We start from the raw sequence: 51,777 nt of genomic DNA, 5'->3' as shown, positions 1-51,777 counted from the left end.
TAATGAGGGGCTTTTTGCCTCTCATTTGAACCCAGACCAAATCCCCTTATACTGATCCCTTCGAAGAGATCACCGCCGACCGGTGGGAACTGACGGGCGGAAGTCGTCGTTAATTAAGAAGGAATGACACGGGTGTGCGCCCGTGTCACTCGGCGTGATGGGAAGGGTCCATGCTATGGTAAGGCGCGCGTGGCTCCGCACGTCGGAAGACAGGATAAGTATTAATTGCCTGTAAAGAATGTTTTCCTTGCCGTTGAAGCTAGGGCTTGGACCTTTGTAGTAACCCCTTAAGATATAAAAAGAGGTCCATGCCCCAGTGGAGAGAGGACAAATCCCAAAATAAGCATAAAGCACTTGTATTCTCCCAACGAAATCAACTATACACAGAAGTAGGGTGTTACGCTCCCATAGCGGCCCAAACCTGTCTAAACCCTCTGCATCTCCCATCGCTCCCGAGGGGCCTGACCCCCTCTCATTCCCTCATTGGATCTCGATCCTTCACCCGTGTCCCCGGTCCGAACCGGAAAGGGGGTCCCACGGTCCCCCGCTCGAGGAGTCCGCCCTCCGACAAATATGAAGGGACGAACGTTCTAACCTCCTCAAGAGACTCAGCCGCGCGTGGCGCCACCCGTTCGTTTCGCTGATTTATCCACATTTGGTCGCCGAGATGGCAATGCTATGACACTGGGCTATTTATCAATGCATGGCTCCATTTTGATTTGATCACCTAACCTGGTGCCAAGCATCACGGAGGTGGCCATGGGGTTCGGGATCACGCAGGGGAGGTGCCCTGTAACAACCCTCCCTCCAAAACCGCGTAACTAGGCCATCCAACTAGCGGGCCCATTTACACATACCATCCCACTTACACTTATGTTCTCGTTTCGTGTAAAAGGGTTAACCCAGGAGTGGTTTGATTGGAGGGATGTGAGGCCTTTTAAGTTGGTTCCACCCTTGCTAAACCAGCAAGGCGGTACTAAACATGTGCACATAGCTCTCATGAGTCACACATGCCAAATTCTAATTGAGGCCACAACAAGAATGGCAGGCATTCGATCAATGCACCATCCAACGAGCAGCTCCGCAAGTTGTAACCTCACCAACCTGCAAGCTGTAAAAGGGTCATGGGGATCATGTTGCTCTCCACGGCCAGGTTTGCCTGCCTGCTACAGCAGCGAGACAGCCCACTTTCCTAGGAGACCCGCGCCCATGGGTGGGCTACAGTATTCGTTGTTCACCGAACTGCATTTGCCCAGAGAGAATATATTCACAACATAGGTTATGGCATCGATCAATTGATCAGGGTCAGAGCGTGCCAATCAATTGGACAATTGTTTGGTCATCACGGGACATGAAAACTTTGGGCATTGCCACAACGCCACTATCTTCCTCGGGTTTAGAGGAGTGTTCAAGTCACAATTCTTATTATTACTCAATTAATATGTAATTTACTTTTTTTTATTCCTAGAATACACGGTACATGTCTAATTACCCTATTTTATTTCATATCATGCACCTAACCTACAAGGTGGCACATATCAAGGCAGCACAGTCAACGAGCTTTGAGGCTATCACCCCTTAAGAAATGGGTGAAGCCCTTCCTATTTGATGCCAATGCCCAGTGGTGGATCCGCTTGTGGTGATGGCGACATGACGGATCTGCTTGGTGCGAGGACCTGATAGCGGCAACCCCGGCGGCAGAGTGGTGGGTCGGGGACGGTTCTGTTGACGCGAATTTGGTCGTCGTTAACGGGTTCGTGTTGATCAGCTTCACGCACTGTTGCGGTAAGTTCGCTTCTACCCCCACGTTGTGCTCATTTTCCCCTCCTTTTCCAACTACATCAGCTATTTGTTGGGTGCTCTGTGCTAGGGGTGGGGTGGTGGGGGAGGGATGAAGCACCGTGCCGTGAGGCGCGGCCTCACTCAACATGGCTTGTTTCGTGCCTCCATGCGCTAGCAGCCTCTGCCTGATAAGGTGCTCGTGCCCCCACAGAAGACACGCGTGGCTCTGCAGGTGCACAACCTTGACTAATGTGGAGACGTGGATCCAACATGGTGAGGCAATACCATTCCCCACATCCCCACACTATGTAAGCTCTTAGAACAGGTACAATAGCAGGCTATAAGCCAACTATAAACACATTTTGAGATGATAAAAGAGGAGAGAGAAGCTGGAGCACGGACTCCAAGATGCATGTGTGTATGCTAGGTGGGACCAGGTATTAATTGTGTAGTATATATTTATAGGTAGCTATTGTATGATTTGGAGCCAGTAGTTGACTATACTATTAAACTTGCTCTTATGTCCCTTGGGGCTTGACAATTTCTAGGGCTTCGGGATGGGATGGAAAAGAGACCTGTGGGTCACCTGAACTTGCCCCCAAGAACCAAATTGTTTTTTTTTATTACTATGCAGATTCTATCTTTGGTTTATTGATGAAAGGTGTTTCATGCGGAAACTTTCTTTACATAAATTGCTTTAAAAAATAGGATAAATCCATTTTTCAAGTTTAAAATAATTAAAACTCAATTAATCATGCACTAACGACTTGTCTTATTTTGCGTACCCGCACTTAATCTTGATTTGTCTTAGCTTTAAACAAGGCCGAAGTTGTGCTCATTACTTCACTTGTGAAATTTAACACTTTAGCCCTTTTATAAAACTTGTTTCACAAATAGACCATAAAAACACTAAAGAGAAATGGACCTTAACTTCAGCCACGAATCTTGGCGTTGAGGTCTAACGTCTTAGCGCCAAGGGTTGTGGCGCCTCATCGAGCTGACATCTGATGGCGCAATGATGACAACCATTGCCACCACATCTAGCCCGATGCCTAGTGGTATTAGGAGGAGAAGAGAAAAGAGTGTAGAGTGGCAGTACTGCTCAATTAATCAACAAGGGGGAAGATAACATTCGCTGAGAGGGTGGGCTCCAACAACAAGGGGGCAAATTAATCAATTTTAAGAGTTGAGACATGTTCAATACCCAATTTTAGAGTTGAGGGTTGTTTCTAAACACAGTAGTTAGGGGTCAAGTAGATTTATCCCTTTTGTATATTAAGCTATATGTGGACTTTTAAAAGCCTTAAACTATATCTGTTATGAATTCTTATATTTTTTAAACATGATTACAAATGAAATTCAATAAGGTACTCCATTTGGTCATTAATATATTACCTTTTAACACTAATTTTAGTGTAAAAATGTATATATTAATAACTGGAGGGAATTCTATATAACAAGAGCAGGTGCAATAGATGCTTCAAGCCGGCGATAGCTGTCCTCCGTGGCTTAAAAAACTAAGTTGAAAGCAAAAGTTGAAGAGAGAGAGAGAGATTCAGCTAGCGACTAGGTGGTGTTTGGATATAGGGACTAAATCCCTGTCACATCAGATGTTTGGACACTAATTAGAAGTATTAAACGTAAACTAATAATAAAACTAATTGCATAAATGAGAGCTAACCACGAGACAAATTTTTTAAGCCTAATTAATACATAATTAGCACATGTTTACTGTAGTATCACATAAACTAATTATGGATTAATTAGACTTAATAGATTCATCTCGCGAATTAGTCCAGGTTTGTGAAATTGGTTTTGTCATTAGTCTATATTTAATACTTCTAATTAGTGTCAAATATCCGATGTGACAGGGACTAAAATTTTAGTCCCTGATCCAAACAGCCCTAGCTAGCAAATAGATGAGCAGTTGGCCTTGCTATATGCAAATGAAGAACATGCAATGCAATAAATAAAATGGAAAGTAATATTCAGAAATCACTGCAGCTTTTTATTGTATCATGTGTCTAGCTATGGCTCTAGGTGACATGAAATTTTTTGGAGCCATTAACTGGCTATACAGCTATACTATTGACCTACTATTGACCTTGCTCTAATAGATTCATATTATTCTATTAACCCACGGATTGTTTGTTAATGCTCGACAGGTATGCAGTACTGCTGGTTTAGGCTGTGTTCGCATGCACCTTTTCCCATCCCCTTCCCCTCGTTTTCCACGTGCACGCTTTTCAAACTGTTAAACGGTGCATTTTTTTAAAAAAGTTTCTATACAAAAGTTACTTAAAAAAATCAAATTAATCCCTTTTTTTAAAAAAAATAGCTAATATTTAATTAATCACGCGTTAATGGACTGCTCCGTTTTTCGTACACAGAAGTTGGGTTCCCATCTCCCCCATCCGAACTCAGCCTTAGTGGCTGACGCTGATATGCGAGTCCAGGTTAATGTGTCAGCGATTGGACCCACATCCGAAATGTTCCGTCTCAAGAACCAAACCAAAATAGAATTGAGTCAATTGACAAGATTGGTAGGGATGTTCTCCCGCTGTTCTCTGGAAAACAAAAACAGTATTGAGTTCTCTACACAGTAAGCGGCTCAGTCTACAACTCTACAGTGCTTACTCAACTAGATTCATATCAACGTCCATCCAGAACAAGTCCAACAATGCACTACACAAGTCTGCTCAGGATGTGGCAACTTCAAACCTTGCACCAGTTTCGGAAACAAAATTTCAGTTCTATTTTCTCTAAACAGTGACACCGTTTGGCACAAGTCGTTTACGGCCTTGTCATTTCCCCTTTGAATCTAGGACTTACTGCGCTCCAGCAGCAGCTGTCCCCCATGACATGTGTGCATATTCACAATATTCACGTCCTCGGTATTAGCATACAACAGCCACACTGAAAATTAGCTGGTTTAGTTGATCTTGGGCTTTGGCCGCCTTGGTCGTAGAAGAAACCAGAGCAGCAGAAAAACAGCCAAGAAAGCAGGAATCGTTGTCAAGTCTAGCTGCACGTCGACTTTTCTTTCACGAGTACATTGCACAGGGTGTAGACTTGAAATGGTTGAGTTAACAGCATTAGCAAATCTGGAAAGAGAAAGCAACATGAGAATCCAGAATACCAGACAACTAATGAGGCTGGTATTGTAGTTGAGGATATTGGCCCATTCATCAAATGAATAATAAATAAACAGAAGTAGAACATTAAGCTATAATCCCTTCATATTTTTATTCGGCGCTTTAAAAAAAATCTCAAGGTCAAGAAATAAAATGGATTGCAAGAAAAAAAAAAGGTTCCTGTACGCAGCATAAGAACCACTGACCCATGAGAAGCCTCCTCGAGCATTGAAGTAAGCTTTACAGCATCACCATATCGTAATCCTTTGGACATAGCAGAAACCTAAATACAAACCAAACATAAGTGCCATAATATTTTTATGTAAAACAAAGGAAAAAAAAAGGCACATCAAGAAGCGACTTACCCTTCTCCACAAGCTAACAACAGAATTATACTTTTCAACCAGCACTCTCTCCTGAGCCTTGAAAAGTTTAAAGCCTCGTTCACCTAAATATTGTTAAGGCCCTTCAAGAAAAGTTTTGAGAGCAAGCAATACAAATGAACTAATAGGCTTGTGGCTTTCATCTACTTAATGGTAAAACCCAACTTTTTACAGAAGACATTAACCTGTTCTTGGTTGAGGTTCAACCCACAACCTACACTATAAATACCAGTCGGAGGACTATCGACATAGGGGTCATTTTAATTATCTACTAGCTGATGTCTTTACATAGTAAAAATTTTGGAATGTAAAAATCAACTAGTGTAAAAGTCATGCTCTTCAAAGATTCAGCTAGTTCACATGGAAACATGACACATACATAAAGTTGATCCATCTCTGTTATCTTTTTCAAAAAAAACAACATGATTCCCAACAAACATTAAATTGTCCGGAATTTGAATAATGAAACAGCAAAATTTTGTTCTTAGTTTTGTCCAGCAAAATAGTCCGTGGCGCAATTGTTTGTTGCTATTTTTTTGTAAGGTTTCCAGACTCATACGGTTCTCTTCTTTAATGAAATGATATGCAGCTCTCGAGCGTATTAGATTAAAAAAAGCAAAATTATTAGGATACTTGTCCTTTCTGTAATCAATTGTTGAATTGCTGAATTGATGATTTGTATAGATTCCTCCACTGCAGTAATGATGTAGTTACGAGCAATAACATCACGTTGAAACTCCGAAAGTTGCCAGCCTTTTGAAGTAATAGATAAGGGATTACAGCCCACAGACCAAGTCCAGTCCTAGAATTATTAGAAAACAGAAAATGTAATGAGTAGCAGACTAAACTATCACTCAATCTGTTTAAGACTGCAGTTTTCTGTACATCGGCAGAATCTCCAAAATATAACTTTGATCACTAAGTTTTATATGAACATGTTGAAGAAAATCTACAGTACAGCATATCTAAGTATACCACATGATAAGTGTTAAAGTCTTTCATATATACTGGTAAAAAAAATATAGAAATTTGACTGCATGCTTTCTTTTGCGAAGGGCAAATGAAAAAATGTAAAAATATTGATAATTTTATCTGGTTCCAGAAAAGAAACATATCCTGCCCATCAGTTAACAAATAGGAAGACTAATAGGTATAGTCGTATGACAAACCTCTGTTGCAGTTTCATGAGCTGGGCTATAAGCCAGATGTGAAGGAAGTAAACCAGATACATACTCGGCAGTTGCAGCAATGGCAGCTTTTACTGGTCTCCTGCAAGTCAGTTTATTAATAGCATTAATGCAGTTCAATCAAACTCAAAATCAGGAGGAAAAAAGGTAGTTTTTGAGGATGGATATTAAGACCTGCCAAAGCCCAAATATTGGCATGGCCACATTCTGCAGCAAGTTGGCTCTGTACAATCTTGTGATTAAACTGGTGTGGTGTTGATGTCAAAAGGTTGACCGATGCTAATGAAACAAAGTACCAAACAAGTGGTCTAAGCGTTCTCTTCTTCAGGTTTGGAATGCCCAAGTTAAACTGGTCTAGCCACCATTTTTTTCTTAACTTGTGTTCATTAAATTATGTAGCCTTATTCTCACTGCTCGACAATGCTCAAGGCTCAGTTTGAATCAGATTATTGAGCAGATTGTTGCTGCAGATTATCTACTTGATTATAGAGATAAATAAAATATTTTGATAAATAAACTTAAAAAGGAACTTAAAATAAGTGGTCTAAGCAATATAGTAGAAAAAAGTTTTCTGAGAAAATGTATTTTTCGAAGAGTAGAGCCAATAATCTGTTTCAACAATCCAGTAAATTTGAAAAGGACTGGGCCAAAGTCAGGTTATCGCAACTAACTATGAGGGGTCCACATGTGTGCATAAACTGAATGAACCCTAAATATGGTCACCGCTTCAGTTGAACATGTCAGATTCTGGTCCATTTTCAAACGGATGAACATAAATTTTCAAAACATTAAATTTCAATTTAAAGTTGGCCTGTGATCGAGCCCAGTGTTTCTTTTTTTCTAAAATCAAGAATGGTTACAATTTGGTACATGAAAGACAAGACTGTATAATAGATTGCGAAGGTAACCAACTGGAAACCAAATAAATCATGTGTATGATATGGCAATCCTACCTCAAATCCCATAAGATTGACCTCCCATTGCACTGCAAGTGGCTTTCCCAAGAATCAACTTCTGATTGAACTACTACAACCATGTTTGAAAGAGATTTGGCTTGATAATGTTTATCCAATAATAGGGGTTCACTATGTATGAACCAGAATATTGGAATCTCCAATGTTGACCTGTGATTTGAGTGTCCTCCTGCATATAGAAGAGAAATCTAGCTTACAAACTTGCTCACGATATTAACCACTAACGTACCTAAGTAAATGTAATGTTATACTGTCACACAGAAATGGCATTAGTAACATGCCATCAAATTTCAACTGATTATATTGTTAACACTTTTGCACTAGAAAGTAGCTGTCAAAGGTTTGTGTTTGCAGGCCTACTGATATCAACAAATAACAAATACACAATATAGGTAATATTTAGCAATAATAGATTAAACAGCTCAGCCATGACCCATGAACTTCCCCACTGCCATTTTAGCCTCGATCAATATCATTCAACCCTCTACTGTAAAATCTTGGCCTCCTTGCACATATTTTTTGTTCATAATCTCTCTACTGTAAAAAAAGAGTTGTCCTCTCTGGCTCCCCCCATGTAAAAAGACCACCCTGCCTCAAAAAAACACTCCACCCAAAAACCACCTCTTCCTCCACGTAAGAAAACCACCCTACCTCAAAAAACCACCCCACCAAAATCCTGTGTTTTTACGACCAACTAAAAGAACTGGATAGGAAAAACTTAACCCCGTAAAACCATCATCCCGTTGCTAAGCACAGGCATTCGTCCTTGTTCCTTAACATCCCGTTGAAGGCACGGGCATGTCACTAGTTGCTCATAAAGAATGCAGTTTTTCTGTCCTAGGGTACCTGTGTCTTCAGTCAAATTCACCACGTTTTAAGTGATTCGAACGTTCAAAAACAAATCATGATCATAGTACATATAAAGGTACAAACCATCAAATTTCCATTCTCAATAAAAAAAAACAATCAAAACTATTCATCATGGAATAGATGCACAATTTGTGTTGTATAGATCCTGACAAATAGGATAAATCTGATATCAGATTTTTGCCAGTCTGTATAATGTTGAGTGTACAAAAATCATGATTCTTATTGGAATTTTTATAGCATTAAAATTATGTTCAATACAAAATATTTAGCATTTTATGTTCATTGGTCCATAAATTGTAATGTCATATGATTTAGCATCTTCTACTATGCAGAACTTGATGTCTTCTGTTCCTATATCATGAAAAGCAAAGAAAATGTGTACACCTTTTTTTACGAATACGAATGAGATTTGCGTATCGTTTAATTAAGCAGGAAAAAAAAGAGGCGAGAGGTGAAGGAATTAGCCAACCCCAGCACCCACCCACCAAGGTCTTACAAAACACAAAAAACACACACACACACACACACACACATGTACGCACGCACACACAACACCAAACACGAACTTCGACTTCCTAGGATGTGTTTGGTTGCAAGGATGGGATGGGATGGTGCCATTTTTAGGAGTGTTTGGTTTAGGGATGAGTGAGTTGGGTTGGTTTAGGGACTCCCTGGAGAGGAATATTCCTCTCAGATCCGGGACCAAGCCATCAAGCAAAATCGGCCGGACGAGCTCGTCCAACCTGGACGAAGCACACGACATCAGCTCGCCTCTTCATCCGCTGGCGCTCGTCTGCGCCAGTCGCCAACTCCGTGAGCGCCAGCGCTTCTCCAAGACACCGCGGCCTCTCCTCCGCTGTGACAGGCCGCCACCTCCACGAACGCCGTCGACTCCCTTGCCTCTAGCCACCACTCTTTTGCCTGTGTGCCACTCGCGGCGATGAGCTCCTCCGCCCCCACGCTCGCCGCTCACTGCACCCCAGCCGCTGGGAGCCAGACGGCACTAACGGTCAATGCAAAGTTGTCCATCCCATCCCACCTCAATCCCTTCTACCAAACAAAATACTAGAACCATCCCATACCATAAACAAAACAAACAACTGGAACCATCCCATCCCAAAAAAACTAGGATAGGTCTAACCCATCCCACTTGGTCCCCAAACCAAACACATGCTTAAGGTACAGGAGCTATTGCTTTAGCAAACAGCTCTTGGAGCTTTGAATCTCCTGCCCAGCACCAAAGTGCACCCTCGTTAACTACAGCTTGGATTTACCACAGACACACTAGGGGTAGCTCCATGGAAAACACAATCATTTCTATGTTTCCAAATCTCCCAGGCAACTAAGATGACTCGCTAATTGAGCCTCTCCCAGGCGACTAAAATGTGCATACCTTTGAGCGAGTTGTGCTCGCTTAACCTCTGTAGCTGATGTTGGAGAATGGCAGAATCAAGATATGTATGGACAGTTGACTTATAGGTACCATTAACCAACAGAAGTGGGACTGCAGCTGCACGACGTGCCATTGAAAATGCCATCATCAAGGCAGGATCCTCTGATAATGACAACCTATATATCAACAACCATAACAAATTAGACTGGAAAAAATAATTACATATTTAGTTTATAGAGGATATAATATATCTTGTAAGTACATTTAACTCCCTTCTAGGTATTGCACTCTATAATAAGCTTACAAGGTTCTACTAAATTAAATGACGCAACTAAATTCTATGCACAGAAGATCCATGTCAGAGACAGGGGGGACGGCCAGTGGCCTGGCCCCCTACAACGATTTCTTTTCACACATAATCACCTAACTAATTAGGTAATTAACTTAAGTAATAGTGTATTAGGCCCCGTCCAAGACTCATAGGCCCATCCCAATCCCAAGTCTAAATCCTGGCTCCGCCACTGCAGATGATTGATTTGTAACTAACTGAACTAAGTACATATGATTAATAAATTAGTTAGCAACCTGTAAGGGTATCCATAACAACTTGCAACTTTGCAATGTAAGAATTACTAGTAATGTTGGTAAAAGACTGATAGAACAAATCCATCAGACAACTTATACAAAATAACTTGTAGTGTGTATATGAGTAACTTGTATATGTCGAACAGAAATAAAGTATCATTCATCCAATAGATAGAATTGTCCTTAGCTTACATCTATAAGCCTTTATGAAATTATTCAAGATAGACTAGGGCTTATTGAATACAAACTACTCACGCACACATGTTTATTGAATATGCAAGTAATTTTGCTTAGGTCACTCCTAAAATTCTACAAGAATTATAATCATGGAAGATAGAGCACTTTACATGATTAGACCAGTCACTAATAGAAAGCATACTAAGTAACTGTTTTCATCTTCCAAACGAAACCAAAGAATTACAATCCCAATCCACCGCCCATTGGCTTGTTTGGGTAGAGAACTGAGTTGTCTGCGGTCGCTCATGTGGCCAGGGTGTCGAAGGCAACAGCTCAGCAACAGTGAGTTTCGAGTTTCGTGTTAGCTCCTTGCTTTGGACTTGAGCCACTTAGACATAAGACTTGCCAGTTGATTTCCATGTATTAGATATTGTTTATTAGGGCCTATAAAGGGTACAGCTTTCAAGTGATATCTGAACTCCCTCAGTTCTAATCTCTCCTGATTTCAGATGCACCCATCCCCTGCACTGTGATTATCTGTTCCTTCTGCCTTCGTGAATCATAGCCATATTGACCACCACCATACAGACTTTAGGTCATTTACCCACAGGGTCAGTGGCTCAGTGCACAGCATAAGTATCAAAAAATCAAACACTAAATGGATACAAATCATTGGCGTGGTCCAATCTTTCTAATACTTTTATGATCAATATTGTGCTCTAAACAAGTTTGATCCAGTATTATATTGGACATGCAGACATACGATAGGAATTAGGAAGTCAGACTGCTACAATAAAAAACTAGCCAGGTGCAGATGACTTTCACATATAACTTCCAATATGAATATTAAACCCCTGGTAAGTTAAGCAGGACTACAAACCAAAATTTACAGGATGAAGGTTACATACATGCGTTGACTGAACATTGGCTTCTGGAATTGTAGTAACACAGAACTAAGGCCCTCTGTTACTGATTTTACATTAACAGGAAACTGCTTCATGTTCCTGACTTTCTGCATTACGTTAAAAAACATGTTGAGATAACTGTATTGCATTCGAATATAAGCAACAGAAAAGTTGCCCCTTGAACTTACCTCTTGTGTCACAAAGTACAGTTGAAACGACAACTTATCATAGTAATGGTGAGCCCTATGAGAAACAGAAGGAGCAATTACATGACTCATAGAACCCCATAACACGGAACCAAGGTGTGCGAGGAATGAATCGCGAGCCACAGTGTAACTATGATGTTCCTGGCACAAGTGATTGGACTTCGTCATTAGAAGTATGATTAAAATTCTGTTAACTTAACAAATAAATATTAGACTTCAGCAATTGCATGCGCAGTGAATATGTGTTTTTAGTTATCCTGCTTATTAGGGAAAATGTTTTGCTATAGAAACTGATTTTACAATGTTCCTTTTATGTTGTGTAGTAGAAGCTGCTGGACAAAGCTAACCTCTGGAACATCTTTAAATAAGTTCCACTTTTCCATCCTATTCAATGCATCAAGAGCTTTCTTCTTATTAATATCATCCGAATCTCCAGTATTGTAACCCTCCAGTTCACTTTTCAGATCATGCATTCTCTCATCAAGTTCTACATTTGAAGAAAAAATAAGGTTCTAGTTAAAGGGAAGGTCTTTCTGATAAAGCAAAGCAAATTCGTGAACAGTACAAGGCTGTCCAGCAGCTACCATAAACTGAAGATCTCAGCAAAGAAAAGAACACTTATTAGCTTATTGGCATCCACAACTTGTGAGAAAACATGGGCAAAGGACAAAACAATAAAAAAAGAGCGAAGAATGCTGTAATGATTGGAGAGAAACATAAGGAATGTCTTTCATGTATGGTACAAACAGTAGCTCAAGTGCATATAACTTAGAAATATCAACTACAAGTAAAGTCTACCACTATGTAGTAATGTGAATAATTAAAAGGAACACCCAAATTTATGGCCATCAAAAGTACCTTTGCAAAGGGCAAGCTGTACCCTTCTTCCAACACAATGCTTGAAGGCAAAAAGTTCGTATACATCAATCTCTGCCAATAGGATATCTACTGCATGGTAATTCTGAACCCCAAAAATGGCATCAGATAAACAAGTCAAGAGCTAGTTCAAGATGTCATAACAATATACAGAAACAAAAGGGAAAGTTACACAGCAAACAAGATTGCAAGAGGAAACTTGTTGTCTATAGTGATTAACATCAGTGGGGTCTTGGGATGCCACTATGTTGTGGAATATCGTTGCCAGTGACGTGCTAGTTATAATGACTTATGGACCACTTGTATATTGAATCGTCAACAGGTCTAGCAAAAAAATGTATTGAGTACAATGCAGAGCAAAATATTTCCAAGCTGCCAAAATATTTCTACACCCTCTCTTCTCTACAGTTCTGATCTCAAAGCTCTCACTCTACTGATCTCAATTGAACTTTACAACAACCCTCAAAAATAAGAGCTAGGGGCAAGAGAAAGAAAAGGAATTTGCATAAGCAACATGTGCACCTTGAAAATCTATGGTGCCTAACATGGAGATTACAAGAATAAGTACCATCATTTAGCCTATGAGATTGAGTAGTAAAAAATAATTTATAAATGAATAAAATAATAATATCCAGTGCATTCTAAGAGAAATCCAGCATACCTCGCCAAAAGATGAGAATCTCTCTCTGATTGTATCTTGTAATTTAGCTTCAGCCTCTTCTTCTATAACTTCTGCATAAGAATGACTATCATAAATTAGTGCCGCAAAGAGAATCTCAGTACAGAGCAAACACATTGTATACATGTTAAGTGTTACAGAAATAAATTGTCAAATTGCAACACTTGCCAGCCCTGATATAGCCTAGCCCCACCAGCAATGAGCCTACACACATATCCCATAAAAAGCTACTAGCAACATGCTTGGACAACCACTTTCGCCAAAAGGGCTAACGTGCAGTTGCAATATTTGGACTGTCAACCATTATGAATTATTCCATATTCCAGAAATGAGCCTACACACATAGCCCATAAAAAGCTAGCAACATGCTTGGACAGCCACCTCTGCCAAAAGGGCTAACATGCAGTTGCAACATTTGGACTGTCCAGCATTATGAACTGTTCCATATTCCAGACTATAAATGGATTATGGAACTAACTTGGTGTCATATAAGCCACCACTGGCCGCCCAGCAATTTGACTATGGAGTCACACTCACCCTGTTCCACCCCAAAAGTCAAAGCTGCATACCAAGATAAGTGATGGCAAAAATCCACACTACATGCTCCACATAGGCCCACATCCACATGTCCCCACACAGACAGTCTAGTACCACCCAAATTCACTTGTGTCTAATCCTCATGTAGGATATGCTCATGCACATGAAGCATCCCCAGAGCTTTTGTCCATGCTTCTCCAAAAGGGGTCAACACAGCCCACACAACGTTATGTTTGGACCCTAAAGTATCAGATGCTACTCTATACATTCATGAATACTACTTGTCACCGTTTACTTTGACATATTAACATTTAACCAGCACTGTTTCGGTGTTATATATGTATCAGGTATGCATGTAGAAAATTATTGAAAGGAAAAAACAATGATTTGCCAGCCCAGCATCCAGATACTGGTCCAGATAATTAGGTCATTTGGTTTCTAGCCCTACTGGTTTGCTGGAAGCCTGGGAATCAGTAAGGAAAATAGCAAGTCCCAAAATATTGTAGTAAAAACATGAATCAAGTATTCGTTGATATGTTAGTACACATAGAAATACAGAAGGCCCAGTTTGTGGTTGTTGTGCTGTGCTCCGTTGCGATTATTCCTCCAGATACAATGGAAAATAAAAAATTAGAATCATTATAGTTTGTTCTGGCGATCTAGATAAGGCTAGAACATATGTTATTCAACAATCATGTTCACTTCATTTGTTCCACATTTTCGGAAAGTAATACTACTATTATCTTTTGCAACTTAAATCAAAAGAAAAGCAAGCTTGCCAAACAACAAAACTTCTAAAGTAGTTGCACCAAACAAGAATATGATAATTCACTGAATGCCAAACTGAGCCTATAACCAGTCCAGGGCATTGTTTAGCTTAAACAGCAATTTGGCCTCATTACCGATGCTCGAGAAACCCTCTGCCCTCCCACCATCCCATGCTGTAAATGTGCATTGTTCAAACCATAAATCAACAGTCGTATTTACAGCCATGGCTGAGGAACCTAACAGGGTGTATTCAATATTTCTTTTCTTTTTTGATCCTGTAACTTTTGACTTATACAAATCCAATTTGTGAGTGGAATCCATCTGTAGGTTACTGATGTTTTTATGAATAAAACAAGATCTGCGATGGATAAGTTACAGTGATTTTTATCATTTACTACCATCTTTGTATAAGTATTTCAAATTGTAATAAAAAAGCTTTGTAATGATAAAGATACAAGACTTGTTCCGGTCAATTAAGGACCGGATCCTTGTGATTATAATCAGAGCAACAACAGGGCAAACAACATGACCAGATGGCCTGGTCCTAGCTGAATAATTACAGAGTCTGAATATGTATTCTTCCCCTAGTTATTAAACCAGACTGGACCGGGGTTCGACAGTAAAAAAGGGGAACCAGAGCCTAGTCCAGTCTGGTCTGATTGAAAGACCAGCATGTGACCTGGAAAAAGGGGTTAAACCAGGCGGTTTTGCCCTTTGGACCGGGTAGAACAAATTTTCTAAACAATTTGCCCACAGGTGCGCGGAGGGGATCAAACTAGGGACCTCTCGTTGCATACACGAGGACCAAAACAGCCAGGCAAGGCAGTTGGTTGGTATGGAAGGTAAAATAGATTAAACTTAACCCTTTTGAGCAAATCTCTAAGGAAAATATATTTATTATCTCCTTTTGAACCAGTGGCCGAACCGGTGAACCAGTGGTCTGACCAGGTGAACTGATGGACTCAACAGTTAGATCACCAGTCCAGGTTTAACAACTATGATTCTGCCACACAATTGATAGGTTGTCTTCTTGAGGTATTGTCCTTCACTTATATTAATAATCAGGATGACAATACTTCTATAAGACTATCAGAATTTGAAACATGATGTAATGAATACAACTTATGAGGTTTTCGTTTACAATAAACATAAGAAGATTGGCATGGGCTCATTTAATGTGATTGCCATATCCCATTAATTCATGGCAACGTTAACAATTAAGAACTATGAAGCAACTGAGCATAACATTTTAAGAAAAATAACTGCAAGTTTGTTGAATCAACAAATTATGACGTTTGAAACAAGTAGAGCAAGAATGCCTTAATATAATATAATTGAATGACATAATGAGTATACAATTTCTTTTTGTGTGCGATCAGCATAGAATTTAGATTAATGTAAACGGGCTTGAGTATAATGAGTCAATATAATAACATGACTACCCATGTTTGGTTACCATGAATAATCTATTGACACAACACAGGACCCATTAAAAATGCTAGCTTTGTATCAATGCTAAATTGTCCTCTCTTTTTTGTTCTAGGAATTTGCATTCCAAGTGCATATGGAATGAGTATTAAATTTGAAGAAGTAAAAAAAATGCAAATTAGGCCAATAAATAAAATTATACAGGTGAAAGATTGAAGTGCCTGGTGCTACTACAAAAAACTAATTCCAAAACCAATATGCATACACTGAGTTGTCTAAGGTAGCGTCCCATCATGAATAATGAGGGAGAAGACATAAACCATCACAAGAAACAACCATTTTAGTCAAAAAAGGATTTACAAAAACTTCACTTTTGACCTGGGCTACTAAAAAACTTCTTATGATTCTAGAGATGAATTAGTTTCGTTCAAGCCACTAAGGAAAACTAATGAGACTTTTTAAACAAAAGATATACTGACACAGCAAACTATACACCCTAGTTCATCACCATCCAAATTGTATAACATTAGGCAGTAACTGAATTTGAATAGGTAGAGAAGGCCTGATAAGAAAAATGAAGTGACCTGCAACAGCCCCAACAGTCTTTGCAACATTGGGTAGACTAAGTTCAGTACGAACACCGTCCCCACCAACAGCAGGGCCCCAGGCAAATGGCCCTGCACTCAGATCAATGAAAGCAAACCTGAAAATAAAGTTTGGTTAGAAGAACAGGAACTAGCCTAACTCTAAGATTTTAACTATTAATGAAATGAAACAACAGCAAACCTGTCTCTGCCAATCCACATATCTGTAAGGCATTCAGCATGCAGACCCTTCAAATCACTGGACTTGAGTGCACTCTCAAATATATCATGCAACTCATCCTTTTTGCCATGTAATACCTACAAGAGCGTGTGATACTATGATGTTAGACATGCAAATATAGAGATATTTCATTTAGTGTATTTAGTGTACCAAGGAAAATGTGACACCTGGACAGCTTTGTCATAAATAATATCATCTTTGCTCTTTCCTTCCTTCAACAGCTCAAAATTGCTTAAGGCTTCCTTGCACTTCTTTGACCAATCCCCCTGTTAAAGAATTTGAATATATGCATTCTGTTTGGTTTATACATTAGAATTTTTTTTACGAATGTTTGCCTTCATAACTTCGTATCATGCATTCTAACCAATTCCAATGGGAATACAGTATCCTTTTTGATTCATTAATTCCAAGTGTCAACAAAAGTCAGTATTTGAAGTCAAGAAAGATGTGTGCAGTACTGCAGTTCCTAATTCCAAGCAGTTCAATGTCAAAATTGGTGCTATTCCATACTATACTGGCAACAAAGTATTTGTTTTTAGACCTTCAAACCAAAAAATTGAACTCTAAAATTCAAGTGCAATTTATAATACATGGCAAGTTGTATAAACCAGTTGCAGTATATATCACTTTCTTGAATTCACTAGATCAAAAGTCTAAGAACTCTGAATACATGCATGTACGGAAAAACAATGTAACCGTCTAATGAACTAATTAGCTACTCCCTCCGCCTCACAATAAATCAACTTCTGGCTACAAATCTGGACATAACCTATATCCAGGTTCGTAGCTAGAAGTTGATTTATTTTGGGACGGAGGGAGTAAGTAGCAAGCAAGTCAATATTTGATTAGCTTTGTGGTTGACTGTTATGCAGCCTCAAGCTTCATCCACTAAGTCAGTTATGGCCAAGGTTGAACACAGATGAAATGTTTGGATTGGCCAACACAATGACCAAAAACTAACACGTTGATGCAGGCCCAAATGATTTTGTAAAGAATACAGAAATGTAACATTAAAAATACCATATCCATATTGTCAGATGTTGTCCACGAAAATGATGATAAAGGATGACTCTCATACAAGGGTCTTCTGTTGACTCCCTTTTCAATATCTGATTCATAGAGATGGAGATAAGTACCGAAAGGAAAATAACTAAAGGAGCTTGCAGTTAAATATATCAAAACTGTGCATACAGCTACAGTGAGAGAAAAAACTGAATTGAAACAGTGTCCTTGTTGGAGGTTGTGACTGCAAAAGGATCTACCTTGTGTTCACGCGACACACATTTCAATAACAGCATATTATTTCTCAACTGGAAGCACAGTTCACAAAAATCAGACTGCACATCGATTAAGCCCCCTAAATAGTTCATCCTAGGGCTTCCAAAGAATGTTTTGTAATGTGGAATAACGACATATATTCACTAAACATGCACTAATGCGCACTGTAAATGATTGGACAAATGACAGATGGCTGCAATCTTTTTCCCCTTTTGCTATATCTATATCTATATCTATATCTATAGCTGTGCATTTATATTCTAGTACAGCATGTTTTGTGCATATGTGCTTGCAACCCTGTTGTATTATACTTTGGCCCATGACCCGTTGGAATACAAGGTTCAATTCATCAACACAATATCATGAGCCATGGATTGGGGTTAGTGTTTCCCCTCATCAGCTGCCACCTCTTCACCAATTCCGGTTGTTATCCAGGCCACGGCTCTGCGCCTCGCTACAATCTGATGTAAGGTGCAGAGACTGGCCAGTCGGTGAGGTTTCCAATGGTAGAGGCCACTGATGGCTGGAGAAAGTGATGGAAACACTAACCCCCACCATGTGCTCATGACAACACGTTGAGGAATTAGATCTTGAATCCTAATGGGTGAATACACAAAGCATACACACACTGCACACACTACATGAAAATATGCAGAAAACACCCTACTCGAAGTGGACACATACGGCAACATATAGATCTAACACAATTCAGATGTTTGGATCACAAGCAACACCTCTTCCCGTATCCAACTCTATGCCAATCCCAGTGGCTGTTCAGGTGTGCTTCACTGAGAATTGATAATGGAAACTTAGAAAGCTTCAAGAGATCCCATGTTTCACCAAAACCTATCCGCTCCCATGGGTGCTCTCACTTCCTTTGCATAAAGCATATAATAATTAAAGGGGGCAGGAATGTATCACTAATAACCAATGTCAGTTACTCGGTTGATCTAATTGCTTTAGCGGCTCTGGCATACACCCACAAAAATACATCATCCGCTGCCCCCTGCTATTGAAACTGCAGCCAATTGCCATAATATTAAACTATGTAAATCTAAAAATTCCTCTTGTAAATATCACCATAGTTATATCACATGGTTATTTTATTTCAACAGAAAATTTATCTTCATCATGCAGTCCCTGGTATTACATCCAAACAGGTGAATTGCTCACTTCTAATTGCAATTCTGGAAATTTAGGCCAAGTCCTGGAACTAAGCGGGAGATAAATATAGTAGTGACATATATTAGTAACGAGTTTAAACTTTCCGAAATAAGCAATAAACTAGGGAAATTGCAAAGGAACGTCTTAACCAATACCATAACAACCTTTAAGTAAACATCATTAGTTCTGTTAATTATGTGGGCCTACTTTACCCAGTGTCAAAATTTCCAAAATATTCATAATGTATACAATATTATGGAGGGGCACCTCTTGATTCTTAAGTAATAACTTTTCATTTTAACAAACACATAAACAAACTTCAGACGGCAATATCTGGATGAACTAAGTAGACTATCTCCATGTGTATTTTCATCTTCACTGCAATAGAAATTAGAAAACAAAATAATATACATAGGAAAGATTATAATTACCCAGATAGAGTCTCTTGTCACTTTTAGATTGAAGAATCCGAGCTTGCAGGGTCTTATTCTGAAAAAAAAAAACTAACATGTCATTGTCCACAAAAGTACAGTGTTTCTCAACAAACAAATCCAATGTTACTAAGGAAATATACAGAAAGGTAAACATAAATCTGCACAGCATATCCATTCAGAAGAACATAATCTGCACAGCATATATTTAAGGCCTGATAAACTGGAGTCAAGCATCATGTATTCATGTCAACTTCGAAATGGAAAGAGCAGAAAGGAAGACAGTAAATATAAAGTGAATTACAGTTATAACTGAAAATAACTCCTTAAAATGCATAAGTATAAAGAAAAATATGAGGGCGCCCTCTTGTTATCAGCAGGTCCACCAGCTTCCAACCAAAGATATATTACCAGAAATTGCAACAACAATAAATAGATCTATCATCTATGCTACCAAGAAGATATAAGCAGTGGTATTCTTAAATATATAGCAGAATGGATAAAGCATGCCACATCTTACCTCCCTGAGTAAGTTGATCTCAGACTCAGAGAAGCCTTTCCTATGAAAACATAGACAAAATAAGATGAAAAAATTAACACAAAAACAGTTAGGTGATTTCTTTGAAATTACACTTAAATAATCAAACATCACAGGAGAAAATGCATGAAACAATCCAGAACCCAGTGTACAAACTAGTGGTTATTTCTACAGCAAAGATTTTTCTCATCTTACCAACAGACTCTGTATTGAACAAATCAAAAAAAATGGAAGAAAAATAATTAATTCAGTTAGCTGATGAACAACAAAGTGATTGCTTACTACGTAAACACAGATGGTTATTAAAATCACCTAAGAGTAACAATATGCCACCATTTTAAGCAATGTTTGAGTTACTATGTATACAGGATAATTCTGCATGTGCCTAGCATGTTACCACATAACTTTATTTTGATGCACATGTACCCATTTTCAGCTGAAAGCTACCATAGGTGCTTAGGAACTTCATCCTCCAATAAGCAATGTTCGGTAATTTTAACAATATCAAAGGTCAAATTTGACTGTTCTCGTTTTATAGTAATGTAGACATTGTAAAATATATATGGAATATACAAATATAACACCACAGAGGTCCTTCTGATATTCATGCAGCCATTGTTGACAATTTCACATGTAATAGAGGCCAAGGATATTTGACCTGATGAATTCCATAACATCACTTATCAAGTAACAGTGTTACAGTACAATTATTTGAATTATTTCCTCTCAGAAGAAATAAAACTGTACAATTATTCATAAGACTAGTTGTAGAACTCCATTTGCGGGCTATTTAAACTTATGGAAATTGCTCCAAGCTCACACTCAGAAAATAGGATCGAATAGAAAGAGGTAACGTTTGCATGATACAACAACACGACAAAATATATTTATAAGAACTGACACCATTTTTGTTCTAATATTAAACTAAATTTCTAGGCAGTTCAGCCAAGAAAAACGAGTCTCCTTTTATTTGTTTGTGTGACGTGCCTCAGAGGTGTTCCCATCAAAACGCATGTCTAATTTGAGAACATATTATATCTCCATGTGATAAAACAATCAACAGAGAACAGACCATGAATGTAAATGACACCGTTTGGAATTGGTGCACTGCACTATGATGTGTTTGTTTCTTGAGCTGATCAGAAAATCGTTGTGGTATTTTTGAGAAATCAGATTAGATTAGACAAAATATGTTATTTAGCTGTTGTTTCTCACAATATTTCTGTGGAATGCAACAGTATCTTCATTTGGGTTATAGGATTATCATAATCCACCTCAGCACCTAGTGGAGCCTTAGTCAATATTTATATTGAGCAAAGGATTTAACATTGATAATGGATAAATTTAAGACTAGCTACATTGGTGCCATTCAATTTATTGCCCCGCTTGGCACTGCTTTTTTTAAAAGCAAAAAAAAAAAACACATAAATTGTTCTAAAATCAAATTCTAAATTCAAAATGAGATGGGCTTTTTTTAGAAAAAGCAGTGCAAAATAGGTTCTAGATTAATATCTTGAAGAAATTCAGATGCAGGGTAGCACTGCAATGAAACATAGCCATGTTGGTACTATCAAAAGCTACCATAAATGACCTGTAGTGTTTTTGTTATATTACGAGTCCATGATCCTGCCATGCTAAATATAATAAATGTGCATTTTTCTAACTCCTGTTGCATTAATTATATGCATTGTATTAACAGTGCCGACAAACTCACCGATAACCATACTGGGTACTCTTGCCAATGGTTTTGGGATTAAGTATGAAGATGTTGTATGCCTCTTGTATTTGAAGGTGATCAACAAGTGTTGAAAATAAATGTTCCATTTGGTCACTGTCCACCTGCCAAAGTGCTTCTGCCCCTTCTCTGTACAACATAATCAAAAAATGAATCTGTTACCAACAGCAGACATTGATGAGAAACATAAGTTAACATTATAGAAGTAACAAGTGCCACCACAAAGGGTCCTCCTAGTAGCTGTTCATAGTTAATTAGCTGGTTTACAATAAAGCAAACAAATTTACAAACAATTACAAGCATGGTAACAAGTTCCTCTTGTATGGATTCCAACAGATAGTAATAAACAAGCAGAAATCTGTGAAAACTAAAAACAGAACCATCTATTTTTTTGTAAACATCATTGCCAAGTAATAGGAAAAGAATGCAAAGACCATATCTGTTTTGTGCTACACTTGCACTTAGTTTTTTTATGTGATGAAGCACTTGCCAAATTTTATCAAACTGCTGGATGAGAATAATTGTTAAGTTTGAAGCAATATGTGTGTCTCAAGAGCATCTGACCTTGAATCTGTGATATCTTCTCTACGGGATAGAACTTTTATAGCATGTTGAAAAACAGACATGACATCTTCACCCATGTGTACTGCATGTACGGAAAAACTGCACCACACAGAAAGTGAGGTAAATTAAAGGCAAAATTTAATTATGTGTGGCATATTTATACAAAATAGATGAAAACATTGGGCCAAGTAAGAACAATTGTCAGAGAAGTAAAGGAACGTACTTGTGATTTATGTGGCTGATTAAAGGAAGGTCATATTGCTTTAGTTTCTTAACACTGGTCTTGTAGAACGGAGTAAGAACTTCGCCAACTGGGGGTATTCTTGTTTGCTCAAATATGTGATCTATTTTTGTAAACCAGCGTTCCAGTTCTTCAGGTCCCAGTTTAAACTCTAAATAAAGTAAAGATATTGTTAGTACTTCGTATGAACAAATAAGAAATAGAGAATGACATAAGTATTGCATAAGGATAGTTTGTCGGCTTACCGTGACCTCCTTTTCCATCAAATCCTATAAAGATGAAGTTTACAGGTACTGAAAGATATATAGAATCAACCTCTGCAAGGCTCATATAGTTGGCAATATTACCTAAGAACAACAGATGGCAAAAAAAAATGACAGATTTAGTAGTGAACAGTCGTCTTATGTAATTCATGAGTACACCATAAAATTTTCAACACTATGCACATTTCGCATGCAACTAATTGTCTCAAATGTACTCCTAGGTTCAGTTATTTTGGGACGGAGGGAGTACATAAATAAGTAGTCGTTTCTTGACTAAACTAATCATGCAAAAATACAGTCCTTACCACAAAGTAATGCTTCAATAACGGGCATATTGCCTCTCTAACATAGCCATTTCTGAACGATATCGGTATGATTTGTTTGCAGATATTGAAGTTGCATTGGTTATACATTCCTGCTCAATGATTATCGGATATATCACAATAAAAAAAATCATTTTCTAAGGTAGTTCTTAGTTCTGTTGCATTATGACTATTTAGGAACAACCACTTCTCTCTCCACTCTTAACCTTCCATCAATAATTCCATTTATACTTACTAAAGAACTCGAGGTTCTTGAAATATAGCATCAGCACCCTCATGGCTAAAACAAAAGAGTTACAGTAATCTCAAGTATTATATGACATACAAGGTCAGGTCAGAAAGTACAACAAAGCAATGATATAGTAGTCTAACATAATTTAATTATGCCAGACTCTTCAGGAATCAATAATGAGAAGCCTATAAACAAAATCATATCAGCCTCAATCAGCAGTTTTACATTGTCCTGCAACTTGAACACGTCCAAAAGAAAATTTATCACTGCAGCAGCTAGTAAAGGGCCACGCAACACCACAACTTTAGGGGAGAATTGTAAGCTAATCTGGTTTGTTTGCAATATGGTCAAAAGCCCAATAAATTTACGAGCAACGCAAAAATCTACCAGCTCTAGTGAAGTTGAGCAGCGCCTTCTTGCTGGAGTCCCGCGATGTTGAGCCCTCCAAGTCATCGAATTCTACCAAAAATTACATAACCCGTCAGCATACCACCAACCAAAAAAAGGGATGCAACATGCAAACAACGAAACCACTGCGAAGCGCGGAACCGAACCCGTGCGGATGACGGACTCCGACCAGAACTTGTTCTGGGGCTTGAGGTTGAAGAGCGAGAACACCGAGGCGGCGCCGCCGATCTTGCGCGTCCGCGTCCCCGGCGTGGACTCGGCCGCCTCCGGTGACGGCACCTGCAGCGAAGGGGGAGTCAATCGAAGGGCGAAAACCGTCGAGAAGCCGAAATGACCAGATCTAACCGGAGATCGAGGTTCGGAGGGGGATCAGCTTACCAGAGCGAGCAGCAGCAGGACGAGGGGGAAGACGAAGGGGGCGGGGAGCCGCCCGGAGGGGCTCATCCCGCCGGCCGGAGTGCCGCGGCGGCGGACGGCGGCCGGAGGGGGAGATCGGGGTTTGAGGCGACCGTACACCGGGGTTTTGGAGATTTGCAGGTCGGCGCTCTTGGTTCGCTCCAGCGAGTAGCGACTGATTGTCCCGTGGTGAAGTTCATCGTCGCCGCTTGGACTAGGGTAGGTTCCTTGGGATCATGCGTGGGCAAGTCTGGGCCTTCCGATGGAAAGTGGACGGTCCGATATGTGTGGTGGCGATCATACCAGCAATTTTTGGCTACGGCAAAATCAGAAACAATGGTGTTTATTCTTTTCGAGTTGCCAACTTGCTATTTTGTTGGCCCAAATTTCTTATTATTACTCGGTCTATCCCAATTTAGAGCACGAAAAAAACTTCGTATAGACCAAGACGCTTGTTTACGACGATACTTTCTCTATGAGCTCCCTCTAATTAAAAGTGAAATTTCATATTGTTTGATCCATTGTATAAAAAGCTTTCGCCATTTAACTTAAGCATTTTTTATTTTAGCTAGAATGCAACTCCAATTTGCTAGATTTGAAAAATACCATTAATATTCATCTATTTATAAGTATGCCACTATAATTCTTTCAAAATTGGATACATACCATCCTTTACACTTAACACGTGTTTTTGAATCATATTTTGTGCTCTGTATTTATGTATGGACAAAAATACACATGCCAATCATCTTTCAACCTTAACCCCGAATTCCGGCAACCTAGCTTCAAAAACCCACAATCCCCCAATCACAGCTACCCCACGACGAGTATGGCAGAGCGCCGATGACAAGGTGCAACGTCAGGGACGGCGGGTCTGACGGTGACACATGGTCCAGCGGCGGCGCTAACGGCAAAGAAAGCGGCGACGGTGGCAGGGTTGTGTCGCGGTGGTCTACGGCGGGTCCACACGTGGCCCCAGCGGCGATGACAAGCTCAACGGCAAGCTGACGGAAATGATGAGCGACGGTGAAACAGGCAGGTGTCAGTGGCATCAAGTGAGGTGATGGCAACGCGCTCAAGGACCCAATCCCGCCACGCTGTGCTATTAGCCAACTGCTAATTCCTCAACTAGCTCAAGCTCTCTGGCAACTCCTGCTTCGACTAGAACTTGGAGTTCCTCGGCCGGCTGGGCCATCTCCAGTCGCTCCACCTCTCTGGCAATCGGCTTGATAGCAAGACCCCGTCCTAGCTCGCCTTTGAAAGCAAGGGCATGTGCTTGTGTAGCCGAAGTTAAGTCAGACCGGAGTTGTGCTAGCAGGTCTAGCGTGAGCTGATCCAGGATGGGGAACCACAATGCTTGCGATGTAGTAAGCGGAGGTATTTTGGTCCATACTAAAATACAACACATGTAAAATGATTCAAAACGTATATTAAGTGTAGATGATGGCATGTATCCAATTTTGAGACAGATGTAGTGGTATGCTTAAAAAAGATAAATAGTAATAGTATTTATCAAAACTAGCAATTTTATAATGGCATGATCCAATTAACCCAAATTATTAACCATATGATTTTGTAAAATTTTTGGACCATAATACTTGGGGGTAATGTATCACGTGCCAAAAGCCACGTAGTTTATGAAGTTGGACCATAATACATGGGGTTTTATGATATTTACTTATGTTATATCAAATTTAGGTTCAAACTATATGATCATTAGATATTTTCAAGCATGATCAAAGTTTAGCTTAGTATATAAATAAATGATAATTTACATACCCATGGGGAGTGACATGCAGGGTTTTAAATCTCCCGCTATAGCTGCCGCTATCTCCCGCTATAGCTGTTTGAGAAGGGTTCTAGCTATTTGCTTTCATGTACAATTTAGCCGCTATAGCTCCATTTAGCCCGCTATAGCTGTTTGAGAAGCTAACCGCTAAATGCCTTAGTCAGCTATTTAAAACATTGGTGACATGTCATCAATAGCACGCAAGTGCATTTGTCGTTCTTTTCTTGCGTCACTAAAACCTTTAGTCGACAGCTGTCGATGTGTCTAGCTAGCTTTGCATGGAGTCAGTTTTGTAGAATTGTAAGATCATACCTTAATGTGTGAGATAGTTGGTCTTGTAAGATTTTATTTAGAGATGGTGTCTTAATATATGCGAGAGTTGCCCGGTATAATTCAACTCAATGATCATATCAAGCATCTCAATGTGTGAGAGAGTCGGCCTTATAGGATTCTTATCGAAGATCTTGATTATGTCTAAATATGTGATCTTGTAGGTAAGACCTAAATATAGAATTGATAGGCTGATTTGGTTTAATGCCAAATCTTAGTACAAATGATAGCCAATTTTTACCAAAATCAATATAGTCTCTGACAGTGCCAAAACTTGTCTAAGAGAAACTCACCTAGGACCTATTTAGGGAAGTTTCTGGCCGCTATAACTTCTTCCAGAATTAGAATCTCACCTAAACAACTCAGTTTTTCGTTTAGATTATGAGAAGTTGTAGTTGTAAAATTCAGAAAATAAACTAAAATTTAGAAGTTGAAAAACCTAACTTTTTCATATTCTCAAAAGCTACCATCTGCTTTAGAATCTTAGGCCCTATTTGAGAAGTTTAATTCTGAGAACCTAGTTGGTAAGAATATAGAGAAGCAGGGAAATACAACTTCTGGCTTCTAGTTTATTTTTTTGGATTATACAACTACATCTTTTTAATATTTAAGTAGAAATGTAGACTGTTTGAAGATGTTTTGGCAACTGCCATAAGCTCCTCTAAACTGACAGCCCGCCCGGGAGCGGCAGATTGAGGACGAGAGCGCAAAACACGGAGGACGATTAAACGCCGTTCGCAGCACAAGTCAACTTACAAGTGGCATGTCTATAGCCAGAAGGACCCAAATTATGTGGATGCGTAATCAGTACAGGGACGTGCACAAACCAAGCGTGCAAGTTTGAGGACCTATAGTTTAATACACGCAGATAAAAAAGAACAACTTTTTTACTACAACTACCTATTAAGAAAGGTAGAGATTCAAAAGAACAGCGAAACAGTCAATCTAATTCTTACAAACGCACAGCCTCCACTTAAGCCATCTGCACTGTTAGCTAGAGAACGAAGAATAGTTCATCGGGGATGGTAAAAAATTTTGCCACAGAAATATCTTGGGGGAATGTTGCTACTCGTCTGTTTGCTGCAATGACAAGTCGCTCAAGTCTGCCACTAGATCATCGACGGCTATCTGGCTCAATGTCTTGGCTGTTCCACTGGGAGGTCGAAATTCAGACTCCTGAGGATTGTCCTTGAGGAGTTTCTTCAGATCCTTGATGAGTTCAAGCTCATCCTCATCAGAAAACGGAACGTCCAGATCCCACACCTTAAAGATAGTCTCTCTTGACTCTGTCTGCTCAAGAACTTCAGACGAAGACAACTCATCGCCATCTTCAGGTCTGGCTGTGTATCCATCCATTTGCTTACCATGTTCATTTGTGCCCCTAATTACATTAGCAACTTCCGAAGCTTCAGTAGTACCAGTGTCATAATCATTATTTTCTTTTTGCTCCATTTGCATGTCATCATGCTGAGAAACAATTTCAGCAGGGAGAGAGTGAGGTTTGACCTCTAAAATTGCATGGGAACCTTCTTCGTGCACAATTTCAGAAGTATTGTTGGGTATTTCTGTTGGCTTTTCAAGAGCATTAAGCAGGGCATGCTTCATTGCTCCCCAGTCACTATCCGAAAGCTCAGATGTCTGCACAAAACAAGAATCAGCCCAAGCAGCCTCCTCCGGTGAAGGTTTGAATGCCTTCTCACTTGATTTAATTGATTCCAAAATTGCAGGGACGACGTCATCGAATTCAGATGCCTCAGGCTGCTCTTCAGGAATACTTGGTTCAGAGAGCAGAGCTGAAATGTCTCCGTCTTCAGAAGTCATGGTTATGCATGTGACTGATTAGCACCTTGGTAAAGATGCTGCCTTTAATACCTGTAGATATGAATGGATGGGAAAAACTGTATCACCCAAATAGAGGTAACATCCAGGTAATCAGTTACGAATATAAAGACTATCTTTAAGAACTATAAGCTACAAGAGATGCTATCATTTTCCCTCAAGAGAAAACAAGAGATGCTATCACATTTACTATCTAGTACAGATACAAAAGAGGAAAGTAATGAGCTAAGTAGTAATACAACAAATAGCTTTTCAGCAAAGGGCATCCAACATAGGGATGGAAGTCTTGCCCTGGATAAAAACCCTAATTGATGGAGGTGGTTATAATAATTGGCTTTGTGCCCCTAGGCAGTACTCGCTCCGGTTTCAAAGTTATTGACGTTTTGGACAGGAGCTCACATACCAAGGAATGATTAATAAGTTCACATTAGAATAGCACATCCAACAAGCAAATCCTCTTAACCTGGTGGTTATGACTGCTAGTCCCAAAGCTTCATGTGCTAAGTTTGAATCTTGGCACCCTACTTTTCCACACGATTTTTACTATGCTGTAGGAGATGATTCGGCAAATTGATTTTATCCTCATGATTTTTATGGTGCTGTGAAGGACTCAGATGCACCAAGTTAAATGTGATTTGCATGCATGCAGCCAAGCAGGGGCAAATCAGTCTAAATTGATCACATGGCTAAAACGTCAAGATTTTCCATCCAAAATAGTCCAAGCCTCAAACATCAACTAAACGGGAACCGGAGGGAGTAGGCACATTTGTGAACACATTGACAGAAAGCCCTCGCTCATGTCCACTTTGCCTGCAAATTAAGCTTGACATGTTGTGTACCTGTGTTCATACTGCTGTTGGAGGTCCAAGGGGGACCCAACAACCCAACAGCAGGGACGGCACAAATGTAATTAGGATGAGGGAGAGGGAATAATCCTGCTGGCAAATGTCACACACACAAAAACAGTGTTTCCAGCCCAACATTTAGTGAAGCATTCCCAATCGAAGTTAATAATAATAAAAAAATGGTGGAGCCAGGATTTAGAAACTGTATATTGTAACACTACAAGGCTGTGTGAGAAGAACACCAACATATCATCTAAGCATAAAGTATTTAGAGTAGTGAGGTGATTCTCAGTGTTTTAGTAATTAGAATGCTCTCAGTAAATAAAATCAGGGATCCATGCTAACAATAAAAAGTTTTCTAGGATCTCTAGGGCTAAAAAGCATGTACATGTATTTCAGATCAAATAAAGTTTGCTATTACTTAAGAAAAAGGTTCAGCCCTGAAAAACGAAAAATTTCAGTCAATCAGAACAGACAACTGCAAGACAAACAGTTTGCTTATTTTCAGTAAGCACCACGGTGAAGTGCGAGATCAGGAAACTAATACAGCCAAGGAGTATGGAAACTAAACTGGGAGGCCAATGAATTGGACAGGCATTGATTTAACATATGAACCCTTAGAGGAGACCCTCTAAGTATGCCCTTGACCACCTATGTGAATAAATTAATTGATGCACCATAACCATATCTAGATATTCCAAATGAATGAAAAGCATTCAAAGAGTTCCATCCATGGTGCTCCTTCAATGCAACAAATAACACATAATATTTATGTTAATGAGCACACCAGACAACTACGGCTTCAACCACAACAGGTCATACTGAAAACTATAGAAGCAAACAATGGTACATTCCTAGAAACAAGCCTTTTAACTGTGCAGCTGCTACTGGCAAAGACAAGAGATAAATACAGGGAGTACTCATCAGTTTATACAAACAATGCATTTATCGGTATAATGGTGTCCAAATTCACACATAAAAACATAAAAAAGGGAGAAAAATTACGAAATATAATAGCTGTACTACTTGTACTTTACTGATGGAAAGTGAAAATGACTATAAATATGCAAATACCAATCTGTAGAGTGATAGCATTAGCGTTATCAGTGAAATACCACGTGCGATGTTTTCGTCTCTATTTTTTTGCAAATTGCAAATCTACGAACAAGCCAGGGGCAAGCCCAGGATTTCAAACCGTATTCGAAATGGGAAGGGGTAATTTTTTTTTTGTTCATACACCTAAAAGCCTAATATTAGCTTGTATAGTATCACACACTAATAATTATATAATATATAGCATGTATAACATAAAATTGAGCATAAGTTCACACATTGATAGAATTGACAATCACTTGAAATTGTTTAACATACAGAAATACTAATTGGTAAACATATGAAAGTGCCAGCATATGAAATACATAAAGGATAGAAATACTAATTACTAAGATCTCTGAATTCCTATGAACAAATCCTAGTAGCCAAGGTTGAAGGCTCCTAGTCCTCGCTAACTGCCTTACTAGCTAATCAAGTTTGCAAGATAGTAACTACTTCCTCCGTTTCACAATGTAAGTCATTCTAGCATTTCCTATATTCATATTGATGCTAATGAATCTAGACATATATATATATATATATATATATATATATATATATATATATATATATATATATATATATATATATATATATATATATATATATATATATATATATATATATATATATATATATATATATATATCTAAATTCATTAGCATTAATATGAATGTGGAAAATGCTAAAATGACTTACATTGTGAAACGGAGGGAGTAGGAACTATGAAGTATCAAGTATGAACTACTCACAAGTACAGTTGTAAAAACTAAGCAAGTAGTAGTCTAGTAGATACTTCACTAGATAAGTACTTAAGTAGAAGTGTAGAACAAATCATGAAATCAGTGAACTTTAGTTCCCTAACCTCAATGAGTCAATGGTTCAATACTTCGAAATTCGAATCTTCAATCCCTCCTCTCCCCGGCTGGTCGGCTGCCGGCTGCCCGCCTGCCCGGCTCCCTCCCAGAGTCCCTGTGCCGGCGCCGCCGCTGGCCGCTGCCCCGCCCCGCGCCGTCGCCGACTCGCCGTGACGACGTCGCGCCGCTGTCCGCCTGCCCCCCGCCGGCAGTCCGAGCCCTCCCTCGATCCTGCGCCGCACGCCGCGCCGCCTCGCGCCCTCACCGCTCGCCGGCCGCCGGCCGCCGCCGCCGCTCAGCTAGGGGTTAGGGGAGGGGGAGAGAAAGGGAGTGCGGGCTGGGAGAGAGAGAGAGGAAAGGAGGAGGGGAGCGGGGAATTGGGCCCTTGGGCCAATGGGCCCATAGAGGTTAGAGGAGGAAGCAGGTAAAAAAAAAAAAAGTACTCCCTCGGAGCCTAGATGGGAGATGGCCGCCCGATTTTTTGTGGTGTTTGGTTGGAGGGCAGGGCGGATGGGGCGGCCCATAATAGAGAATATTCCCTCAATATGTTAGATGAGTGCATCCGACTGATTTGGCTGGATAAAGCCATCCAGTTTTAGTCTCGGTGATGTGTCATATTCTGATGGCAAAATTTGCTACAGGACACTCAAAGATTGTGGTCTTTGCTGTGAGACACCCGAAGATCGTGTATTTGTTCGTGAATACTGTAAAAAAGTGGTAATTAGCTGCTGGACACTCCTCCCATTATTTTATTATTTCTGATCGAGATGGAGAGAAAGAGTTGTGTAAGTACCAAAATGCCCCTAACACTGTTCTTCCTCTCTCTATCTTTTTTTCCCCTTCTTCTTCCTTGCAGCAGAGCAGAGGCGCGACGGCGGCTGGCCCAACCCGAGACGGCTCGGCCACGGCGGGGCGGCGGCGGGAAGATGACGAAGCTGGCCGAGATGTGGTATCTCAACCTGAGCAGCAACAACCTCTCCCGCAAGGTGACGCCCCTGCTCGGCAAGATGAGGTCGCTGACGACGCTGGATCTTAGTGGCAACCCTGGCCTGTGCGGCAACAACATTGCAGCTCGAACACCACCACCGGCGACGGCCACTCCGGTAAGACGAGGCTGGTGCTCGCCGTCACGCTCTCCCTCGCCACCGCGCTGCTGGTGTCCATGGTCGTGGTGGTTTGCACGGTGTCACGCAAGGCGAGGCGAGCCGCCGACGTCGTCATAGAGAACGCGGAGACGGCGGCGAGCGGCGGGAGCTCGGCGGCGGCGACGACAACGGCGGTGCAGGCCTCGTTATGGAGCAAGGACACGACGTTCTCCTTCGGCGACATCTTGGCGGCGACGGAGCACTTTAACGACGCGTACTGCATCGGCAGGGGGAGCTTCGGGACCGTGTACCGTGCCGACCTCAGCGGCGGGCGCGCCGTCGCCATGAAACAACTCGACGTGTCGGAGACCGGCGATGCGTGCTGCAGCAGCTGATGCTGGTGAGCGTCACGACGTAGAACGTCGGCACCGAGGGGATGCGGCGCATCGGTGTGAACGAGAAGCCGGCCGCCGTGTTGCTGCTGTTGGGCGCACCGAGGGCGATGAAAAGTGTCGCGTTGCTATTAAAGAAGAAGAACAGAGAAAGAGAGGAAGAAGAACAGAGAAAGAGAGATTGACAAGTAGGCCCATGGGCAAACTTGTCTTTAACCAAAGTTTCTAATAATAAAATAATAGGAGGAGTGTCCAGCAGCTAATTACCATTTTTTTATAGTGTCCACGAGCAAATACACAATCTTCGGATGTCTCACAGCAAAGACCACAATCTTTGAGTGTTTTGTAGCAAATTTTGCCTATTCTGATTGGCTGCGATTGGTTTGATTTTATGTTAAGCAAGCTCCAAATGATTTTTTTCACCTAAACCATTTATCTAATTTATAATTTGATTACACCATTACATTATATTTGTTACAATTGAATCTTTAAAACAAGATCTCGAATGATTATATTTTGATAAAAAAATATATATGACAAATGGGTCCCACTAACTTTTGGCATTTCCCATCCATGCTATATCCCTTCAACCAAAACAAGAAATTGGATCGCCATATCCAACAAAATATGGATGGCCATATCCCATCCATGCATGACCGTGAACCAAACACACCGTGGATGTGACATTTCCTAGTCTGTCCAAATTCATTGTCTCAGTAAGAGTCACATCCACCAAAATCCCTTATATTTTGGGACCGAGGGAGTAGATTGATTGTTTAGTGAGGCTTGTTTTGTTATTTTTTTAATCTCTTTTTTCTATAAACATAATGTCAACTAAACACCTAATAAAGCTCAACATGCAAGCATAATATTTATTAGCACTTTTAAAACCTACATGCAAGTATGCCACATCAACCCATTGAGCACACAAAGCTTATTATGCAAGCATATAGTAATAATATCTACAATTTATTTCATTCTAAAACTAAACATACACATGCTAAATTATTACTCTTAAATAATTTTCATAATATTTCAGTCCAAATAATTTTATCATTTCTCTATTATCTAACATATATACTGCAGCAAAATGCGGGGCATCATCTAGTATAAAAAGATGACCTACGCCGAACATTGCAACAGGAAAACTAGTGACGGAACTAAAATAAATTAGCCATATTTTTGACAACTTGACACTTTTAAAAAACTTATTCTGAGATTGAACCGTGCCAAAAACTAATTTTAAAAAAGGTCGTTTTCTCAGCGCCAACCTTGATGGCGCTGAGCTATAACATCTTTGATGGCGCTGAGCTATAACATCTTAGTGCCAAGCGGTCTGAGGTGTCATGGCTTTCACTCATCATATAGCTTGGTTTGTATAAATACCGATCGACCCAGTGGGTCCAATCGATGACCCGGGTGGACCATGAGTTCAAGCGGTTCGGTGTCCGGTCTGATTTTTTCTACTATGCTGCATAGTAGTTTAAAAAATATGTTAACGAAAAACATAGAATCTGCATATTAATCACCAAAGGAGAACCAAGGGAGCGAGTTTGGTGGCCGGCTACGGCGAGGGGAACCGAGGGAGCGAGCTCGGTGACTGGTGGTGGGAGCGTGTGGGCGGCAGCGGTCGTTGCACGCGGTGGCGGGAACATGTGGGCGGTGGCAGGAGTGCAGGTGCGGCGGCGGGAGCGCGTGGGCGGAGGTCGTCGCCCCGGGACGGCTCCCGGCGGTGGTCATCGTGTGCGGCCGACGAGAGCACGTCTGCCGCCACTGTCCTCGCCAACCCTACCGCGCTCCGCCCTACTCTACCCCTAGCCCTCCGCGCGGCTGCCGTCGACCGCTAGCTGCACCTCCTTGCCCCAAGGATGCCTCTGCCCCCACTACTCCCATCGACCGTATGCAAACGACCACCGCTGGCCGCCGGCTCTCCTTGCTGCCACCGTAGCCACCGGTGACGAGGAAGATGAGGAGTTGGAGTGAGGAAGATGAAGCCCAAGGGTAGATTGGTACATAATGGCATTTCAACGTGGTATTCTAGCGAAGCCCGTTTAAGTGCTGGCATTCTAGTGTGTCCAAACTTTGCGATCGTAGGTATGCAATTTTGTCGAAATTTACATAGTAACAACCGAAAGGCCCCCGAAAACCTCGAAACGCATGAGCCAACCCACGCCGCCGACGACGACGGCCACCACCACCGCCCTGCGCGAGTGGAACCGCCTGATCCAGCACGCCGCCGCGTCGGGCTCCTACTCCCGCTGCCTCCGCCACTACGCCTCCCTCCTCGCCGCGGGCCTCGGCGGCGGCGGCGCATCCACCTTCCCGTCCCTCGCCAAGTCATGCGCCGCGCTCCGCCTCCCCCGCCTCGGCGCCGCCGTCCACGCCCACGCCCTCCTCGCCGGCGCCGCCTCCGCCGTGTTCGTCCGGACCTCCCTGCTCGACATGTACGCCAAGTGCGGGCGCCTCCCCGACGCGCGCCGCCTGTTCGACGAAATGCCGCGCCCGACCCTGGTCTCCTGGAACTGCATGGTCGCTGCGTACGGCAGGAGCTCCCAGGTGGAGGAGTCTGTTGCGGTGTTCAACGCGATGCGGCGTGCGGGGGTCAGACCCAGCGAGGGCACACTCGTCGGCGTGCTCTCCGGGTGTGTGGACTCCGTTTCCGCAAGCAATCCTGGCATGTGCGTCTACGGGTTTAGCGTGAAATCTGGGCTTGATGCCGGTTTGCCTGTGTTGAACTCGGTTCTCACCATGCTTGTCCGTGGTAGCCATCTGGATGCTGCGCGGTTGTTGTTTGATGGAATATGCAACAAGTCTGTAGTTACTTGGACTGCATTGGCATCTGGTTATTTACTTAGAGGGGATTATCTGGAGGTGTTTGATCTGTTCAACCGCATGCGGGGAGTTGGGAAAAATGTTGACTCGGTAGTGCTCGTGAATCTCATATCAGCTGCTGTTCTGTTTGGGAACTTGTCGGTGGCCAAGGGTGTGCATGCTCTCATTATTAAGCTTGGCTTTGAATGTGAGGAAGACCTTGCGGCATCATTGATAAACTTGTATGCAAAGTGTGGAGATCTTGAATCCGCTCGAGAAGTCTTTGATGCAGTTCACATGGCGAATGTGGTTGTGTGGACTTCAATGATAAGTGGGTATGTTGAAGGTGGTCATCTGAATGAAGCGTTGGTGATGTTCGATAGCATGGTGTGCGCAAACATTGAGCCGAATGAAGCAACTCTGTCATCAGTTCTTTCAGCTTGTGCCAAATTGGGGTCTGCTAATCTGGGGAAAAAGGTTGAGGAGCAGGCAATTGCCACTGGACTGCATTCAGAGCCGCGAGTAGCTACTGGATTAATCGACATGTATAGCAAGTTTGGTAGCATCAATCTGGCTAGGAAAATATTTGAGGGTGTTACCAATAGAGATATAGCTGTTTGGAGTGCCATGATTAATGGGTATGCTTGCAATGGAGAAGGAAGTGAGGCTCTTGTCCTTTTCAAGGAGATGAAAAACAAAGGTTTTCAACCAGATGGGATTGCGTTTACTCATGTTCTTACCGCATGCAACTATTCTGGTTTAGTAGATGAAGGTCTTGAGTGCTTTCACAGCATGACAATGGAATATGGTATCGAGCCATCTATTGAACATCATATGTGCATGGTTGATTTGCTTTGTAAAGCTGGTCATTTTGGGAGCGCCCTAAAGTTCTTCAAGCAGATGCCAAGTGAGGTGCAAAATAAGGTTTTAGCTCCTATAATTAGTTCATACAGTGCTCGTTGTGCTGATTCATCCATAGATTTCATACCAGAGGAACTTCTGAATTTGGAGACTCAAGATTCTGATCACTGTGTTCTGATGTCTAATATGCTCAGTTGTTTAGGGAAATGGAAGAAGGCCACAAGTTATAGGAGGCAACTAAGCAAGCAAGGATTAATGAAGGAACCTGGATGGAGTTGTATTGAGCTGAGTGGCTAATTATTCTTGATGTTTAGAGCACTTGATTCACATAATTTTCCAATCCTAAGAGTAGTCACGTCTCTGGGGGAAAAAAGAGGGGTCATGTCTCATGAGTTTATTGAACAGATATCATTCTCAAGTGAAGCCTTAAGGTTGAAGAATTAATTCATCTTGCAGTCTCAAGTTCAACGTGCATTACTAGAATTACACACTTGCAGCCAATATGGTTTGAGGATATGGTTTGGCACAATAAAATGTGACATCCGTTCCAGATACATTGATTTGGTGAGGACCATCCTCTGGTTAATGGAGAAGGGTACCATTCAGGAAAGTGGCTTTTTATTGGTATTCAAGCACGTCAGGTACTTAAGGTTCATAATGGTCCGTGTCTGGTGATCTAATAAATAGAACCCTTCAATGGAACGAAAAGAGAGAAAACATTTTAAGATGGCACCACTGAATCTACTCAGAGTTGGAATTATGGTCCTGTACTCTCCTCCATCCACTAACCTGTTCAAGCTGGCATGGTCACTTGCCTACTGGCTACTGCCGTTCCACAGCATGCTTCTCTCTAGCTGGGTGTGATTGCTAAAAGTTGGTGATAAGGAGGAGAAAAAGCATCCCTCGTGTGATCCCAAGCAAGAAGCTTAAGAAGGATCCCTAGGACGAGGGGGAGACAAGCAGGCAAATATAAAGATGACACTGCATAATTGATAATTCACTGACCACCTCAGGTTGGTGTCATCTTTTCATCCATAACATGTTTGTTGAAATTGTCCTAATAGTGTTCCATTAGCCAATTGAATTACCATATGGAATATATATATTTAGTGTTTATGATACTTTTGCTGAATGAAACATAGTACTATATTATTACTTTAAGGGAAGATAATTGAGCCCAATTAGTATTACCTTGTCTTGCCATCTTATTCTCTCTCTCCCCCTCTTCTTTAATCTTTATAGGAATTTAGAGCAATGTTTTCGCTTGGTCCATGACTTTTGTAGCGGAAACACCAAACATGCATCTTTGCTATTTGCACATTGCATTTCTTTCTCTCTCTCTCTTTTTTTTGCTTCTCTTTCAACAACTGGCATATTACATGTAGATTCGTTGATCATTATTCTGAGAAAATAAACTTTTGTATTTTCCTGCTATATTTAGAAAATCCTGTCCCAAATTACCAAATACTGATGCCAAATCAGTTTTTAGTATGTTATTGCAAGCACCATTTTAGCTGTCAGGACAAATTATTTTGGAATTCTGTCGTTGTCATTATCTTTCCATCAGGGTGCTTTTCTTAGCTATGCACTTCTTTTTAATAAAAAAAAGGTGTTATTCATGAGTTGTAATACAAAGTTGTGTCTAATTTTCCATTTAACATGTGATGGGGTACTTGTTTGTGAGGTACTGAGATATGATTTAATATGGGATAATTTGCTTTATTATCTTTTTAGGATGGTTCTGATTATCTTGACAGTATATATGGCAGTTACTATTTGATGACTCTGTAAATTGTTCAACAAAAGATAAAAAGTTACTGGCTAGGTTTCTTTGCAGAATATAAATAGCACCCTACATGTATCCTTAAGGATTGTTCTGGATTTGTATCTTATGTTGTTTCTTATTTCAGATATGCTGAGAACGTGCTCATAGCATGGCGGTGAAGTCCTCATTTGTGAGGCTACAGGCCAGGGCTCAACCCTGGCTCTCACAAAAAAAAAAAAGGTCCCTTGCTGTGTGTTCCCCAAAAGCGCGAGTTAAGAACCGGTCTTCGGGTCCTCATATAGGTAAGAGCCGACCTTGGGGCGCCTTTTCTTGACCTTTAGCGCAAATGCCTTTGGGACATCTCTTCCATTGGGTTAGTTTTTGTAGGGATGCTCACATATAGATATAACCTTACATTTAGCCTTAACACGATCTGCCTTACCTTCATTTGTATTAAATACATACTGATCTATTCTTTACACTATTTTCTTTCAACTCCATGGATTGGGATAAAAAATATATAGGAAGCAGAAGGGAACACACACATATACTGAATTTCAAGGTGACCGATATCACTGGAACGGGAGGCACACGGAATGCCAACAACGGTTGCAGCACCGAACATAGTTCCAGTAGCCTCAGCTACCAAAGTCTGGGAATGAGACCAGGGGGGCTGGAGCACTTGGTTGCCTTGCAAAGTTGCAATGGCATCAAGCAGTGCAGAGAAAGAAGGCACGGATTCAAAGCATGCCGGTCACATGCTCACAGCCCTCCGGCGATGGCCTCGTTCAGCCGTTCTTCTTGAGTGATCTCTACTCGTAGGGGCTTGGCTTGATGCAGCGCACGAGTAGGGATGCAAGCGGGGGCGGACAAGCGGGCTTTTTTATTCCGCTTATCCAACTTCTAGCTTATTTTTTCTTCTAAATTTTGTACTACCATACCAGAAATAAACTAGCAAGCGGGTAACGAGACTACCCACTTGCATCCCTCCCTACGCACGAGCTGTGCTCACGTGATCTGAACACATGCATGTTAGCTTGTGCTTCAGAACGATTTTTTATTCAGTTTAGTGGGAGGATATTAGTCCAGTGGGTTGTTCCTTTTTTTTTTCAATGGTTGTTTTTTTAGAAAGTATTTTTTAGGATGGACCTTTTCTTTTAAGAAAGGTTTTTACGCGGAGGTGGAGGAGGACAACTTCCTCTTTATAGAAGTAGAGAGATGAGGAAGCTATGCACATTGTGAAACATATTTTTTCCTCATCTTTTTTTGTTTTGTATAACTTTGAAATTATATACATTCCTATAAAAACACTACCAACTAAGAAACTACCACATCCATTTTAAATGTACGCTTCTGTTTATCCCTTTTTAACATGACCATTTGTCGTATTTATATATATCTAAATCCATTAACATCACTATAAATGTAGGAAATGGTAGAATGACTTATGACGGAGCGTGGGGCTCCTCACCGGGAGACCGCGCGGGCTCCCCTTTGCCGGTTCAGCCGGGGGCGCTAAGTGAGGTTCTAAGCCCTTGATCTGTGGAATGGTTCGCGAGAGAGCAAACGCGCAAGACACAGGCGATGTAGACAGGTTCGGGCCGCTGAGAAGCGTAATACCCTACTCCTGTGTTCTGGCGGATCTGTCTCTGAAGGAGTTACAAAGAGCTGAAGAGCAAGAGCCTTTCAACTCTAGAGACCCTCTCCCTACTCTTTTTCCCCGTCCTTTCTATGAGCTCCCCTCTCTCCTTCTTCCTTCTTTTTTTTTTCTTCCCTTTTCTTGGTAGGCATGGTCCTCCTTTTATATCTCAAGGGGATACCACATATACCATTTCTACCTACCCTTCTTTTGGGTGGGGACCCATCCTACTTTGAGCAAGATTTGGCTCGCACTTTTACCTGACACTGGGATAGCCCTGTCCTCCCTCATTAATGGGCGGAGATTTGCAATGGCTGCTGTTTGAATGACCCTCCGATGGGATGGGTCATACCAACCTCCACTCCGTCGGAAGCAGGTGCAACGTGGAAGCACGGTTGTTTGCCGATGACATGACAGGCGTCAGACCAGTCACAGACCGGTCACTCTCGTCCACCACGCGTCAGTTTAGCAAGCTGCATGTCTGCCCTTCTTCATACAATGACTTCCTTGCAATGGTTGGGATGAAGCCTGGCATATATCTGACCGGGACCGACGTGCCATCTTCAGGAGCTGGCACGCCGTCTCCGGCTAGGGACAAGTGCCTGGAGGCTCTCATCAATCCGACGGGACGGGGCGAGGCGTGTAACAGGCCACCTGCCACCACCTAACCCGCGATCTGACCGGTCTGTGACCGGTCACACGCTGCACCCGGTCACGGACCGGATAAACGAGCGCGCTGCGCTGCATTACATGCGGCGTGACGCGCTCGTTCAACCCGCAATAAATGCGGTTAGGTGAGCCCCGCTATGCTCACCTAACCCATATACGTGGCGCCAAACCCACAGGGGGTCGGGGCGCCCCGGCCCTCGGGGTCGAAACGGGAGCAGTCCGACCCCTCGGGGAGACAAAGGGAGGGGCGGCCACATCACCCTTGGGCCCGACCCCCCTGAGGGGGTCGGGCCACGTGGGTGATCGCGGCTGCCCAAGCCTCTAGTCATGATACTCCCGGTCCCATGTCACCGACAGTAGCCCCCGGCGTTATGCCAGGGCGATCGCCCCCCCCGAAGGAAGCGCTCGGGCGTGACGCCACTCCTTAGGCCTGGTGACAGGTGGGGCCGGTCTCTACAGGCGGGCAGAAACCCAGCGGTCGCAAATCGCGCACATCGGCAACGGAAAACCGACTGTCTATAATGAGCGGTCTCTTTAAGACCGCTACATTACTCGAGTAGCACGCGAATCGGGACGAGCCGGTTCGTTTTGCCTGGAGATATGATGATGGCGCTTAGGTTGGCGAGCATAGTTAACGCGCGCACGATATGTCCCATCTCAACTGCCACAGCCGCACATCCGCCTCGTGCGCCGCAAACGGGCGAGCGGAATTAGTGGAGACGTGGGCGCGAGCAACGAGGGGGCGAGATAGTGGGCGCGGGAAGCGAGGAGCCGGGCATAGCGTTGGCAAGGGTATAAAGACGCCGAGGAAGAGATTCGCTTCCTTCCTCTCGTCATTATTCCCCTTGCCTTCGCCGCTTGCGCCCTAACTCCTTGTTTCCTGTGCCCTACCCTCGCCGCACTCACTCGTTTTGTTTGTCTTCTGGTTTTTCTTCTGCTTCAGCGAGATCCCGTCGCGCCCCTCCCGCCATTCCAAGTCCGGCCGGTCTGAGGCCGAGGATACGGCGACCGCGGAGGCCCGGAGGCGGGAAACTGACCGGCGAGAAGCCGCGGATCGCCTTCGGGAAGCCGAGGAGGCTGCCCAGGAGGCCGTCCGGGCTCGCCGGGCTGAGGAAGCCGCTCGGGAGGAGGCCAGACTCCGCCGGGCCGAGGAGTCCGCCCGGGAGGCGGAGGCGGCGCACGCACGCCAGGCGGCCTGCCAAGCCCCCGACCCGACTCCGCCCGAGGCGACGACGACTTCCGAGGCCACCCACGACGAGGCCGCGGGCGCACCGCTCGGGCCCGACCCCTCGGGCGACGCTCAGGACAAGCCAGGTCCGGGGGACGTCCCTGAGTCCGGTACGTCGATCGGCGGGCCGAGCCGTGCGGCATCCCCACCGAGGCGGCTCTCCCCCATGCCTTCCGCTGCCCCACTGAGCGTAGAGCCCCTTCTGCAGGCCTTGGCCGCCGCGAACACCACGGTGTTGGACGGGTTAAGTGCCCAGATGGAGGTCCTGCAGGCAGAGCGGGCGGAGCTCGACGCTGCATGGGCGCGTGTCGAAGAGGGGCGACGCTCGGTGGAGGCCATGGTGGAGGCGGGCCGCAAGGCACACCGCCGGCACACCTCGGAGCTCGAGGTCCGTCGGAAGGAGCTGGCGGAGATCGCCAGGGAGGTGGAGGAGGAGCGGGAGGCTGCCCTCATCGCCACCGCAGTGATGAACGAGGCGCAGGACGACCTCCGCCTTCAATACGGGAGCTGGGCGGCGGAGCTAGGAAAAAAGCTCGACGCCGCCCGGGGGGTCCTTGATGCCGCTGCTGCCCGGGAACGGCGGGCGGCGGAGACCGAGGCGGCGTCCCGACGTCGCGAAGAAGCCCTTGAGGCCCGTGCCACGGCGCTGGAAGAGCGCGCCTGCGTGAAGGAGAGGGACCTGGCAGACCGCGAGGCCGCCGTTGCCATCCGGGAGGCTACACTGGCGGCGCACGAAGCCGCCTGTGCTGAAGAGGAGTCCGCACTCCGCCTCCGCGAGGATGCGCTCACCGAGCGGGAGCGAGCTCTCGAGGAGGCCGAGGCCGCGGCGCAAAGGCTGGCGGACAGCCTGTCCCTTCGTGAGGCAGCGCAGGAGAAACAAACGCGTCGCAATCTGGAAGGTGCCCGCGCCGAGAGGGCCGCACTGGATCAGCGGGCCGCTGAGCTCGAGGCACGGGCAAGGGAGCTGGATGCGAGGGCGCGTAGCGGCGGGGCGGCCACGGGCGACGGCGATCTAGCCGCCCGCCTCGCAGCTGCCGAACACACTATCGCCGAGCTGCAGGGCGCGCTGGACTCGTCCGCCGGGGAGGTCGAGGCCCTCCGCTTGGCAGGCGAGGTAGGGCCCGGCATGCTTCGGGACGCCGTCTCCCGTCTAGACCGCGTCGGGCGGCAGGCGGGCCTCTGGGGCGGGCGGATCGCGAAATATGCCGCCAACCAGGGGGGCCTCGCCCAGCGCCTCTCAGAGATGGCCGGGACTCTCCAGCGGCTCCCCGAGGAGCTCGAGGAGACGATCAAGTCATCCTCGAGAGACCTCGCCCGGGGGGCAGTAGAGCTTGTACTGGCAAGCTACCAGGCCAGGGACCCGGACTTCTCCCCGTGGGCGGCGCTGGACGAGTTCCCTCCTGGAACCGAGGACGACGCGCGCGCGCAGGTCCGGGACGCCGCCGACCACATCGTCCACAGCTTCGAGGGTACGGCCCCTCGGCTCGCGTTCGCCCTCGACTCCGACGTGGAGGGCGGCGACGGTGGTGTGGACGACAGCGACGACGAGGCCGGCGACCCGGGAGCCTCGAAGTGAGCCCCCAGGCCCCCGCCAATCTTAAATAGTTTTTCCTTTCTTCTTCTGAGGCCTTCGGGCCCCCTTCTTGTACAAACTAATTTAATCTGCAATCAAATAAAGAGGAAATTTTTGTGTCAGCTCTGTTTGTCGTGTGTATGAGACGAGGATGGCCTGTGCCGTGGTCCTTCTGTGTCTTGGTTTGAACGAGGGCTCGTGCCCAGGTCCTAGCCTCAAATGGCGCGGGTCGGGGCTAGTGCCTGGGGAGATCCACGTGTCGAGACTGGCCAGGCCGGGAACGTGGTGACCGAGGGTTATGGATGACCCGATTGTGGGCCTTTGCCGATTCCCCTCCGGAGTTCACCACGCCCCGGGGCACGGCTCGGTTCTGGGCCCCGTTTGGCGATTTCCGCCGGCCCGGGCCACCGAGGGCAGGGTCGAGCACGAGCATGCTAATTCAAGCCAAGACTCTTTGAAAGGAAACAATGGCACAGACACAGTCCTTAGGAAATCGAAAATGCTTTTATTGAAATACGGAAGAGAAAAAAGATAAGTATATGCATGTGGTAGCCCCCGGCCAACCCTGCACGCCCAGGGGGGGTGCGGGGTTGGCCCGAGCCCGAGACCTGACACCCGACCCCTACTAGGGGTAGAAACGACGAAGGTGTTTGATGTTCCACGGGTTAGGCAGCTCTGTGCCGTCGCCCGTGGCCAGCCGAACGGAGCCCGGCCGGGGGACGCCGATCACTCGATACGGACCCTCCCACATTGGTGAGAGCTTGCTCAGTCCAGCACGCGTTTGGACGCGGCGTAGGACGAGGTCGTCGACGCAGAGTGATCGGGCCCGGACGTGGCGCTGATGGTAGCGCCGCAGGCTCTGCTGGTAGCGCGCGGCTCGGAGGGCCGCGCGCCGCCTTCGCTCTTCCAAGTAGTCGAGGTCATCTCTACGAAGCTGATCTTGATCAGCCTCGCAGTACATGGTGGCCCGAGGGGACCTCAGGGTGAGCTCGGATGGGAGAACCGCCTCCGCGCCGTAGACGAGGAAGAAAGGCGTTTCCCTGGTTGCTCGGCTTGGCGTGGTTCGGTTCGCCCAGAGCACCGCTGGCAACTCCTCGATCCACGAGTCGCCGTGCTTCTTGAGGATGTTGAAGGTCTTGGTTTTGAGGCCCTTGAGGATTTCCGTGTTGGCGCGCTCCACTTGGCCATTGCTTCTGGGGTGGGCGGGGGAGGCGAAGCAGAGCTTGATGCCCATGTCTTCGCAGTAGTCACCGAAGAGTTCACTAGTGAATTGGGTGCCGTTATCCGTAATAATACGGTTAGGCACCCCAAACCGGGCTGTGATGCCCTTGATGAATTTAAGTGTGGAGTGCTTATCGATTTTGATGACCGGATAAGCCTCGGGCCACTTAGTGAACTTGTCGATAGCGACATACAGATACTCAAACCTGCCCGGGGCCCGTCTAAACGGACCCAGGATATCGAGCCCCCAGACAGCAAACGGCCATGAAAGAGGTATTGTCTGCAGGGCCTGGGCCGGCTGATGGGTTTGCTTGGCGTGGAACTGGCACGCCCTGCACCGCCGGACCAGGTCGACCGCATCGTTGAGAGCCGTCGACCAATAGAAACCCTGGCGAAAGGCCTTGCCAACCAAGGTGCGTGAGGCAGAGTGGGCTCCGCACTCGCCTTCATGGATATCGGCAAGAAGCTCGACGCCTTGTTCCCGAGGAATGCACTTCAGGAGGACTCCGTTAGCCGCGCGCCGATAGAGGGTCCCTCCCACCAGTACGTAGCGCTTGGAGATGCGCTGGACGCGTTCACTCCCTTCGCGGTCCTCGGGTAGAGTCTTATCTGCGAGGTACGCCTGGATCTCAGCGATCCAAGCAATCAATCTAAGGGAGCTGGGAGCGCTCCCCTCGGGTCCCGAGGCCTGGACTCCGACGGGCCTCGGGGGCCGTTCAGGCGCGTCCGTCTCCCCTAGGGGGTCGGGTCGCGCCGACGGCTGGGCAAGCCTTTCTTCAAAGGCGCCCGGTGGGGTCTGGGCTCGCGAGGAGGCGAGCCTTGAGAGTTCGTCGGCGACCGTGTTATCCCGTCTGGGCACGTGCCGAAGCTCTATCCCGTCAAAATGGCGCTCCATACGCCGCACATGGCGCACGTAAGCATCCATCTGCGGGTCAAAGCACTGGTACTCCTTGGAGACCTGGTTAACGACCAACTGAGAATCGCCTAACACCAGGAGGCGGCGGATCCCCAGTCCAGCCGCCACTCTGAGTCCCGCAAGGAGTCCCTCGTACTCTGCCATATTGTTGGTTGCCCGAAAGTCGAGGCGGACCAGGTATTTGAGGACATCTCCGCTCGGCGAGGTCAACGTGACCCCCGCACCGGCTCCCTGAAGAGACAGGGAGCCGTCGAACTGCATCACCCAATAGGCGGTGTGAGGCAGCTGCGAGGGGCCCGAGCTGGCCTCGGGGACGGAGATGGGCTCAGGGGCCGGGGTCCACTCTGCCACAAAGTCGGCGAGGGCCTGGCTCTTGACTGCGTGGCGTGGTTCAAAGCGCAAATCGAACTCAGAGAGTTCGATTGCCCATTTCACCACCCGTCCAGTACCCTCTCGGTTATGCAAGATTTGGCCGAGGGGGTAAGACGTAACTACCGTGACCCGATGCGCCTGAAAATAATGGCGTAACTTCCTCGAAGCCATCAGAATAGCGTAAAGCATCTTCTGGGCCTGAGGGTATCGGGTCTTAGCGTCCCGGAGGGCCTCGCTAACGAAGTAGACGGGCCGCTGCACCTTTCGGCGGGGCCGATCTTCTTCACTAGGGGCCACATCTCCAGGGCGCTCTTCGTCCGAGAGGCCTCGCGGGGCGCACTCGGCTTCTGTGCCGACGACCTCGGGGTCGGAGGGCGACAGGCGCGGCCTTCCCGCAGTGGCCCCGTGGCCATCCTGGGGGTCGGGGGCGCCTGGCACCGTCGGACAAGCGGGCGGAGGGCCAGCTCCGGTCGTCGGGGGCCTTGGGCCACCGTTCGGCTCGGGGGCCTCTCCTCCCTGCTCTCTCCCGGGTCGAGTCGACACAGGGTGGGGATGCGCGGAGCGAGGGTCGTCCTCGTCGCGCTCCACGACCAACGCCGCACTGACCACCTGCGGGGTTGCCGCCAGGTAAAGTAGCAACGGCTCATCTGGCTCCGGGGCGACCAGGACTGGGGGAGAACTGAGGTACGCCTTCAACTGAGTGAGGGCCCGTTCAGCCTCGTCCGTCCAGATAAACGGCCCGGAGCGTTTGAGGAGCTTAAATAGGGGTAGCGCCTTCTCTCCCAGCCTCGATATGAATCGACTTAGGGCGGCCATACAGCCAGTGACACATTGCACATCCCTAAGCTTGCTGGGGGGCGCATCCGCTCTATAGCTCGTACCTTCTCGGGGTTGGCCTCAATGCCTCGAGCAGAGACCAAGAACCCGAGAAGCTTGCCCGCAGGCACGCCGAACACGCACTTGTCGGGGTTCAGCTTTATGCGGGCGGTGCGGAGACTTTCGAAAGTTTCCGCTAGATCCGAGAGTAAGGTCTCTTGGTTGCGTGTTTTCACAACCAAGTCATCAACATAGGCCTCAACGTTACGTCCTATTTGGCTACCCAAAGAAATTCGAGTAGTACGTTGAAAAGTAGGACCTGCATTCTTTAACCCGAAAGGCATTGTCATATAACAATAAGTTCCTATGGGGGTAATGAATGCAGTTTTTTCCTCATCCTCCCTAGCCATGCGAATCTGATGATAACCAGAGTATGCATCTAGAAAACACAAAAGGTCGCACCCTGCGGTGGAGTCGACAATCTGATCTATGCGTGGTAGGGGGTAAGGATCCTTAGGACATGCCTTGTTAAGGTCGGTGTAGTCGATGCACATCCGAAGCTTGCCGTTCGCCTTGGGAACGACGACCGGGTTCGCCAACCACTCCGGATGGATAACCTCTCGGATGAATCCGGCCTCCAGAAGTCGCGCCACCTCCTCACGGATGAAGGCTTGACGTTCCGGGGCCTGCCGCCGCACTTTCTGACGGACCGGCCTTGCGCCCGGCCGTACGGCGAGACGGTGCTCAATCACCTCCCTGGGGACCCCGGGCATGTCCGCCGGTCTCCATGCGAAGACGTCAGCGTTTGCTCGCAGGAAGGAGACGAGCGCGTCTTCCTATTTGCCGTCCAGCAGACCACCGATTCGTGTGGTCTTGGACGGGCCGTCGCCCAGGGCAACCTCCTTGACCGGGACCTCGTCGCACGTGATCATCCGCTGCCTCGGGGCGGCGGGGACGGAGGTGCCGAGCCTCTCGTCGCCACCCTCGGGCTTGGACGCGGCGGCGAGGTGGTCCGCGCGCTGCTCCATACAAGCAAGCGCGACTTTGAGGTCGCCATGGACAGAGATGGGGCCACCGGGGCCCGGCATCTTCATCTGGAGGTAAGCGTAGTGGACCGCCGCCATGAACTTCACCAACGCGGGCCTCCCCAGGACCGCGTTGTAGGGCAGACTGAGGTCCGCCACATCGAAGTTCACCCGCTCCGTGCGGAAGTTGGCGGATCCACCGAAGGTGACCGGGAGGTCGATATGACCTAGCGGCCAAGTGTGCCCCGGCGTCACACCGATAATCGGCTGGGACGGCCGGAGCACCATCCCCGGGGCCTTGATGGCGTCAAAGGCTGTGGGGGAAAGGATGTTGAGGGCTGCTCCCCCGTCTATGAGGACACGCCCCAACTTCACGTTGCAAACGGTGGGGGAAACCACCATCGCGATCTGTCCTCCCCGGGCAACGCACGGCGGGTGGTCGGTCTGGTCGAAGGTGAGGGCAACCTCCGACCACCGCGCCCGCCGCATCGCCTCATGGGTAGGGGCCGCGGCCAGAAGCTCTCGCTTCATGGCCTTGAGGCTCCGGCGAGAAACGTGAGCGCATGCTCCCCCATCGACGGTGGCGATGGTGGCCCCAGGCTCCTGGAACCCTAGGTCATCGTCGCCATCGTCAATGTCCTCGGCGGGGGCCTTCTGCTTGGCCTCACTTCGCCGGTTGCCAGAGGGAGCCGCTGGGGACTTGCCCTCACGGCGCTCCTGCCTCCTCTCCTCCTCCCACTTCCTCGTCCGCTCAGCCAAACTTTTGACCGCGCGGCAGTCCGCGAGGTCGTGGAGGGAGGTGTTGTGCACGGTGCACCACTTGCCGGTCGGGCGCTCCCTGCTGGGAGCGCCGGCCTCCTTCTCTTTGTCACTCGCAGGCCTCCCCTTTCGGGTGGCCCGCGAAGCGCCCTCGACGGCGAGGACGTGACCCTCGTCGTCGGAATGGGCCGACCTCTTCTTCCTCCTCCTGTCCCGCCGCCCTGACCGAGCGGCGGATCCGGGGGCGGCTGAAGCTGCCACACCGGAACCGGTGGAGTTCCAGGTCCATGCCTCCTCCTTGCGAGCCACACGGTCCGCGAGCTGAAAAAGCTCCGCAGTGGTCTGGGGCTCCTTGGAGGCGATCTTCTCGAGCATGCGGTTGTGCCGCACGTCCCCCCTGAACGCGTAGATCACCGCGTGTGCAGGGATACATGGTATGGTGTTGCGGACTTGACAAAACCGCTGAATGTACGAGCGAAGAGACTCATCGTCCCTTCGCTGTACCGCGTGCAAGTCCGCTTCTTCACCTGGGCGCGGATATGTGCCCTGGAAGTTCATGGTGAACTGCTGGCACAAATCCTCCCAAGAGTGGACCGACGCGGGTGGCAAGTTCATTAGCCAACCCCGCGCCTGTCCTCTCAGGGCCATGGGGAAGAAATTCGCCATGACCCTGTCGTCACCCCCGGCGGCCTTGATCCCAGTCGTGTAGATCTGGAGAAACTCGGCGGGGTTGACGCTTCCGTCGTATTTTTCGGTGATGGTGGGCCGGAACCTTGGGGGCCAACGGACGTTTCGAAGGCTCGCCACAAAGGCTCGACAGCCGGCACCGCCAACCGGGGACACGGGGGGCTGGCCTCCGTGTCCGGACCGAAGTGGCGCTCCGGACGAGGAAGCGCCCTCCGATGCGTGGGCAGCACGACGATCATTGCGCCGGCGCTCGATATTGAGGCGGGCATCCGGCCCCTCACGCACATCTTCTTGGGTCGGAGGCATTGACGAGGGAATGGCGGACGAACGGCGGGCAACGGCCGCCGCTCGCCGCGCCCTCCGCCTCGACGACACGGAGCCGGCAGTAGCAGCACCAGTGGCCTTGGTGGCGGAGGACCGCCCGCCGGCGCCTAAACGCTGCTGCGCCGTCATGACCAAGTTGGCCACGTCATCTAGCCAACGTCGAGTTGGAGTCTCTGGATCAGGGACGACGGGCGGGTGACGCAGGAGCGCGCCCGCAGCCTGGAGCACGCCCTGGGGCGTGCTGCCATCACCGTAGACGAGGAGACGACGCTCCCCGTCTCGCCGTCCTTCTCCATCGCTCGTGGGCGGTGAAGTCGCGGATCTTTCGACCCCCTCGAGCGCCTCCTCCCGCCTAAGACTTCGGCGAGAGGGGGGCGGCGGAGTACGAGCTCGACGACGCGGGTTCTGCTCGCTGTCGTCACCGCTAGCGCTCGGAGAGAGGTTGTGCGCTTTTGCTCGTTCGGCCATTGGGCTGAACGGGAAAAGCTTGGCGCACACGAAAGAGGATGAGAGCTTAGAAAAACACACGCGCCCCCTACCTGGCGCGCCAGATGACGGAGCGTGGGGCTCCTCACCGGGAGACCGCGCGGGCCCCCCTTTGCCGGTTCGGCCGGGGGCGCTAAGTGAGGTTCTAAGCCCTTGATCTGTGGAATGGTTCGCGAGAGAGCAAACGCGCAAGACACGGGCGATGTAGATAGGTTCGGGCCGCTGAGAAGCGTAATACCCTACTCCTGTGTTCTGGCGGATCTGTCTCTGAAGGAGTTACAAAGAGCTGAAGAGCAAGAGCCTTTCAACTCTAGAGACCCTCTCCCTACTCTTTTTCCCCGTCCTTTCTATGAGCTCCCCTCTCTCCTTCTTCCTTCTTTTTTTTTTCTTCCCTTTTCTTGGTAGGCATGGTCCTCCTTTTATATCTCAAGGGGATACCACATATACCATTTCTACCTACCCTTCTTTTGGGTGGGGACCCATCCTACTTTGAGCAAGATTTGGCTCGCACTTTTACCTGACACCGGGATAGCCCTGTCCTCCCTCATTAATGGGCGGAGATTTGCAATGGCTGCTGTTTGAATGACCCTCCGATGGGATGGGTCATACCAACCTCCACTCCGTCGGAAGCAGGTGCAACGTGGAAGCACGGTTGTTTGCCGATGACATGACAGGCGTCAGACCAGTCACAGACCGGTCACTCTCGTCCACCACGCGTCAGTTTAGCAAGCTGCATGTCTGCCCTTCTTCATACAATGACTTCCTTGCAATGGTTGGGATGAAGCCTGGCATATATCTGACCGGGACCGACGTGCCATCTTCAGGAGCTGGCACGCCGTCTCCGGCTAGGGACAAGTGCCTGGAGGCTCTCATCAATCCAACGGGACGGGGCGAGGCGTGTAACAGGCCACCTGCCACCACCTAACCCGCGATCTGACCGGTCTGTGACCGGTCACACGCTGCGCCCGGTCACGGACCGGATAAACGAGCGCGCTGCGCTGCATTACATGCGGCGTGACGCGCTCGTCCAACCCGCAATAAATGCGGTTAGGTGAGCCCCGCTGTGCTCACCTAACCCATATACGTGGCGCCAAACCCACAGGGGGTCGGGGCGCCCCGGCCCTCGGGGTCGAAACGGGAGCAGTCCGACCCCTCGGGGAGACAAAGGGAGGGGCGGCCACATCACCCTCGGACCCGACCCCCTCGGGGGGGTCGGGCCACGTGGGTGATCGCGGCTGCCCAAGCCTCTAGTCATGATACTCCCGGTCCCATGTCACCGACAACTTACATTGTGAAATGAGGAATTAAGTATTTATTTATTTTGTTGTTTTATTATTAAAGGTTCTTTAAGCATGAAAAGTACCAATGCATCCTTATAAACCGATAGCTCGAACCGTTGCTACTCCATCCGTTTCATATTGTAAAACATTTTTATCTTACCTAGATTCATTCATTGATCAATGTATATATTTTATATATACGTCTAGATTCATTAACGTTTATATAAATTTGGATAATGCTAGAAAGTCTTACATTGTTGAACGGAGGAAGCAGTGGTAAAATATTACCAATAAAGAGCAACTTAGAAGGTCTCACGAAAAATAAGGATTAGGAACAAAAGTGATCAAATTAAATGAATCAGAAAGAAGTTAGTGCTCTTCTTGGTCTTGATGAGAAAGTAATACGGTCAAGATGGAGGGAGTAGTACAGATGTACTGGATGCGGCTGAATTGTATTGATCTGCTGGAAGGATATTGCCACAGGTGTTCCATGTTACAACGATATTAAACTCTACTTATATATTCATCTGCTCGGGTTGATGGATGCATTTATTCCTCTATAAACAAGACCTTTCGTAAGGAGGACACGAGCTTACATAAGTTCTACTTCCTCCGTTTCACATCGTAAGTTATTGTAGCATTTTCCACATTCATATTGATGTTAATGAATTTACATAGATGTATATGTCTAGATTCATTAACATCACTATTAATGTGGAAAATGCTAAAATGACTTATATTGTGAAACGGAGGGAGTATATATCTACTTTCTCTACAAAATAAAGGAAAAGGGCATTACCTTCACCTTTGACGTCCAAAAGAGTACCAGAGGAA

The 51,777-nt window shown here is 45.6% G+C and overlaps 3 protein-coding genes across 3 annotated transcripts; 1 reads left to right on the top strand and 2 right to left on the bottom strand.

Annotated features, from left to right (window-relative positions):
* Nucleotides 1-4,304: 4,304 nt before the first annotated feature.
* LOC4329337 (uncharacterized) lies at nucleotides 4,305-24,470 on the bottom strand. The gene is made up of 25 exons (XM_015769146.3): nucleotides 24,265-24,470; nucleotides 24,033-24,165; nucleotides 23,866-23,937; nucleotides 22,906-23,007; nucleotides 22,643-22,811; nucleotides 22,420-22,518; nucleotides 21,835-21,984; nucleotides 20,103-20,142; nucleotides 19,583-19,640; nucleotides 17,730-17,818; nucleotides 16,877-16,975; nucleotides 16,671-16,786; nucleotides 16,469-16,587; nucleotides 13,134-13,204; nucleotides 12,455-12,557; nucleotides 11,944-12,083; nucleotides 11,579-11,737; nucleotides 11,394-11,497; nucleotides 9,724-9,899; nucleotides 7,440-7,629; nucleotides 6,469-6,568; nucleotides 5,933-6,101; nucleotides 5,282-5,364; nucleotides 5,123-5,199; nucleotides 4,305-4,886 (listed from the first exon to the last, which is right to left on the bottom strand). Exons 1-25 carry the CDS (start codon nucleotides 24,328-24,330, stop codon nucleotides 4,715-4,717), a joined length of 2,856 nt encoding a protein of 951 aa, XP_015624632.1. The 5' UTR covers nucleotides 24,331-24,470; the 3' UTR covers nucleotides 4,305-4,714.
* A 2,683-nt stretch (nucleotides 24,471-27,153) lies between these two features.
* LOC4329336 (uncharacterized) lies at nucleotides 27,154-29,089 on the bottom strand. The gene is made up of 2 exons (XM_066307631.1): nucleotides 29,080-29,089; nucleotides 27,154-28,236 (listed from the first exon to the last, which is right to left on the bottom strand). Exons 1-2 carry the CDS (start codon nucleotides 29,087-29,089, stop codon nucleotides 27,467-27,469), a joined length of 780 nt encoding a protein of 259 aa, XP_066163728.1. The 3' UTR covers nucleotides 27,154-27,466.
* Nucleotides 29,090-34,595: 5,506 nt separating this feature from the next.
* On the top strand, nucleotides 34,596-39,082 carry LOC4329335 (pentatricopeptide repeat-containing protein At3g12770). Its single transcript, XM_015769154.3, has 3 exons — nucleotides 34,596-37,196; nucleotides 38,094-38,250; nucleotides 38,473-39,082. The coding sequence occupies exon 1, from the start codon at nucleotides 34,669-34,671 to the stop codon at nucleotides 36,478-36,480; it is 1,812 nt and encodes a 603-aa protein (XP_015624640.1). The 5' UTR covers nucleotides 34,596-34,668; the 3' UTR covers nucleotides 36,481-37,196; nucleotides 38,094-38,250; nucleotides 38,473-39,082.
* The last annotated feature ends 12,695 nt before the right edge of the window (nucleotides 39,083-51,777 follow it).

This window comes from Oryza sativa, chromosome 2 (assembly GCF_034140825.1).
Source record: "Oryza sativa Japonica Group chromosome 2, ASM3414082v1".
Classification (NCBI taxonomy): Eukaryota; Viridiplantae; Streptophyta; class Magnoliopsida; order Poales; family Poaceae; genus Oryza; species Oryza sativa.
The sequence above is the reverse complement of the archived record's forward strand: the minus strand, read 5'-3'. Positions and strand labels throughout refer to the sequence as shown.

What these genes read in the sequence shown, in the direction of transcription:
- LOC4329337 (XM_015769146.3), bottom strand. Translation starts at nt 24,330, where the DNA reads ATGAGCCCCTCCGGGCGGCTCCCCGCCCCCTTCGTCTTCCCCCTCGTC. An exon ending in CTCATGAAACTGCAACAGAG is followed by an intron (nt 6,102 to 6,468) that starts GTTTGTCATACG and finishes TAATAATTCTAG; the next exon opens with GACTGGACTTGGTCTGTGGG. An exon ending in ATTGATTACAGAAAGGACAA is followed by an intron (nt 5,365 to 5,932) that starts GTATCCTAATAA and finishes AACAATATTTAG; the next exon opens with GTGAACGAGGCTTTAAACTT.
- LOC4329335 (XM_015769154.3), top strand. Translation starts at nt 34,669, where the DNA reads ATGAGCCAACCCACGCCGCCGACGACGACGGCCACCACCACCGCCCTG.